Source organism: Orycteropus afer, unplaced genomic scaffold (genome assembly GCF_000298275.1).
Source record: "Orycteropus afer afer isolate SDZICR_OR568_19922 unplaced genomic scaffold, OryAfe1.0 scaffold00171, whole genome shotgun sequence".
Lineage (NCBI taxonomy): Eukaryota > Metazoa > Chordata > Mammalia > Tubulidentata > Orycteropodidae > Orycteropus > Orycteropus afer.
Window position 1 is genome coordinate 4,955,781 of NW_006921758.1, and position 58,265 is coordinate 5,014,045.

At 36.6% G+C, this 58,265-nt stretch overlaps 1 protein-coding gene across 1 annotated transcript; it reads left to right on the forward strand.

The window, feature by feature from the left end:
• Positions 1 to 11,540: 11,540 nt before the first annotated feature.
• On the forward strand, positions 11,541 to 46,864 carry SLCO1A2 (solute carrier organic anion transporter family member 1A2). Its single transcript, XM_007946787.2, has 14 exons — positions 11,541 to 11,600; positions 17,477 to 17,618; positions 20,090 to 20,222; positions 24,352 to 24,458; positions 27,874 to 28,020; positions 28,575 to 28,673; positions 30,006 to 30,224; positions 33,321 to 33,485; positions 36,581 to 36,776; positions 38,405 to 38,570; positions 40,659 to 40,831; positions 42,007 to 42,071; positions 42,627 to 42,744; positions 46,645 to 46,864. Exons 1-14 carry the CDS (start codon positions 11,541 to 11,543, stop codon positions 46,862 to 46,864), a joined length of 2,010 nt encoding a protein of 669 aa, XP_007944978.1.
• Positions 46,865 to 58,265: the final 11,401 nt, after the last annotated feature.

Consider the following 58,265-nt stretch of genomic DNA (forward strand, 5'->3'; position numbering starts at 1 on the left):
ACTTGCTTAGATTTAAAGACACACTAAGGAGTCAATCTCACTTGTAACCCAGGATTGTCTATTGTGACTATTCATATTGCTTGAGTCTGAATTCTGGCTCTGTCACTTAAGATGTGTGATCTTTGGCAAGTTACTTGATCTCTCTGTGCCTCAGTTCCCAACTCTTTAAAACTTGTACCTATGTCATAGGGTTTTTATGGCAATTAAATCAATTGCCATCTATAAAGTTCCTAGAGCAGAACAATGCTTAGTATGTAGAAAGCATCAAATAAATGTTTCTAATTTTATTATTGCCAATAAAATTAATTATCTCCAATGATATGTGAAATGTATCATTTCACAAAAAATGGTATTAAATTGTATTATATTATGATTTGGGTTTTTTCAATCTGGTGCTAACCCTTTAACTAGCTTCATCATGCTTTTCTTGTATGTTAGGATCATTGATGATGTTTGATATACACCAGTTTTCTCCTCCCATCCAAATTGTAAACCAACTGAGAAATAAGACAGACAAGAATGACACATGGATTCCAAAATATTCTCTAAAACAGTAAGTGAGTGATATTGAAGAATGTGGCTTATATCTGTTGGCCAGTAGATGTCTTAACAGTAAACCTGCAGATAAACAGGCTTCTCCATGTAGTCACTGGATCTTGTAACCTTCCCAACATAGAGTGAGTGAGAGGGTATATAGAGAGGTGTTAGGCCAAAGGAACACCATCTACATAGAAGGAAATAATTGGAATGAGAAAGAAGCAGCCCTTCCATTATATTACCCTTTCCTTTTTCTCTCCTTTCACCATAGAAAAGTTTTACTTTTGACGTTAACGCATTGCTTTTAATTTGCTGAAGCATTCTAACAAAAATCTGAGTGGCAGCCAAGAATATATATCATCTCCTTGGCTCTCTTTGAACATTTCTGTATAATGTAACCTAAATTAGCAAATAGATTATTCCTTGCTGTGTGAGGATTTTATTACTATGGTTATATTTGCATGATGCCACAGTAATTGGTCAATGTTCTGAAGTTAGTTAAAATATCAGTTGATTTGATGATAAAATCTCATATCTTATTTGTTATCACATAGAGATCATGACTATATATGTAAAGTGGAGACCTGGCCAATTATGCAAATAGTTAAGTCTCCTGACTCTTATTATTGAAAATAAAAGGAGCATTGAATATTGATGATATGATTATCCAATAATATGAATAGCTATCCTTTGCTAACCCACCACCACTGAGTCAGTTATGACTCAGTGACCCTATAGGACAGAGTAGAACTGTTTATAGGGTTTCTAAGGCTGGAAATCTTTACAGAAGCTGACTGCCTCATCTTTCTTCTGTGGAATGGCCGGTGGGTTCCAACCACTGACCTTTTGGTTAGCGGTCAAATGCTTTAACCAGAGCTCCTTGATTGTGTGCTTGCATTGTGTAAAGCATTTAACATATATTGTCTTTTTTTATTCTACTGCCGTTGATTATAGTTATGTTGATCCTTTGCCTCTCTGGCCTTTAATTTATTCCCTCCCTTCCATTGATGACTGGGCAATCTACTGCCATAGAGATACTGACTCAGAAACCCAAAGAGGGGTTGTTATGAGTCAGGACTTACCTGACAGCAGTAAGTTTGGTTTTGCTTTTTCCCTTGATCTGCTCGGTATCCTAGGAGACTGATTTCTGAAAACTTTTTCCTGGGCTCTGTGGCCATCTAACTTTCAGCTGGGTTGTGTCAATGAGAAACATTGATGTGAAGTTGGAATTGTGAAGAAGGGAAAATTTAGGGCTCTGTCTCCCATTCATTACTTTTAGTGGTGTCTGGCTGTGGCTGTGTGTCCTCAGGGGCTCAAGCTCCTGCAGCTCAGCCCTTTCCCTTTCTGATACAGACCTAAGAGTGCCTCTGACTTCTGCTGTTTATAAATGGCTGAGCTGCCCCACTGTCTCCAGTTTGGTCTTTTAACTCTTCCAAAGGTTTTATTTTGTAGTATCTTTCTAACTAGTTTCCCATGCTAAATTTCCACTATTAAACTGTCATGAGATCAATTTTCCTGTGTGGACTTTGACTGATACAAAGATAGATAATGTCTTCATTTTATATATAATTGACTTTTACAAAATCACTCATTTTAAAACCAAGATTCAAAGCCAGGTGTGCCTAATTTCAAAGTCAAGCACTTAAATTACTACACTGAATCCAAATAAATATCCAAACAAATAGTCCCATTAATCACTTTCTCTTATTTCTTTGCTCATCTTGTTTCTCTCCCAATAGCTTAAAAGGACTTTTTTTGAGAGCAAGCACATATGTTATTCATCTTTGTATCCCTAGCACCTACTCCTGTGCTTGGAATGTAGTGCAGCCTCAATAAATATTTGTGGAATGAATGAATAATAATCACTACCATTTACAAAGTGACTATTTTATTACACCAACTATGCTACAGGTCTTATGTAAATCTCATAACTCAATGTTCATTCCTAGATAGACATAATTATTCCAACATCATAGACAAAGGAAAATGATCTCACAGAGTTTAAGTAACTGACAGCTAATCTGGGATTAAACCTAGGCCTGCTGGGCATCACTGTCTGACATTTGACTATATCTAGATGCCTCCTAATACACATTAATGTGAACAAATACACAGATAAATGAATCGGAGAAACAGAATCCAAATATTTATTTAGAGTTTCAGCTACCTTTGCGTTACATAAACAGATAAATCTTATTTTTATATGATAAGACTTATCTTTATGAGAAAAAGGAACAGTTCAGTATTTGCTAAGCACAGATCAAATGGAGGTACATCTCAAGCTATTTCTACCCAGGCAAAAGGAAGAGAAGAATGGGATAATAATCTAGAGAAATTATCAGTTCATATCACAAGTGTGGTAAATATAGGTTACTCCAATAAATTTCTAATCATTTTCTAGAATTCCTTGGTGAGAGTTGTGACATTGATGGTATTTATAACCAGTTGTCTTAAAGACATATAGAATTCAAGTTTTAGATTTGTTTTTCCTTTCTTGATCTATTATTCAGAGTTAGACAGTAGGTGTTCCAAAATAACAGGGTGTGTATATCCACTATTTGATTGCTTTGCTTTGGTTTTGCTTGAGTTTCTGTGAGTCCCATTCCTTTCTTTGCATGATATGATCATACATATCAGTAAAAGTCAATGGTCAGCTAAGTTTCTCCCTAGTTTTGCTTAGACTAATACATATCTGGTAGCTCTGAATGTAGGAAATGAAAATAATACCCTATTTTTATGGCTGATTTAGACTCCACAATTTTATCCTTTGATTTCTGGTGAAAATTAGGTAATAGAAGTAAAATAATTTGCTAGGCATCATATAAAATATCACTGTTGCTCCAAATGTACAGGCCATCGTAGGTTATGAAAGTTCATCTTCAGAGAATTGCTATTTGCCATATAATGTTACGGTTTGTGTGTGTGGGAGCAGGCCACTGTAAGCCAACCCTGGAACCAGTGGAAGGTGGCTATTTGTGTGCGTGGAGGCAGGCTGTGGTGAGCCAGCCCAGGATTAGCAGAAGACAAGTGTTGGTGTGGGTAAAGGCAGGTAAGCCAGCCCCGGCATCATCAGAAGGTGGGTGTTTGTGTGCATGGAGGCAGGCCACAGTGAGCCAGCCTGGGACCAGCAGAAGGTGGGTGTTTTCACCCCAGAGGTAGGCTGGGTAAGTGAGCAGGGTGGGAGTGACCAGGAAATGAGCAGAGCAGTTTGGAACAACTAAGGGAGACAAACTTGTTTGTTGGTTTGTCATAGTGTGGTGGCTTGAGTGTTGCTGTGAAGCTGGAGGCTATGCCACTGGTGTCTCAAATGCCAGCAGGGTTGCCCATAGTGGACAGGTTTCAATGGATCCAGACTGAGACAGACTTGGGAGAAGGAAGAGGCCATCCACTTCTCAAAGAATTGCCAGTGAAAACATGAATAGCAGTGAAAAACTATCTGATATATTACTGGAAAACTTTATGAATAGCGCTGAAACATTGTGCAATATAATGCTGGAAGATGAGCCCCTCAGGTTGGAAGGCACTCAAAATATGCCTGGAGAAGAGCTGCCCGCCTCTGCAGAGTAGAGCTGACCTTAATGATGTGGATGGAGTAAAGCTTTCAGTATCCCCATTTGCTGATGTGGCACATCTCAATATGAGAAGAAACAGCTGCAAACATCCATTAATAATTGGAACATGGAATGTATGCAGTATGAATGTAGGAAAATTGGAAGTTGTCAAAAATGAAATGGAACACATAAAGATAGATATCCTAGGCATTAGTGAGCTGAAATAGAGTTGGCATTTTGAATCAGACAATCATACAATTTACTATGCCGGGAATGACAAATTGAAGAAGAATGGTGTGGCATTCATCATCACAAAGAATGTATCAGGATCTCTTCTGAAGTGCAATGCTGTCAGTGATAGAATAATATCTATATACCTATGAGGAAGACCAGTTAATACTACTATTATTCAAATTTACACACCAACTACCAAAGCCAAAGACGAGGAAATTGAAGATGTTTACTAACTTCTGCAGTCTGAAATTGACTAAACACGCAATCAAGATGTGTCAATTATCACTGGTGATTGGAATGCAAAAGTTGGAAACAAAGAAGAATCTCTGGTAGTTGGAAAATATGGCCTTGGTGGTAGAAATGATGCTGGAGATCACATGATAGAATTTTGCAAGACCAATGACTCATTCATCGCAAATACCTTTTTTCAACAACACAGACAGTGGGTATATATGTGGACTTCACCAGATGGAGTACACAGGAATCAGATTGACTATGTCTGTGGCAAGAGGTGATGGAGAAGCTCAATATCTTCAGCTAAAACAAGGCCAGGAGCTGACTATGGAACAGACCGTCAATTGCTCATATGCAAGTTCAAATTGAGGGTGAAGACAACTGAAAGAAGTTCATGAGAGCCAAACTATGACCTTGATTATATCCCTCCTGAATTTAGAGACCATATAAAGAGTAGATTTGATGCATTGAACACTGATGACCGAACACCAGAGGACTTGTGAGATGACATCTAGAACAACATTCATGAAGAAAGCAAAAGGTCATTAAAAAGACAGGAAAGGAAGAAAAGACCAAAATGGATGTCAAAAGAGACTTTGAAACTTCCCCTTGAACAGAGATTAGCTAAAGCAAATGGTAGAATCAACAGGATAAAAGATCTGAACAGAAGATTTCGAAGAGCAGCCTGAGAAGACAAAATCAATTATAATAATGAAATGTGCAAAAACCTGGAGTTAGAAAACCAAAAGGGAAGAACACAGACAGCATTTTTGAAAGAACTAAGGAAAAAATTTAAGCCTTGAATTGCAATATTAAAGGTTCTATGGATAATTTGTTGGATGATTCAGAAAACATCAAAAGAAGATGGATGGAATACACGGAGTTATTATACCAAAAAGAATTGGTAGATGATCATCTATTTCAGGAGGTGGCATATGATCAAGAACCAATGCTATTGAAAGAAGAAGTTGAAGCTGCACTAAAGGAACTGGCAAAAAACAAGGCTCCAGGAATTGATGGAATACCCACTGAGATGTTTCAACAAACAGATGCACCACTGCAAGCACTCACTTGGTTATGCCAAGAGATTTGAAAGATAGCCACCTGGCCAACTGACTGGAAGAGATCCATATTTGTACACATTCCAAAGAAAGGTGATCCCACCGATTGTGGAAATTATTGAACAGTATCATTGATATCACATGCAAGTAAAATCTTACTGAAGATAATTAAAAAATGGTTACAGCAGTATATTGACAGAGAACTTCCAGAAATGCAAGCTGGATTCAGAAAGGGAAGTGGAGTGAGGTATATCATTGCTGATGTCAGATGGATCTTGGCCCAAAGCCAAGAATAACAGAAAGATGTTTTATTTACTATGCAAAAGCATTTGATTGTGTGGATCATAACAAATTATGGGTAACACTGAGAACAATGGCGATCTCAGAACACTTAATTTTAAGTACTCATGAGGAACCAGGAGGCTGTTGTTTGAACAGAACAAGGGGATACTGCATGGTTGTATCCTTTTACCATATTTATTCAATCTGTATGCTGAGAAAATAATCTGAGGAGCTGGACTATATGAAGAACATGGCATCAGGATTGGAGGAAAGCTCATTAACAACCTGAGATACACAGACACAACTTTACTTGCTGAAAGTGAGGATGAATTGAAGCACTTACGATGAAGATTTAAGACTACAGTCTGCAATATGGATTACACCTCAATATAGAGAAAACAAAAATCCTCACAACTGGACCAATAAGCAGCATCACGATAGATGGAGAAAAGACTGAAGTTGTCAAAGACTTCTTATTACTTGGTTGTACAATCAATGCCAATGGAAGCAGCAGTTACGACATCAAAAGACGTATTGCATTGGGCAAATCTGTTGCAAAAGACCTCTTTCAAGTGCTGAAAAGCAAACACATCTCCTTGAATACTAAGATGTGCTTAATTCAAGCCATGGTATTTTCAATTGCCTCATATGCATGTGAGAGCTGGACAATGAATAAGGAAGAGTGAAGAAGAGTTGATGCTTTTGAGTTGCGGTGTTGGTGAAGAATGCTGAAGTACTGTGGACTGCTAAAAGAACTAACAGATCTGTCTTAGAACAAGTGCAGCTGGAATGCTCCTTGGAAGCAAAAATGGCCAGACTTTGTCTCACCTGCTTTGGTCATGTTGTCAGAAGGGACTATTCTCTGGAGAAGGATGTCATGCTTGGTAAGGTGGAGGGTCAGTGAAAGAGGAGAAGGTCTTCAACAAGACGGATTGACAAGGTATCTGCAGTGATGGGGTTCAGGTATAGTAAGGATCATTGGGAAAGTCAACTGCGAAGGAACTGTTTCAAGTGCTGAGGAGCAAGGATATCTCCTTGAGGACTAAGGTGCGCCTTACACAAGCCATGATATTTCCAATCACCTTGTATGCATGTGAGAGCTGGACAATGAATAGGGAAGACCGAAGAAGAGTTGATGCTTTTGAGTTGTGGTGCTGGCGAAGAATGCTGAAAGTACCATGGACTGCTAAAAGAACTAACAGATCTGTCCTGGAGGAAGTGCAGCCAGAATGCTCCTTGGAAGCAAGAATGGCCAGACTTCGTCTCACCTATTTTGGTCATGTTGTAAGAAGGGACCATTCCCTGGAGAAGGATGTCATGCTTGGTAGGGTGGAGGGTCGACGAAAGAGGGGGAGGCCTTCAACGAGATGGATTGATACAGTGGCTGCGATGATGGGCTCGAGTATAGCAGGGATTGTGGGGCTGGTGCGGGATCGGGCAGTGTTTCGTTCTGCTGTGCATGGGGTCGCTATGAGTCGGAAACGACTCGACGGCACTTAACAACAACAACAACAAGGATCATGAGGGTGGCACAGGACAGGACAGTGCTTCGTTCTGGCATACATATGTTCACTATGAGTCGGAGCCAACTCGACAGCACATAACAATAAAACAACAATAATAAAATCTTATGTAAGTTTGCCATCACTTTGAGATGATTGCACCAACCCCTACTCAAAACAAATTCTTCATCACAATCATCTTCATTTGCTTCATGTACAGCTTTTAAATCATTGAAAAGGCTTTGAGCCTTTCTTGCACTAAAGGCTAAATAAGAACTCTAGGCACCCTATTCAGACTTATCTACAAATTCGACTTAAAGACATGCATAGGCACTGATCTTGTTCATAACCCGGGGACTGCCTGTAATTCATTTGGCATGTCCTTGCTTGGCTTGGTATTGGTCGAATTTATTTCAGCTGGATACCGCCCAAGAGGCTGCTCTTTTCTCGCAGAGCTGGGAGTCATTTGAAGACACTGGAAATAAATAATTCTTCTAAGATTTTTGCTGGTGTGACTCTTTTTTCCCCCAAGGAAAGGATATTCTCCTAAGTCTTCTCCATGTATGTATTAGCTTTTCTATGATAAAGTCTTTATTTCATTAATTCAATAATAGACACTAATGTAAAATTAAATGCATTTTTTTTTAGCAGATCTCTAATGATTACAGATTATGTCAGTACTTTTAATATTGGGGAAAGAGCATGAAAAGGACTGTTTGTTCATTTTGTAAATGTTTTTATTTTCCTGTGATTGAGACATGCCATTAAGGACTGGCAATTAAGGTACATCAAAAAGCACAGAGTGACCTGTGGGCATGCGAGAAACTAAACCACATTTGTATGAGAAAGCATACTAAGGCATTATTTGTTTCCATTTGAATGCTAAGAAGGGAGAGTTAGGAGAATCAAATGATTCTCCACTTAATGAAACTCCAGTAAGGGAAGTAGGTTTCATTAGTAGTGATGATTGATGGGGATTTATTGGTGACTCTGTGTAGTCCCAGGAGCAGAAGTCACCATGTAAACACCACTGTGCTAACAAAAGGGGATTGTTCACATGGCTGGCACTTGCAGGGCTGTGAGGATATGAAGCCACAAAGGGTAAATTCCCAATTTGGAGCCAAAGTGCTCAACAAAGGGGGTAACATTAACCATTGGATTAATGAATTCTGTTGAATAAACAATAGATTTTATTCTTCATTTCTTTTACTCCATGTTTTTAAAAAGGTATGGCTGCAAGAGAGAAAGTAATTTCATTGTTTAAGTTGGCAAATTAGGGAGAGTTTAGGGTTAATTTAGATCACATTTAATTCCTTTAAAGTGATTAATTTTGAACACTGCCTCTTACCCCAGTAGAGACGATGAATTGTCAAACTTTTCTCAAGACAGCAAAAATATTTTGAAATAAATATTGGAAGAAAGGTGACAAAACTGGTTATATAGGGTCACTATTTGTGGGAAGAACTGCAGAATTGTCCTGTGTGGGGATTTTCTGTGGCTCTAATTCCAGCGTCTATGTCTCCCACCTAAATATGGGAAATAGGCGTTTTGAATAGTCATGTTCTTTGGCCACTAAAAGGAAAGGAGACAACTTTGACATGAAAGAGGAATAAGTTCTCTCTGTTGTTTGATAGGGTGAGGATATTGGGCTCAGATATTGGCAAGGAAAAGTTGGAGAAAAGGTAGGGAAGAGAGATTGGGTTCTAAATTCATGGAAAGGAAGAAATGAGGGTCATTGAGAGGTTTTGATAAAAGCATATGTATTAGGAATTAGGGAGCTCTGGTAGCATAGTGGCTAAGGCACTTGACTGCTAACCAGAAGGCTGGCGGTTCAAACCCACCAGCCACTCCTCGGAAGGAAGGTTGGGTAATCCTACTATCCGTAGTGATACTGCCTCGGAAACCCAAGGAGGGGTCGCTATGAGTCAGGGCCGACTCGACGGCAATAACAACAACAACAACAACAATTAGGAATTAGGATAAAAACAGTACCAGTGTCCACTCTTTTGACATATTCCTAATGTTGTCAGTTTTCCAAGGAGTACTAGTGTCATAGTGGCTAAAGAATTAAGCTGCAATCAAAAGGCTGGTGGTTGGAATCCACTAGCTACTCCATGGGAGAAAGGTGAGGAAGTCTGCTTCCATAAAGATTTATAGCCTTGGAAGCCCTATGGGATAGTTCTACTCTGTCCTGTAGGGTTGCTTTGAGTCAAAATCAACTCAATGGCACTAGGTTTGGTTTTTGGGATCAGTTTTCTAAACAAGTGTCAGATATTTGCACTATAGTTAAGGTGATTTCAAGTCCCCAGTTGATGTAAATGGTTAACATGCTTACCTGCTAACCAAAAGGTTGAAAGTTTGAATCCATGCAGAGGTACCACACTAAAAAGGCCTGGTAAATACACTTCCAAAAAATTAACCATTAAAAACTACACAGAGTACATTTCTACTCTGACACTCAGGGTGTTACCATGAGTCAGAACCTACTTCATAACACCTTTTTTTTTTTTCAAAGTAATTTGGAATTTTATGAGGGGAGGTTTTAGTGCAGATTTATTTGTGTGGCCATTCAACATTGCCAAAAGTAGCTCTAATAACTTTCATCCATGACCTACGAATTATTCCACCAATTACATACCAAACAATTTGTGCTTGATCATACTCTGCATGGTTCAATTTCAATGTTTTGTTTAAAATTGTAATCGTTCACAATTAGAGTATAAGATCCTTGGGATCTTCGTTTAAGTATCTTCCACAAAACCTTTTTCTTCTCTAACTATATTATCCATGAGACAACTTTCTTGTCTTGTTCACTGCTGAATTTCGGAAGGTTGGGCAATCTACTTCCCTAGTGATAACCTCCTCGGAAACCCAAGGAGGAGGTAGCTGTGAGTCGGGTCTGACTCGATGGCACATAACAACAGCAACAACAACAAGCACAATGACTTACACACAGTATTCATAAAGAAAGTAGGCTTTTGAGAAATGTTTGTTATCTTGATAAGAAAATGAATAGGAGAACTAAGCTCATATATAATTGTTTATTAGCTATTGTCTTAATGTATAGGGGCATAGATTCACTAACTTTGTGGAAGTAAAGCAGTTAGGGTTTTGAAAACTAGTGCCATTCAGTATTACTTGTTGAATAGAAATTTTTCAAAAGATCTTAATAAGTTTATTGCTGAGGTACTGTTAAGACAGATTTCTGGCAACTTAGAATAGATCTACTAGAATAAATATTGTCAAAGTGAAAGACTGGTTTGGGTATAAAATTTTGTCCTAGTCTCAGGAAACAAAAACCAGAATCCTTGATAAGGGCTTAAAAGAATTTAATAGTGCTTAAGTCATCTTTTCGTTTTACATATAAAAATATATGTTATATATACATATAAATATGCAAACATCTAGAAACATATAATCTTATATATCTCCATTTTCATGGTTGGTCTTAACTTGCAACTCTAGGATTCTTTTCCAGGTGATAGAATTATTAGTTATTTTTACTTAGGCTATTTCCATGATTAAAATTCCACGTCTCCCCAGGTTTCTCTGAATCAGCAGTGCCCCAGAAGCATTTCCCTTCCTGAGACTCCAGGGAAGTCTTGGAACACAAAGAACTTGAAGAGGGAGCTGGGCCAAACAGATTTTTGAAACTTCATATGCTTGCTGAAGCAGATTGTCAGCACAAACAGAACTCAAAGTCTGTGTGTTATTTAAAGCAGCAATTTCATGTAAGTCCAAGGAGCTCACTTTGGTGCTATTTGTCTTGGCTAAAAAGATGAAAAGCTTTGTTTTACCCACGTGGCCATTATTTTGAAAAGAGACCATAACAAATTATTCTAAAACTTTAATCTCATTGAAGAATAGCTAAAGTTATTTGACATTAACTTTTCAATACAAAATTAACAACTAAATTTCCTCTAACACTGTTATTTTCTCAATCTGAAAAAAGCATCTCAAGTTCTTTTATAATACAATGAATAGACTTTGATTATTTTATTCAGATTCAGAACACTTTTCAAAAGAATGATGACGTGATTTTGTCAGTTATTTAATAAATTTTTATTTTTGTAAAAGGATTGAACTAAGAAATAACAAGATTTAACAGGTAAGTACCTTGGAACATTCAGAAGAGCACCATGGGAGAAACTGAGAAAAGAACTGAGACCCATAGAGTAAGATGTCTTTCCAAAATAAAGGTATGGCATTTTGTTTCTTGTACATGCTATATATGAATATATGTACATGTTCATATTTATTTTTAAAGTTAGAAGTCCTTGTAAAATTGCTCATATCTGTATGAAATTATGTAATATGAGTGTCATAATTTTTTTTTTCCTATGGAATGATGTAATATGAATGTCATATTACCTGATTTATTGGTAATTTCTTGTTTTAAAGAAGCTGATTTTGTAACTGAAGGTGTGTTGAAATAAGATTAATCAATTTAATCAGGCAATTTAATCAGGAATGGTTTTGAGGGACCTAAATGGAAGACAGGAACTTAAAAACTTCTAGGCATATAACATGTTGTGTCAGGATCTGTTTCTATGTATCAAAAGTCAATTCAGTTTTTACCCTTTTATGGCTTTGAGGCCAGAAGAGTATGGTGGACCCTCCTGGGAAATGGTTAAATGGACAAAAATGCTTTATTGATCTGTTTACAATGGTTACTTCACAATCACCCAGTAAAACTAATGTTTTCTTCAAGCTTTGGCAATATAACAATCATTCTCTATACAAAAAATTCTGTAATAAAATTTGTTTTATTAGCTGTTTCTATAGCTTTTGATTATTTCAGACAAAATTATTTTTCATAATTTCAAAGTCATTTTGTACTCAAACAATATTGAGTTTTCAACCAAAGGATCTGAATATTTATCTTAATTCCACAGCTAGTTCTTGCAAGTAGTTTTTAAACTATGACAGTGCCACCAATTTCTTCCCTATTAAAAGCTTGTTTTTCTTTTATATATGTATAGAAAAAGTCTATACATAAATACTGAAGGGGAATGTTATAGATATCATGATAATTGTGAAAAAAAAAAGATTTTCTTAAATTATTCCTCAATTTTTTTTTTTTTTTTTTCATATAATTGAATGACTAAAATTAAGGCTCTGGGTCCAGGCCTCCTGGTTTTTATCTGAGTCGAAAAAGTCTATACATAAATACTGAAGGGGAATGTTATAGATATCATGATAATTGTGAAAAAAAAAAGATTTTCTTAAATTATTCCTCAATTTTTATTTTTTTTTTCTCATATAATTGAATGACTAAAATTAAGGCTCTGGGTCCAGGCCTCCTGGTTTTTATCTGAGTCAGCTGCTTACTTGTTTTGTGATGTTGGGCAAATTGTTTAACCTCTTTGTGTCTCAATTTTCTCATCTGAAAAGGCCCATAATAAAAATAGTCATATCTCATAAGAATATTTTAATGTGCTTGAAATAATGATTGGACTATTGTAAATAATCAATAAATATTTGCTATTACTTTTAATAGCTTCTGTGGAGCAAAATCAAGTCAGGAGTTATTTATAAACAGTAGGCCTTAAATTTAATCTTTAAATTTACTTGGGAGTTTGGCAAGATGAGATATCAATGTGAAGGTTGTATCAAAATGTTGCAATCACAATGTTACGAGGAAAAAGTGAGAGTTGGGAAACTGCTTAATTATTAGCTATGTTTCTCAGCTTCACTGAAATTAGAAATATGCTCTTTAAGCAAAGTCCTTTAGGAAGCATCAAAAGACTATCCTTGAAAATGTTTCTTCAAACCCTAGGACATTATTGTTAAAAACTAGTAAGAAGAACTTTAAGAATATGCAGGTTATTTTGCACTAGACATGAGTCAGGATAGCCAGTGGTTACTTTCTAACCATTCAGGCAACCCATCTAGTTGTTTGAGGAAAAGAGCACTGGGGTCATAACCCATCTAGTTTACTTTCTTAAAATGTCAAATATAATAAATTATTTCCCCAAGTCTGATTTGTACTTGATTCTGTAGACCTTGCCTTTAAATAAAATACCCAAATTATAAAACCATGTAAAAATTGTTTACTGTCAATAACATGCCCTACAAAGATTCATAGTGTAAAGAGAGACAGAATTTCCACAAATGTTATTTAATATAAAAGGGTCCATACTGGAAGTATAGCTATGCTATCTTGGGAGACTCATAGTTTTGACTTATGTCAAGTCTGATGTAATTTAAACTCCCCATGTCTTTTCCATATACATTTATATTCATATTTCCCCAAGTAGATGGTAAAGATCCTATTGTGTTTCCTCTCACTTTTTTCTTTTTAATTGTGATTTGGGTTAAAGTTTATAGAGCAAATTCATTGTCCATACAGAACTTCATACACATTTTGTTTCATGACATTAATTGCAGTCCCCATAATGGAATAGCTCTCTCCCCACTTCCTACCTGTGATTACCTTTTCCTATGTCCTACTTTCCTATGCATTCCTGCCCTCTGAGCTATCTCCCTATGCAAATACTGCCCTTCTGATCTCTCATGATTGATTGTTCTAAGAAGTGTACCTACCAGGTATAACCGTTCACCTTATATACCTGTCTATTGTTTGGCTGGAAGCCATGAGAGTGAGTTCAACTCCAGACCTGAAGGGTGACTAGGGGTCATAGTCTCAGGGGTATAACCAACCTCTTTCAGACCAGTAAACCTGTTTTTTTTCATGATTTGGGGTTTTTTTTTTCCTATGTTTTCTCCTACTCTATCCAGGATCTCCTATTTTGATTCCTTTGTGAGTAGTTCACAGTGGTAGCCAGGCATCATCTAGTTCTTCTGGTCTCAGGGTCATGTAGGCTGAGGTTCTCATGGTCCACTAGTCCATTGGACTGTTTCCATGTGTGTTTGATTTTCTTCATTCCCCTTTGCTCTAGACAGAGAAAGATCAATCATTGTATCTTAGGTGGCCACTTTCATCTGACCACTTCTTCAAGATGTTTTTGAATACTTATCTGTCATTTATTTAGTTAACTTGTATTGAATGCCTACCTCAGGCATGGTGCTAGACACCAAAAATACAAAAGTAGATGTATATGGTTCTTATCTCTCAATTGTAGTGTAGTTAGAAAGAAAGTTATAAACATACAAACACATAGTTAAATTACAATGTGATAAGAGTGATAATAGAAGTAGAAAAAGAGTGCAGTGAGAAGACAAGGCTATCTGGAGACCAGAGAGTCAAGGAAGTTTTCCTAGAAGAAGTAATGACTGAGCTAAGTCTTGAGAATTGAGTATATATTTACAAGATACAGAATAGGAAAAAAGTATTACAAGTAGAGAAATATCATGTAAAAGACACTGAAACATTAAACTGCATTATTAAAGGAAATGTAAGCAGAACATTGTGTCTAGGGACATACAGTAGAAGATAATACTGAGATATAAACAAGACTAGATAAAAAAAAATTGGGAGTGGGGTGATGGGAAGTCATTGGAAGGCCTTAAGAAGTGGAATAATACACTAAATATTCATTTTAAAAATTCATTTGACATTCACTAAGCCCCAAACAAGTGGTAGTGGCAGGTGGAAGAGTTTAGAGGTTAGCAAGTCTAGATGAGATAAGAAATTATTGCAGTTGTTTAAACCAGACTGTATCTGAATCTGAGAAATTTCAGCATGAGTGGTCATTAAAAGTCATGAGAGTCAGTGAAATTTTCTAGGGATGGTAGACAAACCCTTGAAGGAGTTGACCAAAGAAAAGAAGACTAAATAGAAAGAGCCTAACAGGTAGGCAGAGATATAGGTATACAAGGGGGTAAGAAGGATTTCAGAAAGAAGAGATTAATCTGTTAAATGACTCAGAGAGATTGAAGAAACCAACAACTGAAAAGTGTCTTTAGGATTTGGAAATCAGGAGGCTGTTTATGATTTTCATGGAGTAGTTTCAGACCAGACTATAGTAGACTGAAAGGTAAACTGTAGGTGAAATACTGTAGACAGCGAGTCTAGAGTATTCTTTGAAACTTCTTGATAATTACAGTAGGATGCATGATGAGGGAAGGTATTTTTTTCAAAAGATGAAAGTACCTTGAATATATATTTATAAATTGATGAAGAGAGATCAGGTACAGAGTATGAAGTTTAAAATAGAGGAAAAAAAACGCTCACTGCTGTCAAGTCTAATCAACTCATAGTGACCCTTCCTTGGGTTTCCAAAGGGGTATCTGTATGGAAGTAGATTGCCCAATCTTCCTTTGGAGGAGTGGCTGGTAGATTTGACCCTCCAGCCTTTTGGTTAGCAGTCAAATGCCTTAGGCTCTATGCCAGCAGAGCTCAAAGGGGGCAATAATTGATGGATCACGATCTTATAAATGGGAAGAACTGATTCCAGAGCAAAGATGGAGGGATTTTCTTGTATAAGAAAAGGGACACCTAGCCTTTTAAGATTGGAGTGAAATTATAGGGACAGATATAGAGGTAAGTTTGAAAGTGGAGTTGCTGAGATCATTTGCTGATAATGAGAATCAAGGGCCTGGGTCAGAGACAGAAACATAGAGGAAGTTGTGAATAATCCTGAATAGTATATGCAAGATAGAAGAAAAAGTATGGGATTGTTTCAAGACTGAGAGTGTGGAAGGTGGAGGGATAAGAATTTTAGAATTGAGTATGTTGAATAGAGAATAGGTCAAACGGTCTTCCAGGATGGAAGTGGCATCATATAATATCATTAGGTAAATCTGGAAGGAAAAAAAAAAAGGTACATCATTGGAGATCCCCATTCAAATTACCAATTTTTTTTTCCTGTAATTTTATTGATTTTGAGGCAGTAGTAAATTTACATAACTATTGGGAGCTCTGGTGGCATAGTGCTTAAGGCATTTGACTGCTAACCAGAAGGCTGGCGGCTCAAACCCACCAGCCACTCTTCGGAAGGAAGGTTGGGCAATCTACTTCCGTAGTGATACCACCTTGGAAACCCAAGGAGGGGTTGCTATGAGTCGGATCCGACTCCCCGGCAACCAAAACCAAACTCACTGCCATCAAGTTGATTCCAACTCATAGCGACTCCCATTGAGTTTTCCAGGTGGTAAATCTTTACAATTGTCCCATCTTCCTTCTGTAGGAGGCTGGTGGGTATGAATCCGTAATTTTCAGGTTTGCAGGCAAATGCCTTAGGCACTAAACCACTAGAGCTCATTAACTATATTATTAACCAGTATATATTGCTTCTCTTTACCCTTTTCAAATCATTTAGTAAAAGCTAGATCTTTTTCTTTCTGATTTAATAAAACCATCACAATTTTGGCTTTTTATATTTTTAGTAAAATCATTACAGTTCCTGATGATTTCAATGGCTCTATTTGTTAAGTTGTCCTTGACTTAACTTCATTCATCTCTGGAATTACATCAATACATAAAACTAAAAACCAAACTCACTGCCATGGAGTTGGATGTGACTTATGACCACCCCTCCTTGGGTTTCCGAGGTGGTATCACTACAGAAGTAGATACTGGGAGGTGTAATTAAATAAATGAAAATTTGTTGTATGCATATTTATAGTTGCAGTCATCTGTTCAGTTTAGAAACATTTTTTCAATGATTTGTAGTAAGTTTTACTTTGTAAATAAATTTATTGGCAGCAAGACACAATCTAGTATAAATGTAATTTATATATTACTTTGGATGCAAGAGAACAGAAGCAATGTCATTGCATAATGCCCCATTGCTACTTTTAATTAATGTGTATGTATTATTTTGTACTAGAGATATTTTTTAGTGCTGAAGATACATGTGCTATTAGCTAGTGTTATTATGATCATTATTTGTTTCTATGTATGTATACATTCAAGATGTGACTGTAAGTTATCTATAGCTATCTACAGAATTCAATATTGCTAATTGATTAGTTCCATTTTCGGTTTCAAAGAGATATCAGGGTATGAAAGAAAAAAACAGACCACATTCAAAATTCCTTGCAAAATTCAAATGTTACTTAAGTTGGAAACAATCAATCTTGTGGTGGAATATGTTTAGTCATTGGGTAGCAGACAACAAACAATTTAGATAAATTTTTCATATGTTTTCTTATATTCCTTCCTTCCTAGATGTTTTTGTTGGCATTAACATGTGCATATGTGTCCAAAACACTGTCTGGATCTTATATGAATTCCATGCTTACACAAATAGAGAGACAATTCAACATTCCAACATCTCTAGTTGGATTTATTAATGGGAGCTTTGAGATTGGTAATGATTTATTTTTGCATTACTTGTAATATATTTTGTGTTATCTATGGAGCTGGTATGAATTTCTCTCCTCATTGCCTCTTTAGCCTATTGAACCTGGCTATGTTATATTTTCTCTAAGAAGGACTGGATATCCTGGCATGCTGGTGTATGCTTAGAAGCAAGGCATTTAAATATTACCTTTGAATGAAACCCAAATATTGTCACATATTCCACCACTGCCTTTTTCATTCTAGTGGTTTGTCAGTTATCTAGCATGAGTGTTTATATTTAAATCAGTCATTTGATAACCCTAAGGGAAGCTAAAGTCTCTCTTAGTATTTAGAAGATTATCATGGGAGACCTAATGAATCTGTTTCCCAAAAGAAAATGTAAATATTTTCCTTCTCCTGTTGTATCTAGAAGATTGATAATTCTCTTTTCCAAGTGCAGAGGGAAGAAAAACCTACTTTTGTATCCACTTGAATTTATTTCAGAAATAGGTGTAAGTGTGGCTCTGCCAAAACTAAATTCACTGCCGTTAAGTTTATAGCGACCCCTCCTGGGATTTCCAAGGCAGTATCACTACAGAAGTAGATTGCCCAATCTTCCTTCCAAGGCGTGGCTGCTGGGTTTGAATTTCCAGGCTCTGGTTAGCAGTCAGATAGATGCCTTAGGTACTTGCTCTAGGGAAGTCCACTCTTAAATTCTGCTTTTTGCAGAAGATTAGGAAGATGAGAGAGAGAGAATGAGGGAAAGATACCTTCTACAAACAAAGGTGCAGAGAAATATGATTGCATTCCTTTCTGATTTTATAATGGCTATTCTTTCTTTCAAAGTGACCAAAAACTCACTGCCATCAAGTTGATTCTGACTCACAGCAACCCTCATTGGGTTTCCGAGGCTGCAAATCTTTATGGAAGCAGGCTGCCTTGTCTTTTTTCCATGGAGTGGCTAGTGGGTTCAAACCACTAACCTTTCGTTTAGCAGCCAAATACCTTAACCACTATACCACCAGAGCTTTTTTTTTCAAAGTGACTGTTACTTTTAATATATTTAATCAAGGTTGAGGGGAGGTAACACTGTGAAACAGATGAGACTTGATCACATCTCTTAGTGTTCAACTCTCTCAGAGCTTACTTACTTTGTACCACCTTTGTGCTAGACCCTGGTGATGGAATTACAAATGATGCTTTGTTCCTGTCCTTATATAGGCTCAGTCACAGTCAAAAAACAAACACCCCCAAAAGCAATCCAGTTGCTGTCAAGTTGAATCCAACTCATGGCAACCTCGTGTGTACATGTGTGTCAGAGTAGAACTGTGGTCTGTAAATTATTGATTTTTCAGGTGTAGATTTCTGCAGAAGCACCTCTGAATGGGTGTAAATCCCTAACCCTTTAATTAGTAGCCATGTTTATTAACTGTTTATTACACCCAGGTACTTCCTACAGTCTTACAGTCTTAAGGAGGGCATAAATACAAAATAATTTTAATGTAATGGAGTAAGTGTTGTCACATAGGTATATACAAGGCCCTATAGGAACACTGAGGACAGGTCACAACCTCACTTAGGGAAGACTGAGTCTTGAAGATGAGTAAAAATTTTCTAAGTAGATAAAGAGGTTAAAGAAGTATAAAGACGTAGGCATAAGGGTACAGTAGTGTAGCATGTATGGGGGGCAACATTCAACCCAATATTATTGACTAGCAAAGTCTATGGTAGAAATTATTAGGGTATAATTCTTGCCCTGGAGAAATGGGCAGGGATGAGAAATGAATCATGGAGAGCCTTATATATTCACTGAGGAGCTGTTTATCATCTAGGTGAAGGAGAATCACTAAGGGTTTCGTAGAGGTTATTAATCTTTTTGTGCCAAGGAGTCCTTTGGCAATATGGTGCCGTATGATCTCAAATTAATATTTCAAATTTCTTATTGTTGGATAGGAAGGCAATCATATAGAAATGAAACCATTGCGGTTGAGTCGACTTCAACATAGGGGACACCGTGTGTTGCAGAGTAGAACTGTTCCATAGTTTTCTTGGCTGCAGTCTTTATGGAAGCAGATCACCAGGCTTTTTCTTCCACAGCGCTGCTGGGTGGGTTTGAACTCCCAAGTTTTTGTTAGCCTCCAACCACAAACTGTTTGCACCATCTAGGAACATTTCCCAAGGCTGGATAATTACAAACAGAACCTTTAAAATTTCCTAAACACCATTCTTCAGTCCCTTTCACTGGCTTTTCTTCCTCTGTGCTGTTTAATTGTTGGTGTGCCACAGAGATCTGTTCATGTATCTGTCTGCACTGCAAAACAGAACTCTACTTCAGGTCAGGGGTCTTACTTATTTTCTTGTTCATTCTTAGCACAGTTCCTAGTATTTGAGATAGTTGTCATATAACAAATGGTAGGTAGTAAATGATGTGTGGGGGTGTTAATTAAGACTGTTCATAATGATTGAAATGAACACTCTCATTATTATTATTTTTTCTAGGAAATCTTTTACTGATTGTATTTGTGAGTTACTTCGGAACCAAACTGCATAGACCTATAATGATTGGTGTTGGATGTGTGATAATGGGCTTAGGGTGCTTCTTACAGTCACTACCTCATTTCCTAATGGATCGGTAAGTTTGCCAGTCCCTGATGACTTTTTAGGTTCAACTTTCAACTGACACAAATGAAGCTTGGATTTTTTTTTTTTTTTATCTAGGAGCTGTGTTTTCTGAAAGTACAGAGCAGTGTGATGGGAAGCAGATGACATGGATTCTGCTCCACCACTCTGTTTTGTGTTCTTGGATGCCTCGCTTCCACTTACATGGTCATATTCTGCCAACTTATGAAATGGAGATTTGGCTACCTCTTTTATGAGATTAAGTCTGATGAAAAGATTTTAAGAACCTGCCCAAATTTGGAATTATTCCCTTTTGGGGACCATTTAGACACTTATAATGATAGGGGTGCCTGGGTGACATAAATGGTTTAGCATTCAGCTGCTAACCAAAATGTTGGAGTTTTGAATCCACCTGGAGGCACCTCAGTAGTAAAGTCTGGCAATCTACTTCCAAAAACTCAGCCATTGAAAACCCTATGGAGCACAGTTCTATTTTGATACACCAGGACTCATCATGAGTCAGAATTGACTCAACAGCAATTGTTTTTGTTTGTTTGTATATTTTGTTTTTAATTACAGTGAGGTTGTGTTTAATTGTAGGACACCAAGAGGCAGAGGCCAGTTTGAATGTTACTATTTATTTTCATTTTTATCAAAACAGTATCTGTGCTAGGTGCTTTCAAATTGCACATTTGGAAAAATAACTTGTATTATTTCTCTGCTAATATTTTCACCTCCTTTCACTCCCTCCATTCTCTGTGTTTTCTCTTTCTAGAATATATGTATATTTAATACTTAAATATTAGACATCCTGGATTAAGTTTATGTTTTTCTCATTTTTGTTCTTCAATTTTGTGTTTCTTTGTATTCTTGTTAATCTCACAGGGCTTTCTCCAGCTTTTTCTTCCAAATCTTCTAATAATTTTTTACTTTTGCTATGATGTTTTTAAATTTTCAAGGATTCATTTGTTCTTTGAATGTATCTTTTTAAGAAACATATTATTCCTCCTTCAAGAATGCAATGTCTTCTCTCATCTAAATTTTCTTCAGCTTGCTTCATTCTCTCTCTCTCTCTCTGTCTTCTAAGTGTACAGTTTCTTTGTCTCTGTCTTCTTGTAACAGGCTTCCCTCAAATATCTGGTGATTCTTGATTGTGTTCATATTTAAAAGATAGGAATAGCAACAATAACAACATAAAGGGGATTGGAAATTCTGCATATATGTGTAGGATGACTGCTTAGATACTGGCTGTTATTTAGACCATTACAACTGCCCTTTAACTGTCAGTTTTCCCAGTAAGGGGTTCTCCAATCTGTTGCCTGGGTGGCAAAAGCTTGGCTAGTTGCTAGATTATTGTTAGTTGATGTGGAATTGGCTCTGACTCATGTGAACCTTATATATAACAGGTGGGAACATTGCCCAGTCCTGCACAATCTTAATCCTAGGAAACTCATCTTGCAAGACTATATCAGGTGACACTCAATAGTTCTGATCCATAGGGTTTTGATTGTCTAATTTTTGGAATTAGAGCTCCCAGCCTTTCTTCCTAGTCTGTGTTAGTTTGGAAGCTCCACTGAAACCTGTCTGTCACTGATAAACTCTGATGGTATTTGAAGTACCAGTGGCATAGCTTCCAGCATCAGAGTAGCATGCATGCAAGCCCCATGAGTATGACGAAATGACAGACTATCCAGATACAAGTACAGATTTTCCTTTTCAGTATGTAGTTTTGTTTTGTTTTAGTTAATCCCTCCAATTTTTGTTATGGCCTCTCTATACTCAGATGTGCCTGTTCAAATTCTCTAGATTCATTGGACATTTTCAGTTGGAATGGGGGATAGTATCCCTGGGTATCTAACTTTCCTTTATACACACTTTAAACCAAGCGTCCTGTTTTTGGACAGTTCCCTGTCTCATTCTCAGAAGTACATTGTGCCTCCAATTCCTGAAATTTTCTAGGAACGTTTGTCATAATTTTGGTTGCTGCCCTGTAGGTACTTATTTGTCGTTGTTGTTATGTGCTGCGGAGTCAGACCCGACTCATAGCGACCCCTCCTTGGGTTTCCGAGGTGGTATCACTATGGAAGTAGATTGCCCAACCTTCTTCTGAGGAATGGCTGGTGGGTTTGAACTGCCAGCCTTCTGGTTAGCAGTTGAGTGCCTTAGTCACTATGCTACCAGAGCTCGTAGGGTTGTATTTTCTCATCTCTGCTAATTCGGTGATCTTTCACTAATCTGTTTTCCAGTCTTCAAAATGTTATTAAACTCTTATTTTCAAATCTCCTCTTTTCCTTACTTGTGGAATTATGACTTTTCCATTTATTGTTATTTTACTGGTGTTTTGGAAATGAATGGACTTTGAATGAGTTATTTGATTTTGTTAACTGAATAAGTTAAATGAAAAAAGAAAATTCAGGAATTCCTGAAGGGATCAGAAGTTTCCGGGAAAAGAATTTTGTTGTTGTTGTTTGTTGCGGTCAGATGACCTTATGTATAACAGAATGAATATGTATAACAGTCTGGTCCTATGCCATCTCCACCTTTGATATGTTTGAGCTCATTGTTGAGGCTGTTATGTTACTTCATCTCATTGATAGTGTCCCTTTTTTCTCTAGTCTTCTAACAAATGTGATACTCTTTTTGAGTGACTAGTCCTTCCTGATTATGTGTCCAAAGTAAGCAAGATAAGGTCTTGCAAATTTGCTTCTGAGGAACATTCTAACTGTAGTTCTTTCCTATGCTTTCCAAGGCCATGTCAAGCAACATTCAGTAATTATTTACATTTCTTCCTTCCCTTTGTCAAAAGCATATTTTGTTTTAGTTTGAAGCTGACAAGCTCACAGATGTGGAGATAGAAACCTTTCTCCTCAGTTCACAATCACACTTTGGGCATGATGGGCAATTGTAAAGGAAAGGTAGTTTGGTCATTTTTACTTATAGCACAGGAAAAGAAGTTCTGGTAGTGTAGCTGGTAAGACATTTGGCTGTTAATCAGAAGGTCAGTGGTTCAAACCCACCAGCTGCTCCATGGGAGGAAGATGAGGCAATCTACTTCTGTAAAGATTTATAGCCTTGGAAATCCAAAGGGGTCATGATGAGTCAGAATCAACTCAATGACAGTGGGTATAGCACAGAAATTAGGACTATCAGTGGTAGCTAAGCATAATAGTCTTCAACTCCTTTGAAACTCAAAGAACACATTTCCTTTTGTTTTTCTCTTATCTAATAGAAACATAGAAATCAATATAGCATAATTTCTAAAAAAGAAATTTAGTTGGACATGTTTGCTTCCCTTATTTAGCATATAACTTACCTTCCTAAAAGGGACATGTAACTCTGTGGTAATTTGCCTAAGTAAAAACTTGACTGCTAACCAGAAGGCTGGTGGTTCAAACCCACCAGCCACTCCTCGGAAGGAAGGTTGGGCAATCCTACTTCCGTAGTGATACTGCCTCGGAAACCCAAGGAGGGGTTGCTATGAGTTGGGGCCAACTCGACGGCACATAACAACAACAACAACAACAAAATGGTCAGTCTCTTAACTCTTTTGTTCTTACAAGAAAATAAAAAGTCATTACATTGTGCTGTCAGGATATTTGAGATATTCCTGAGGCTCTCATAACAATGAGAAAATATTTTGTTTTCTTTACTTGTCAGGGAACACATGAAGGAATTATTGTTTGGATTCTCAGAAAGTGGTGATATATTTCTTACAAGCAAATCTCAGAGAGTCCAAAGTTGGAGGCTTGTTTTTTATTTTTCTTATCCTCCCAAAGCCTTTATCTTTTTAATTATACTTTATTGAGTGTATTATTTTTCTGTTTGTTCTTTATACCACACAAATTATTTCCAGGAAATGATCACCTAACAATCACAGAAGGAAGATGTTAGGTAACCTAAGAGGTTACCACATGCAGATAAATAAAAGCTAACTGTGAAGGTACTGTAATTTTACTGTGAGTGACAAGTTACTTTTGAGGATAATAATTTGTGATGATTAGGATATTAAAGATGAGAAAGCATCTTCTTTGTTGGATTTGGACATTGTGTCTTAAATAAAGCAGGAGTTAATAATCTGGACTATGCCCACATTGTCCCCATTAGCTCTTTAACATAAACATGTTTTCCCTGTGTTCATACAGATATGAATATGAATCTACAGTTTCAGTTTCAAGCAACTTGTCCTCAAATAGTTTCTTGTGTGTGGAAAATGGAACCCACATTTTCAGACCAACAGAAGATCCATCAGGTTGTCTACTTCATTTTTTTTTTTGTTTGCTGTTGTTGTTCAGTAAGTTTGTAACTGAATATTTTCTGCTGAGGGGTTTTGAATGAATTCTTGAGTTTTGTTAAGTGGGTAAGATAAATGAATGAAACATACTTTCTCTTTCCAGGAATTTTGGAGGGGTAGAGAGGGTGAATAAGAATGGCTAATAATACAGAACATTATTTTTCTTATCTTTGAATGTACTTATTAAGAATGTCTTATATTTTCTATAAAATGATAAGGAAAAAATGAGCCAAAGACATCCATTCAAGGGTCACTGCAGAGTTGATTCCACAGGGAGAAAGCAAATGGCTTAGAAGGATGGATTTGTGCTCATGATGTGGTCGTATTTGTATGTCAATAGGAAATAAAGATAGAAATTGAGTTCAAAAAATTTTATCACTCATCTTGCAGAGGAAGGAAAGTAGGCAAGAATGCTATGTTGTTGTTATGTGCTGTCGAGTTGGACCTGACTCATAGCGACCCCTCCTTGGGTTGCTGAGGCAGTATCACTATGGAAATAGATTGCCCAACCTTCCTTCCAAGGAGTGGCTGGTGGGTTTGAACTGCCAGCGTTCTGGGCAGCAGTCAAGTGCCTTAGGCACTATGCTACCAGAGCTCCTAAGTATGCTATAGTCCTGGTTTATTCTGTTTTCTTTCTACTCACCTAGGACTTGTTCTAGATTATTTCTGCCCCTTTTTACCAGAGACACAATAATGGTACTTCCTCTAGTTTCCTGTAGGCCTAGTCATCACCATACTGAGCTCTGTCCCCTTCATGTGCTAAGAGACTTACATAATCTTCTAGTGGAGATGACCCTACTAACTAACTCAGACTTATTTCTCTTCTGATGGGGTCAAGTTTATACTGTATTTATAGCAGTGGAAGTTACAATGCTCTGCTAGACTGAGAATTTCACTGCCATGATGGAATCAAGGAAACTGAAATAGTTTCAAGGAGACTGAGAATGGCTGTCTGAGAAGTTCTAGGCCAAAAGAACCACCTGAGAAAACAAAGGAGGACAGTGAAGTTAACAGCAGCCTTTATCCTCTGCATCAGCTGGCTTTTGATAAGACCCTGGTGCTTGTCTTTTCTGCACTCCATCAATCAAAACCTTCCCAGTTTGATACATAGATAGACATACAAACTGAAAAGATATGGGAAGGTGAATGGGACTACACTCACAAATATAGGTTTTACGAAGGATATTTTCACATATGTATTTGTATGTGCTCCAAATATATCCTTGCATATGATAGATCATGTTATTGTTGTTGTTGTTGTTATGTGCCATCAAGTCGGACCCAACTCATAGCGACCCCTCCTTGGGTTTCCGAGGCAGTATCACTACGGAAGTAGATTGTCCCATCTTCCTTCCGAGGAGTGGATGATAGAGCATATAGGGGGCAAAGTCATGGAAACTTCTTAGCCATAACCAAACACTGTGAGGAAATGAGTTACTGGGTCTGGAGACTCAAGACCATAGTCTCAGGGCACATCAAGTTCAATTGGCAGAACATAGTCCACAAAGACAATGTTCTGCATTCTACTTTGGTAGAGTGACTGGGGTCTTAAAAGCTTGCAAGCAGCCATCTAAGGTACAACTATTGGTCTCTTCCCATCTGGAGCAAAGAAGAATGAAGAAAATCAAAGATGCAAGGAGACCATTAGTCCAAAAGACTAGTGCAGCACATGAACCCAAGCTTCCATGACCAGGAGATCAGAAAAACTAGATGGTATCTGGCTGTCATTGCTGACCACTCTGGATCAGATCACAATAGGAGGTCCTAGATAGAATGGGAGAAAAATGTGGAACAAACTCAAAATCAAAAAAATGACCAGGCTTACTTATCAAATAGAGACTGGTAGAATCTCCCAGATGATGGCCCTTAGTCACCCTTCAAGCCTGGAACTGAACTCATCCTTGAGGTTCTGCTTTCAGCCAAATAATAGACAGGTCTATAAGGTGAACAATAATACCAGTGAGGCAGTACTCCCTAGAACAATCAACCATTCTAGATCAGAAGGGCAGCATTTGCCCAGGGATAAAGTTCAGAATGCAGGAAGGGATGGAAAAGAAGGGCAAATGGAAAGAAGAAACACAGGGAGGAAGCGGGAAGAGTGCTGTTATATTGTGGGGATTGCAACCAGTGCCACAAAACAAAATGTGTATGAATGGAAAATCAATTTGCTCTGTAAACTTTCACTCAAATCACAATAAAAAGTTAAAACAGACAAAACAAAACAAAACAAAAACAAAACAAAACAAAAAACTTCCCCAGTTTGGTGTATGATCCAGAAAGTGTATTGATCCTTTATTTGATATTTTCAGTTTTGCCCCTAAAGTTGGCCTAGAATTTGCTTGTGATGCCTAGACACAAATCACTGTATCCACCATAAAAAAATAAAATAAAAATAATAGTAAAAAAACCCCACAGAAGTGGGGACTATGGTTTTTTGGTCTGGGGATGACTGAGAGCTAGACCTCTTAGAGCCAGCTTTACTCAAGACCCTCACATCTATAGGTGGCACCCAACCAGTTTATAAGAGATGAAAGTAGATTGTTACTCATTTCCCTAAAAAACATAACCTCAAAGAGCTTCCTCTGGGTTTAGCAGCTGTTCTGTCTTAGTACAGAAATAGCAAAGAGGTAGATATAAATCTTCAGAGATCTGCCCTTCCTTTCCTGTTTAATTCCTTTTAACCTTGTTTACTTTATTCTACTAAGAAGCTGCTGCTCCAAGGAGTGGGACTGATTTATTTAGTAAGAGTTACTTGGTTGTTACAGTATACACTAAGCTCTATAGAGGAAATGTGAATTATTACCCAGTTAAACATCGCAGTGTCTGTAAAATTATTATAGAGAGACTATAAACTTACAGTGAGACTCTTGTTTAAATCTTATGAATATAGTGGTAATTCTAGAATGGATATTTTTGTTTGTTTTTTTTGTTTGTATTTCCTCTCCTCTCATTACCAGGAAAGGGAGCACTCATAACAGCCAACTGAGCCCAGTGGTTACTAGTAAAGTGGCTCTCTCGTGGGTGAGAAGCCCAAATTTGTAGAGTTCACTGAATTTTGTGATGTAAATATGCCCATTAAGCTACCAACAGTTTATCACTAAACACTGAATTGGGAAGAGATGTATATATGCGTTTCTCCTGGCCTAGTAGGAGATGGCTCCCACACAATTTATACTTGCACAAACCTAAGTATTCTGTCAGCAAATGCTATAGGGGTAGTCCAATGATTCATTCCTGCAAAGGAACATAAATAATTTACAAGGTGCCATGGTCACATCAGAATGATGAAATATTTACAAAAAACCTTAGAATTAAGTATCATTAATCCTTTTACATGAAACAATAATGTAATGTCTTCTTTTTTTTAATGCAGCATGTGTGAAGGAAGTTAAGTCATTAATGTGGGTTTATGTACTAGTAGGAAATATTATACGTGGCATTGGTGAAACTCCCATTATGCCTTTGGGTATTTCCTATATAGAAGATTTTGCGAAATCTGAAAACTCTCCTTTATACATAGGTAAGTTTAAAAATCAAATTTCTGATCAAATTTACATTTTCCTCCTTACACTCTCCAGGAGAGTCAATGCATAAGGAAATCATGATAAAAGCTAAGAGAAATATCAATAATAGGTAGTAGCAGAGGGAGTTTCAAGTTACAGATTTGGGAACAGAACTTTTCTGAGGAATTTTTCACAAGAAATTCATCACTAAATGGTATTGCTTAAAAATTCCAATAAAAACATGATTATGCAATGCACAAAAAGACTTCTATATCACGAATTTTCTAATAGCATGATCCCAGCCTATACCAAATCTCTACCTGAGACCCAGCATAACAGACAGTTTAACAACTTAGAGAAAGTGGCTATGAAATAAGAAAGTTTTTTTTCAGCATTTAGAGAAACAAGTATTACTTCATATGTACATCAAACTTAATTTTAGCATAAATTGAATATCTAAGACAAAACTACTTAAAACAAAAGTAATTTTGTGTTCAGACTCCTCATGGAACCAGAACTCTTGAGTGGGTATGTAACTATACAATAAATTTATATTTTCCTTTATTTTTAGGGTTAATAGAAACAGGAGCTATTATTGGTCCTTTGATTGGACTTTTGTTAGCATCATTCTGTGCAAATGTTTATGTTGACACTGGATCTGTGAACACAGGTAATTCAATAAAATCAATTTATAAAATGTCTAGAGTACACAGCGCACTTTCAGGTAAGTGATCATAGCTAATCATTGCCTTAGATGACATTCAGATAGATCTTTCCACTTCATGGATAAGAAAACTGAAATTGAGGAGTTTAAGTAACTTTTCAAATGTTTCAAACTAGTGAGCAGAAGAACAAAGTAAAATACTGATCTCCTGACTCAAAATTGAGTGTATTTTCTGATACCATAATCTTGGTTTGGAAAGATTTAGCACATTGATTTAATCAATTGATTTAATCAAGCAATCATTTGTTGGTGGTTAAATAGAACTCTTATTTATTTAATGTCTAGTTTTTTTTTTTTTTTTTTTTTTAAATAAATTTCTTACATAATAGGACAAATAGACTAATTAATTGCTAGACTTGGGTGCTTTGTCACATTATAAAATAAGTTTCCTGAATACTGAAATTATATATAAATTTGATACTTGGATATGGTGATTGTTGTTAGATGCCTTCAAGTTGGTTCTGACCCATAATGACTCTCTGTACAACAGAATGAAGCACTACTCAGTTCGGTGCCATCCTCACAATCATTGCTACGCTAGAGCACATTGTTGCAGCCACTGTGTCAATCCATCTAGTTGAAGGCCTTCCTCTGTTTCACTAACCCTCTACATTATTAAGCATGATATCCTTCTCTTGGGACTGGTCCCTCCTGACAACATGACCATGATACAAGAGGCAAAGTCTTGCCATCCTTGCTTCTAAGGAGCTTTCTGGCTGTACTTCAACCAGGACAAATTTGGGTGTTCTTCTGACAGTCCATGGTATATTCAAGATTCTTTTTCAACACTATAATTCAAAGGCATCAATTCTTTTTCATTTTTCCTTATTCATTGTTCAGTTTTTGCATGCATATGAGATGGGCAATCTACTTCCATAGTGATACTGCCTCAGAAACCCAAGGAAGGATCGCTATGAGTCAGGTCCGATTCGACGGCACATAACAACAACAACATGAGGTCATTAAAAATACCATGGCTAAGGTCAGCTGCACCTTAGTCCTCAAAGTGAAATCTTTGCTTTTTAACAATGTAAAGAAGTCTTTTGTGGCAGATTTCCCCAGCACACTGTGTCCTTTGATTTCTTGACTGTTGCTTCAATGGGCATTGATTGTGGATCCAAGTAAAATGAAATCCTTGGCAACTTCAACCTTTTCTGTTTATCGTGTTCTTGTTTATGATATTTGGATAGAACCTGAGAATTCTACTTTTAATAATTTTCTTTAATTTGTACAGGAAATAATGACGTAAAGAATAAAAATGTGTCTATTTCTTTACAGATGATCTGACAATAACTCCCACTGACACTCGTTGGGTTGGTGCATGGTGGTTTGGCTTTTTGATTTGTGCAGGAGTGAATGTGCTCACTGCCATTCCTTTTTTCTTTTTGCCCAAAACGCTTCCAAAGGAAGGACTAAAGGATAATGTTGATAAAATTGACAAGGAGGAGAAACATAAAGATCAAGAGGTCAAGCAGGAAAAGGATGGAATCACTAAAGGCAAATATACAAATTTTAAATACTATATAATTTCCCTTGCATTTTACATGAATGTATTTCTATTTTAGGCTAATATTATAATATGTAATGGTATGTGATCACAGTTTGACATTAACAATGTCATAAATGGACTGTAGTTTTTAACTAATCTAATTGCTCCTGTACTACTACTTGGAAATAAATGATATAATTTGGAAGTTGAAGAATCTTAGCTCAACCTTTCTATAATTTTTTATGTCAGTTGAGGCACTCAATAAATATTTATTTTATTTGTACCTATATGCACTAAAAATTACATTTTATAGAAAATATAGTCTTAATTAGAAAAAATTAGAAAGTTAAATTAAGAACAACAACAAGAAAAAAATATATACTAATCTCAAGAGATAGGATAGTTCTGTAATCAAAATTTTAGTTTAACTGGGAGCTTTCTGGAATTTAACATAGAAAAAGAAAGTGTGATAGGCCACATAATTATCTATATTTGCTAGTGGGAAGAATAGTAATTCTTAAAGAGAAAACTGTCCCCCAACTAACAGATTGTAAAAGAAAGAAACGATCATAGGAGATATGGTGCAGGAAATAATTGAACTATGGGGTGGTTTTATAGTAAGTTCAGGGACACATTTCATTTAACAGTTTTTTTTTTTTTAATTTTATTTGTCTAAATCCTCAATAAAAACTCAAAGCATACAGAATAAAAGGTGTTTCTATGGAAAGCAAAGCTAAAGTGGCCCAAGTAGTTAGTATTCCAAAATACTGATTCTCAGATATGGCAGTATATTGGAATCATGGGAGTATTTTTGCAAATACTGATGCTGGAAGATTCTATGCTAATCCCAGGAAGTTCTGATATAATTAGTTTGGTATGTTACCTAGGCATTAGATTTTATTTTAAGAGTGTTTTTAAAGTGGTGAGATGGAGCTCAGTTTTCTTATCTGTAAAATGGGATAATAGTAGTACTTATAGGGTTGTGTAAAGATGAAAAGGGATTCTGCCACATAGTAGCCTTATTACTCCTGCTATTATTAGTATTGTTTTTCTTGTTATTGCTATTCTTGCTGTCACCCATAAATTATATTACTGACTTCTACAGAATTCTTATTAACTATGAAACATCCAATTAAATTTCAATTGAACATAATTTAATCCTGTTTAGATCCTAGGAAACAATTCAGGATTTTGTGAATTCTGACATTATATTAACAATTCTTCTTAAAGAGTTGATATAGTTTGTTAGAGGATTGTAACATATATAATATTATTTTGGTAAGAACAATTCAATTGCGAACTAGGAAAGAGCTTAATTTAGTGCAATGTGTTTAGAAAAGAAATTTGACCTACTGAGACTCATTCAATAGGACAAAAATGTCAACAAACATAGTTGTTTTTAAAAGATCTAAGGGACTTTGATCACACCTCTCTCTCTTGTCATGTCCCTTATCCATAAATATGAATTCTGCTATTACAATTCATTTCTATGCACTATGCTGTGATTTCTTTCTCTAATTTTTTAACTTATTGATATTTTGTTACCGAAAGGATTTTAGGCAAGGAAAATAGGACCAGGAAAATATAACATAAGGAAGTCAAGACAGAGAGCACGACAACAGGAAAAGTGAAAAGAAACAGGAAGTAAGATTTTGACCCCAAACGGTGGCAGTGTGGCTTTACACACTTGAGATCTGCCACAGATTTGGCTTTGAGCTTGCTTTCAGTCCACACTCTGAACCTAAGTTATAGGTTAAAACACTCAAATTGTCGTTATGTACCCATTGAATCCATATGTCTGAGGGTGGGACCTTGCTGTTGCTATTTTTAAAAACATTCCCAGGTGATTTGAATGTACATCCAGTTGAGAGCTGTTAGCAGATACAAGGAAATTGTTCTGAAGAAGCAGAAATATTTCTGGTACCTGAGAAATGTTGATTCTAACATATTTTAAATGTTCAAAAATTCTTAATATCAATATTTGAGAGTAAATTTACTTATCAAATAGATTCCTTCCTAATTTTCTAGAATGGGGCAACATGGAAATATGTTCTCATTCTAGATCAGCTCTAAAGAAGACAGGATGGTAATAGAAGGGAAAAGAGAAAGATAAAAAGAATATGGTGTGGCCAATATTTTGGCCTTTTTTTAATGTTGGCTTGAGACAAAACAGTAACTTAGTGAAGATAAAATGACTATGTTCTGATTCCTACTTAGTCAACTGAATCACTGACTTATCGAAACTACCAAAACAGCTTTATAACTTTAGCTTTCAAGGAGTAAAAATAATTAATGAATATGTGTATATTATAAAATTGGAAAACATATATATATATATATATATATATATATATATATATACACACACACATGCATATATATACATATACATATATACACATACACACACACATATATATATACACACACACATAAACACACACACACACATATGAAGGAACTCTGGTGGCATAGTCCCTAAGGCATTTGACTAACCAGAAAGTTGGAGGTTCAAACCCACCAGCCATCCTTGGAAGGCAGACTGGGCAATCTACTTCTGTAAAGATTTACCTCCACTGCTTGGGAAACCTAATGGAGGTTGCTGTGAGTTGCAATTGACTTGATTGCAGTGAGTTTGTTTTTTTTGGTTTTATATATACATGTACATATACATGCATATACATACATATACATATATATACATACATATACACATATCAAAACCAAATTCACTGGCATCAAGCTGATTCCAACTCATAGCAAACCCCACTGGGTTTCAGAGGTGGAAAATCTTTATGCAAGTAGATTGCCCAGTCTTCCTTCTGCAGAGTGGCTGGTGGGTTTGAACCACTAGCCTTCTAGGTAGCAAGCAGTCAAGTGCCTTAGGCACTATGCTATCAGCACTCCATATATATATATATATATATATATATATATATATATATATATATATATGCACATACACACACACACATATGTAGTACACACACACACACACATATATTTTTTTTTGCAGGGGGAAGGGAAGATTGATGTTTCAGTAACAGTCAACCACAAAATACAAAGCCAAGTTTGTTTACACTGTGGTTTTTCTTTCATTTCAGATTTTTTACCATTTATGAAAAGTCTTTTATTCAACCCAGTGTACATGCTTTTCATACTCATAAGTGTGCTACAATTCAATGCATTTATTAATATGATCTCCTTTATGCCTAAATATATAGAACAACAATATGGAAAATCATCTTCAGATGCTATTTTTCTAATTGGTAAGTGTATTATTAGCCTGATTTTCTTCCATGATGTAGTGGGAGCTCTGGTGGTGTAGTGCCTAGGACATGTGACTGCTATACTAGAAGCCGGGTTGTTCAAATCCACCAGCCATTCCTCAGAAGGAAGACTGAGCAATCTACTTCTGCAGAGATACCGCCTTGGAAACCCAAGGAGGGGTTGCTATGAGTCAGAATCGACTTGACAGCAGTGAATTTGCTTTGGTTTGTGTAGTGAATAGCGTGGTGATAGGTCTAGGAACCTCTTAAACTGAAGTCTCTTAGTGTATTTCTGGCTCAGGTATATTTTCCCTATGGGAAAGGGAAGAGATCAGGAATATCCTTTTCGGTCAGAATACAAAATCATATTTGTAAAGATTTTGGAGAATGCAAAAATTAGGTAAAAATTTTAGAGATGCATTCTGTTTGTTTAAATAAGTAAAGAGGAGTTAAAGCAATAGGATTTCACATTTCACTCTCAGATTTGATTATTTCTGCTCTAATCCATTGATTCTTGTTTTCCTCCTAATTTAGTTCCCTTATCCACCTGGTGATTTTTAAGTGGCTGTGCAGCCACATAATTCTGATTTTCCTGTGACCACACTAACTCCAATCCAGTAGTTCTACCCATCTTTCCCCCCCCCCCCGGGGTATTTCTTTTTGACTATTTACAAATTCTGTATACGAATAACCTATGTTGTTGTTGTTGTTGTTGTTTGCCATCAAGTCAGCCCCGACTCATAGCGACCCCTCCTTGGGTTTCCGAGGCAGTATCACTACGGAAGTTGGATTGCCCAACCTTCCTTCCAAGGAGTGGCTGGTGGGTTTGAACCGCCAACCTTCTGGTGAGCAGTCAAGTGCCTTAGGCACTATGCTACCAGAGCTCCTAAATAGCCTATAGTACTTGTTAAAGGTCCATATTCCTGGGACCTAACTCATATATGCTAAATCATTCTCTGGTGTGGAGCTCTGGAATGGATTTTTAACAAGCTCTCCTAAGAATTTAATCCAGTGACCAAACCATGCCACTGAAAAAATGCAACCCTGGGTTGTCTTTTCCTTTTTCCTCCTTTTCTTGAGTGACCAGAAAGGAGAATACACTAGTCAGCAGCAGCAAGACATGTAATGTGAATATACTTGGCAACCAAAAGCTCGACAAAGTGAACCTTCATAGTATCCTAGAAGGCCCTGGGTGGTGAAAACTTGGCTGCTCAAAGGTTGGAGGTTTGAGTCCATCCAGAAGTGTCCAGGAAGAAAAGCCTGGTGTTCTACTTCCAGAAGAATCAGCCATTGAAAATCCCATGGAGCACCGTTCTACTGTGACACACATGGGGTCACAATGAGTTGGAATCAACTCAACAGCAACTAGTGTTGGTACCTTGGGCTGAGTCAGATTATTAACAACCATAGTAGGAATAAACAAATGTGAAACCCCATAAATGCGAAAAATTCCACCTCCATAGAATGGTAAACAATCCAGGCAGTCTACAGGTTATGAATGAGATCTATTCCTAAGTGTAGTTTTAAGTCAAATATTTGTAGGTAAGTCTGAACAAGTGCATATGGTTCTTATTTAGCCTTACTCTGCAAGAAAAGGCTCCGAATGTTTCCAACAATTTAAAAGCTACATGTGCAGCATGGGAAGGTGATTGTGATGCAGAATTTGTTTCGAATGGGGGGTTGGTTCAATTGTTTCAAAGTGAGGATGAATTTATAAGTAAGAGTTGTCTGTAAGTCAGACATTTGTAACCTGGGGACTACCTGTAAATTATTGATTTGTGTTGACTTTTCTCTCCTGCCTGGACCCTAAGAAAAGAGATATTGACTATGATCCTGGCAAAAGCATTCAACTGTATGGATCGTAACAGATTATGGATAACATTGAGAAGAATGGGAATTCCAGAACACTTAATTGTGCTCATGAGGAACCTGTACATAGACCGGAGGCTGTCATTAGAACAGATCCAGGGAGCACTGCATGGTTTAAAATCAGAAAGGGAGTGTGTCAGGGATGTATCCTTTCACCATACTTATTCAATCTGTATGGTGAGCAAATAATCCAAGGAGCTGGACTACATGAAGAAGAACACTGCATCACGATTAGAAAAGACTCATTAACAACCTGCAATATGCAGATGACACAACCTTGCTTGCTTGCTGGAAGTGAAGATGACTTGAAGCACTTACTGATGAAGATTAAAGACTACAGTCTGTAGCATGGATTACACCTCAACATGAAGAAAGCCAACATCCTCATAACTGGACTGACCAATAAGCAGCATCACAATAAATGGAGGAAAAAACTTAAGTTGTCAAAGATTTCATATTACTTGGTTCCACAGTCAACACCAATGGAAGAAGCAGTCAGGAAATCAGATGACATATTGCATTGGGCAAATCTGTTGTAAAAGCCTTCTTTAAAGTGCTGAAGAGCAAAGATATCTCTTTGAAGACTAACGTGCACCTAACCCAACCCGTGGTACTTTCAATCACTTGATATGCATATGAAAGCTGGACAATAAATAAGGAAGATGAAAGAAGAGTTGATACTTTTGAGTTGTGTTCGCTAAGAATACCAAAAGTACCATGGACTTCCAGAAGAATAAATAAATTTGTCCTGGAAGAAGTGCAGCCAGAATGCTCCTTGGCAGCGAGAATTGCCAGACTTCGTCTGACCTACCTTGGTCATATTGTCAGAAGGGACCATTCTCTTGAGAAGGATATCATGCTTGGTAAAGTGGAGGCTCAGCAAAAAAGGAGAAAGCCCTCAAAGACATGGATTGACATAATGGCTGCAATGATAGGCTCAGGCATAGCAGGGATTGTGAGGCTGTCACAGGACTGGGCAGTGTTGTACATAGGGTCACTATGAGTCGGAGCCGACCAACTGTACCTAACTGTACCACCTTGACTTTATGGGTATGTACATACAAAGAGCTGTAACATGTAATCAATAGGAATGCAATTAAACCATCCTTCTTCACTGTGAATTGGACCTATATAATTTATTATGTAAGTCATATTAGATAAAAATGATAGAATATTTGTTCCCTTGCTAATTCACTTTGAAAATAATATTTTACTTGCATTTACAGGTATTTATAACTTACCTCCAATATGCATTGGATATATTGTTGGTGGTTTAATTATGAAGAAGTTCAAGATTACTGTCAAACAAGCTGCCCACATAGGATGTTGGTTATCTTTACTTGAATATCTTCTCTATTTTTTGTGTTTTGTCACAACCTGTGATAATTCTTCAGTTGCTGGCCTAACCACATCTTATGAAGGGTATGTTGTTTTCTAATTAAAGCCACACCTTTTCAATAGTTAGTAGCATATATATATGAATTCATTTATTTTATATGTCATTTGTATAGTTATATCAAAGGCATTGAATTAATTTAGATCTTTCATTTTGAGGATTATTTAGGTTCTAGAAAGGCTTGCACAGTGATGCTAACTTTCTAAGTTCATTTGAAGGCCATATTTATGTAGTCATGTAATAAGTTAAAATTAAATGAAGGCACCCTAAAATGTTCTCTCCCTAAAATTACCAAAGAATATAAGATTGGAATAATTTTAAATACAAAAAGCATAAATTAATCTCATATTCATTGTCTGATTTGAGTCTTGTCATCTCTCTTAAAGATAGCTATTATTATTTCTATTTTATAGGTAAAGAAATTAAGATTCAGAGAGATTAAATGACAAAGGGAGTTCATGGCAAACCTCTTTACCCACATCTATATAGAAACTGAGAATATAAAAATGAAGATGATTTTAAAGATTGTCTAGTTCAATCATCTCCAATTATCCTGATTTCCAGAGAGACGACGTAACTTGAATAAAACCAAACTGCTCTAGTCATAGGCTTCATTTGATAATGGGAATGACATTTTAATCAAAGGACCATTATGAAGTAGACAATAAAAATAAATAATAATAAAAACTACTTTTGATAACTTTTCTGATTAATCCTCATAACAACTTTAAGGCACTAATTTTATTACTATCATTTTATGGATGAGAAAATGGTGTCAAAGAAGTTAATCACTTCACCAAAATCCCAGAGCTCACAAGAAGTAGAACATGAATAAAAGACACCTTGGTCTGACCTAGAAGTGACAATTATTTGGCTCTGCTTTGTTGTTTTTGTATATCTTCTTCTTTGTTTTAGTCTTTTGAGTATCCTCAATTTCTAGTGCTGGAGGATAGTTGATAGCTGAGCAATATCCCTCTAGCTTGTGGTATTTCAATAGTCAAGCCTTAGGGTAAATGTGATCTCATCAACAAAGAGGCCATACAATTTCAGAGTAAAAATTATAGCTAAAACCATACTGTATCTTCAAAACTCTGTTTGAAAGAAAGTGTTTAATGGACTTCAAAGACATACATTTGACGTGAAATGGGCCTAGCACTATCTTGCACAAATCTGTCCCTCATACTCTCTGATCTAATGTTGTTGTTGTTGTTATGTGCCCTCGAGTCAAACCCGACTCATAGCGACCCCTCCTTGGGCTTCCGAGGCAGTATCACTACGGAAGTAGGATTGCCCAACCTTCCTTCCGAGGAGTGGCTGGTGGGTTTGAACCGCCAGCCGTCTGGTTAGCAGGCAAATGTCTTAGCCACTATGCTCTGATCTAATACTAAATAGTAATTCCTACTTCTTGCTTCTCTCTAAATATAATCACAGGACTCCATTTTAGGCTATGAAAGTCCTAAGAAAAAGTAGTAAATATTTAAGGTAGTGGAAGTTAAAGTTTAGAAATCTGTGATCGGTGTTAGAAATATTTTATCAGATTTCTCTTTCTATGTTGTGGGAGGAGAGGAAATTAATTGGGGATTGAGATAAAAGGAAGAAAAGAAAATGGTTTAATAATTGTTCAATATCCATGACATCATTTTAATTATTTCAGAATGCAACATGATTTATATGTGGGAAATACTCTCTTTGCTGATTGTAACATGAACTGTAACTGCCCAATTAAAATTTGGGACCCTGTTTGTGGAGACAATGGTTTGTCGTACATGTCAGCTTGTCTTGCTGGTTGTGAGAAGTCCACTGGATCAGGAATTAATATGGTAATAGCCTATAGTCTTTTTTAACAGAGCTTTTATGTTGTATATTTGATTGATACCTTTCAGATACGAACTGAGCCTGCATTGAATAAAGTAAATTTAATTTTTAAAAATTAAATTATCTTTTTTTTGTAGGAAAAAAATCAGTTATTTTCTAGATACTCACTTGATTTGCCTTTTATTTCCTAGATTTCATTTAAAACCTTCATAGTTCTGAGTCCTAATATGTAATTTCAAAGCATTTTAGATTATTCAGAAAATTTAGGTTAAGTATACTCTCATCTGAAATATTTTGGTCATTGAGAGAAAGTTGGAAGTTTTGATCGCCATCTTTTTAATTTTGTTGAACATTATGTGAAAGTTTACATAGCGAATTAATTTTCCCAATCAGTAGTTCCTGCACAGATGAACATGACACCGATCGCAATCCCTGCAATGTATCAGCACTATCCCTACTTCCTCCCTGAGTTTCCCATTTCCATTTGTAGAGTTTTCCTGTCTCTGTTTCTAATGTTTGGTTTTGGGCAAATATTGTCCTATTTTTGTGTAGTTGATTGTTTTGAGAAGTACATTCTTCACGTTGCCTATTATTTGGCTGGAAAGTGGACACTGAGAGTGTTTCATTTTTAAGTTAGAAGGTTTTTCAGGGCAACAGTCTTAAGGGGTTCTTTTAGTCTCTTTCAAGCCATTAAGTCTAGTTGTTGTTATTATTATTATTTGTCTTTGAATTTTGTTCTACTTTTTTTTTTTTTTTTTAACCCATTCTAACTAGGACCTTTGGGAACTCTGGTATCATAGTGCCTAAGGCACTTGACTGCTAACCAGAAGGCTGGTGGTTCAAACCCACCAGCCATCCTCAGAAGGAAGCTTGGGCAATTTACTTCTATAGTGATACTGCCTAGGAAACCCAAGGAGGGGTTGCTATGAGTTGGATCTGACTCGATGGCACATAACAACAACAACAACAACAACAACCAAGACCTTCTATTATGGTCTTGGTCAAAGTGGTTGGTAGTAGGAGCCAGGCACCATCTAGTTCTGTGACCTTTTTTATTTTTGTTCTTTCTTTCTGTGCATATGTATGCACGTACTTTCTGTGTTTTTCACATTCTAATACATTTTATGAAAATAAAATTAGGCGTGTTTTCTTACCTCACAAATGTCACAATTCTTAAAATGTTGGTTGGTGTTCAGAATAAAATGTAAACTTTGATATTTATCAAGAGCTAGAAACATTCCACAATTCAAAAAGGTTGAATTTACTGTGTTCTAAAAGAACTAACAGATCTGTCCTGGAGGAAGTGCAGCCAGAATGCTCCTTGGAAGCAAGAATGGCCAGACTTCGTCTCACCTATTTTGGTCATGTTGTCAGAAGGGACCATTCCCTGGAGAAGGATGTCATGCTTGGTAGGGTGGAGGGTCCATGAAAGAGGGGGAGGCCTTCAACGAGATGGATTGACACGGTGGCTGCGATGATGGGCTCAAGTATAGCAGGGATTGTGGGGCTGGCGCGGGCTTAGGCAGTGTTTCGTTCTGCTGTGCATGGGGTCGCTATGAGTTGGAAACGACTTGACGGCACTTAACAGCAACAAAAGTAAACTATTTTTTGAAGCAAATAATAATTTGCTTCAAATATTAACATTTTAATGTTCTGTTGAGTGCTCTGAAGCACATTTTGTTTGCTGTGTTTATGGTTATGGCAAAATTGTTATTGTTGTTAGGTGCCATTGAGTTGGTTCTGACTCATAGTGACCTTATATACAATAGAACAAACAAACAAAACATTACCTGGTCCTATGCTGTCTCACAATGTGCAGGATAACATTTTTTTTTTTGGCATACCTTTAGGAAAGCTGAGTTATTATTGCAAATTTACTACAAATGTTTAGAAACAAACAATGTATATATTTTTCTGAAGCTATTCTTCAATATAATATTTTATGCTATAATCCAGAGAGACACCATAAAGGAGATGGGATAAAGGGTAGAAGCAGTCTCCATCTCAGTCCAACTGGCTATGTAGCAAATATTTGAAATTTACGTTCAAGAGTTTTTCTTCCTTAACTGTAATTATGCATTATTTTTTGACAGGTGTTCCAAAATTGTAGCTGCATTCAAACATCACTAAATTCATCTGCAGTTCTTGGGCTGTGTGACAAAGGACATGGCTGTGCCATGATGCTTCAGTACTTTTTAATATTGTCAGCTCTCGGCAGTTTTATTTATTCTTTAGCTGCCATACCTGGATATATGGTTCTCTTGAGGTACAAGATTTATTTTCATTGTTTTGTTAGATAACTTTCTGGTCATTTATTAAGGTTAGTTTTTCTAAGAAAGCCACTTGGAGCCTATGATGTCTAAGAATCTCTGGTGGTATAGTGCCTAAGGCACTACAGAGGTCCTGTTGACTTAGCTATTCATTCATCTTTATATCTCCATGAGAGTTGTAATTGGGTTTGTATGAAATCTACAGATTCATTTGAAAAAATCTGACATATTTAAATGAAATATATTCTGATTAACATTATTGCTGTTGTTTTAAGAAAGTTATGTGTCAGGTAGATAGTGCCCAGAACAGCTGTGTCTCACTTTAAGAGATTGTAGTATTGTTGTCATCCAACAAAATTCTTTGAAAAAATATTGTACAAAGAAAATGCCAATAAAATGATGTTTTTACTAAAAATATAGTGTATCCTTTTGTGAAGAGGAGCTGCTTTTATTTTCTCAGCCTTGAGTTACTCAGTAAAGATTAGGGGCACATAGGAGTTCTGGAACTGAATTCTTCCAACAAATGGCTATGTTGACCCTCAAGTATTTGAGACACTAAAAAGTGACATTAAGAAATTATGTTTTTAACTATACTCAGGAATTTTAGACAACAGTGAAAAGGTGGGGTGATTTTTGGATGGAATGTAGAAATCTCTTTGCAACTCTTAAAGTTAAAACAGATCAGTTAAAATAGGTTTGTTTTGGATTTTTCCATCAGTTTCCTTTTAAAAGTTTTACCCTTGATTTATTTCCTCCTTATATTTACTTATGTAAATTCTCAGGTTGTTTATATTTTGCTGATATAAATATGAATACAGCCAGAGCTGCAGTGTTCTTGCTTTAGGCTAAGGGTTTAACCATTAGAATCAAGAACAACTAATGACATTAGGAGGATACAGGAGTGGAAATTGGCTGATATGCATTATTTTCTTCTTCACCAACTTCCCGATAGAAAATAAACAAGCAAAATTGATAATGGTTAGATGTCACAGTCTAGAAATGGGACTTCTGAGTAGACTACAATCTGGATAATCAACCCCCGAACAACCAAGAACTGACTATGAGAGTAAAATTTTCTAACCTCAGTATTATTCCTACACATAAGTTCTGTTAACAGACTATGGTAGTTATTAAATATCTATTTTCTTTTATTTGTTTATTTGTTTTTCAGATGTATCAAGTCTGAAGAGAAGTCTCTTGGTGTGGGAATACATGCTTTTTGTACAAGAGTATTTGGTAAAAATATTTTCCCACCATCATATCATCATTATTGAATATTTGTAATGAAATCACTGTCTCAGAGTAACAGCTTAGCAAATATTTTCCCTTCTGCTTTGGAAAAACACTTTACAATTAGTGTGAGAATAAACTACAAAAAGAGAGAGAATTTTCTCTTTTTATGTTGAAAGGTCCTACCTAGCCGTTTGTCCACTTTTCAACCATTAGAAAACTTGAAAAGCAAGTGAACAGGAAATGCTTTGCTAAAATAAAATATTCACATGATTGGTCTAATCTTTGGAGAAAAAATATAAAGTTTAGAATATTTAATTCAAAGTTTTCTCTTGCAATAATTTTTAGTTTATTCATCACACCCTGTATCCTTTAAAATCTACAACCTTTACAAAAAATAGCAACCTCTAATTCTAAAAATAACATTTAAAGCATTAGCTGTACACTTTTCTAAACTTTATTTATTCTAAAAATAGAAAAATTTGAAATGTTTGCAAGCAAAATAAAGCATCTTATTTGTTATGTCGTTGATGGATTTTTGTTTCTCTCTTTTAATTGTAGCTGGAATTCCTGCACCTATATATTTTGGAGCTTTAGTGGACTCCACATGTTTACATTGGGGAACTTTGAAGTGTGGCGAGCCAGGGGCATGCAGGATATATAATTCCACTAATTTCAGGTAGAGATATTTATTTTTTTTTAGAACTGATTTCTAAGCAATAGACTTTATATATTATAAACCAAACTCACTGCCGTGGAGTTGGATCCTACTCATAGTGTCCCCTCCTTGGGGTTCCGAGGCAGTATCACTATGGAAGTAGATTGCCCAACCTTCCTCCTGAGGAGTGGCTGATGGGTTTGAACCGCCAGCCTTCTAGTTAGCTGTCAAGTGCCTTAGGCACTACCCCACCAGATTTCTCTCATATATATAATGTGTTGTTGTTATTGTTGTTTGCCATCGAGTCGGCCCCGACTCCTAGCGACCCCACCTTGGGTTTCCGAGGCAGTTACCACTACAGAAGTAGGATTGCCTAACCTTCCTTCCCAGGAGTGGCTGGTGGGTTTGAACCGCCAGCCTCCTGGTTAGCAGTCAAGTGCCTTAGGCACTATGCTACCAACATTTTCTTTTGTCAAGTGACTAGAATATTTTGACTTTATTTAAGAATGGATACTGATGCTTATATTACCATTCCTTATTAGACATTAAATGTACAGCATTGAAATAATTAATATAATCCTAAATATATACCACATTCCAGGTTTAAAAAGTATTTTAAATGAGAGGAAATGAACTGACAGAGAGTATTAAGGAATTTATCCACAATGCAGTACATTGATTTGAAGAGATTGGGGCGGGGGGGGGCAGGAAGAAGACATAAGAAAAGCCAATTAACAATGAAACAATATATCTAAGAGAATTTCCAGAAATAGAGAATGAAAGCCATGGCAGAGATAAATGAAATAATAGCTTAAGGTTTCATATAATTGAAGAGATAACCTGAATTTTCAGATCAAAAGGCCACTTCAAGTGCCTTGTAAAATAGATACAAGTAGATATGGAGACTAAAGTTGCAAAATCTCAGGGTAAAGGGGGGAGGGGAATCCTTAAAAGTTACCCTGAGAAAGAAACGAATTGCCTACAGTGAATTAACAGAGCAATAGTGTATAGCTCATCAAGACAAACAGATATTAATGTTTTTACGACCATTATGGCTTTGAGTTTGGTTTGAAATCCAAACACAAACCATAAATCAAGAAATGGGAAAATTTAAGTACATGTAAGATTTCAAATTTTCTGTAAAAGAAAGGACACTATAAATATGAATGATAAAACACACTGTGAGCCTCAGGAACTCTGGTACACTGGTGAGATAAACTGGCAATCTGCTTAAGTGAACTTTTGGGCAATATCTACAAAGTTGCAGACCCTAAGACCGTTACACATATTTAAGACAGAGGTTTTCTTACTTGAGCAAGAAGACAGGTGCAAAGATGTTTATTGAAGTATTGTTTGTGTTAGGAAAAAAATCAATGTAAATGTCTATCAACAGGAAACTGGTGGTATGCTCATACACTGGAATGTGAGACACTCATTCATTCACTCTCTGCCATTGAGTCTATTTGACTCATAGTGACCCCTCCTTGGGTTTCCAAGACAGTATCTCTACAGAAGTAGATGGTCAACCTTCCTTCCGAGGAGTGATTGGTGGGTCTGAACTGCCAGGCTTTGGGTTAGCAGTCAATTGCCTTAGGCACTATGCCACAGTAGTTAAATGAAGTAGAAGTATATTTTGTCACTATAAGTTAAAAATATTGAGCTAATATAGAAAGTTCTAGAATAAAAAGTATAGTGTTTAAAATTTGAAAACATATAAAATAATAGTATGTATTATAAATATATGCATACATACTTAGTACAACTATAAACTGCAAACACAACAACTGGAAGATTCAACATAGTGTTACATTCAGGAAAGTATAGAAGGAAATAGGACCCTGAGGCAGTCTATAGGGGGTCTTAAATGTAACTTTATGATTGTTTTCTTTTTTAAAAATGGTTTGAAGCAAAAATGGGAAGCTTGAGTGGTGAATACAAACCTATTTATTATACTTCTTATGTATACATGAAATGTTTCATAATAAAAGTAAATTTTGAACATAGAAAGATAAAAATAATGAAAAAGAGAAAATTAATAAATAGATTATGCACCATAGAGGTAATCAATGCAATAAAGAAGCTGTGTGTTTGAAAAGATTAAAGCATAACAATAACACAATCTGAAAAAGAAAAATCATGAAAGAGAAGAGGCAAAAATAAACACCATTAAGAATTAAAAAAAGAGAAGATAATGAGTATAGACACTTATGGATTTTGAATATAACAAGCTTCTAGACAACTCCTTGGAAGGAAGATTAGGCAATCTACTTCCGTAGTGATACTGCCTCGGAAACCCAAGGAGGGGTCGCTATGAGTTGGGTCCGACTTGACGGCATATAACAACAACAACAGACAAATACATATTACTGAATTTTACTATGAATTAATAGAAAAAATGAATATTCTCGCAGTCGTTTGAAAAAGCGTATCGATCAAAAATCCCTATCTCTCAAAGTTTCCAGGTTCAGATGCTTTTAAGGTAAATTTGACAAAATTTTCAGTGAACTGATGATACCTACATTATACAAGTTCATCCAAGAAATAGAAAAGGAAGAAAAAGTCCCAATTCGTTTTATAAAGCTATTATCTTTGTATCTTGATACTCAAACTGGAACATGTCAACATTAAAAAAAAAAAAAAACCCAAAAACCTATAGGTCAGACTTAGTTATATATGCAAAAATCCTTAATAAAAATTAGCGTACGAAATTAGTAATGTATATAAGAGAGAGTGCTGGGGTGCGATGGTCAAGCACTCTGCTGCTAACCAAAATGTTTGCAGTCCAAACCCAACCAGCAGCTCTCTGGGAGAAAGACCTGGCAATCTGCTCCCATAAAAATTAAACCAACAAAATAAAACAAAACAAAAAAACCCCTACCGCTGTCAAGTCAATTCTGACTCACAGTAACTGTATAGAACAGAGCTGCCCCATAGGATGTCCAAGGCTGAAATTTTTTTTACAGATGCAGACTGCCACATCTTTCTTCTACAGAGTGGCTGGTGGGTTGGAACCACCAACTTTTTTGTTAGCATCCAAGCACTTTAACTATTGTGTCACCAGCATGGTCCCCTGTCATACAAGGTTGCTATAAGTCAGAATCGATTCAACAACACCTAAGAACAACTGCAGTATATAAGAAATGACTAATCAGGTTTCTTTTATGGATGCAAGGATGGTTCAACATCAGAAAATATCTGTTAATGTAATATATTCTATTAACACAAGAAAGGAAAAAATTTAGATGCAGAAAAATGATTTGATGACATTTCAACGTTCATGATCAAAACTAAGCACACTCAGAACAGAAAGGAGGAACTTTCTTAGCTTGTTAAAGGCTATTATTATAAAAAATAATAATAAACCAAACTCACTGCCGTAGAATCAGTTCCGACTTATAGCGACCCCTCCTTGGGTTTCCGAGGCAGCATCCCTCTGGAAGTAGATTGCCCAGTCTTCCTTCCGAGGAGTAGCCGGTGGGCTTGAACCACCAGCTTTCTGATTAGCAGTCATATGCCTTAGGTACTATGCCACCAGAGCTCCCAAAACATAAGAATAAGTATCATAATTAATGGTGAGTTAAAAAACATTCTTATCAAAGCCTGGAATAAAGCTGTCAATAGTAAATTTAAATTGGAGTCCTATTCAATGAAAAAAGGATAAAATAGAAATAGCAAAGCAAGATTAGAAATGAAGAAACTGAATTGGGGTTTCTAGATGGAAAATCCAAAAAACTTTAGCAAACATTAGCATTAATAGAGAGTGCAGTGTAATTGTTCACTTAAGATCAACATGGAAAATAATGAACTGTTCTCATCTTTATGGGAATACAATATTACTATTTAGATATGTAAAGTTAGTTGATACTCATCACACTGCTTATGTAAGGTTTAATATGCTCTAGCTTTTTTTTTTTTTAATAGATACATCTACCTTGGGTTACCAGCAGCACTAAGAGGATCAAGCTACATTCCAGCCATACTGATTCTATTTATTTTGAGGAAGCGTCGTCTACCTGGTGAAAATGTCTCTTCAGGAATTGTCCTTGTAGAGACAAAGGTTACAGGGAAGAGCAATGAGTGCAAAGATATGCACCAATATTCCAAAGTTGTGAATGATGAAGACATGAAAACTAAACTGTAATGCCTTATGATATCATGCTCCCAGAGTTGAAGAACATGCTATACAAGTTAGTTGTTTTTAAAATCAGTAGTTATCTTACCTAAAGGTACTGTAGGATGACATTTTCCTGTCTTTAAGAAACTCAGAAGAAAATATTTTACTCATGGTATTTTTGAGGCATTGATGATACTTCCAATCTTCTTTGGAGGACATTTATAACAACCTTCAAATCAGGATATTAGAGCTGGTATTATTTTTATTTTAAAAAAGCAGTATCTTCCTTAACTCATGTAAAAATAAGGGCACATTTCCTACATCTCCGTTTCAAAATGGTTCTACAAGGTTCTTGTTATGAAAATCTGTTTAATCCCAGTAATGGTGAGTTAAAAACACCCATTGAATATCTGTTTTGATACTGGTATTATTCAGAGACTGAAATTCTCATTCTGCTTATGAGAAAATTTAAATATTTTAATTCAAATTTATCATTTCTATGTGAAAGATGCCAGGATCACATTGTATTTAGAAAGTGTTCTGTAAAGTGTCCTATTCATTCCTGACATGACTTTTGAAAAATAGATTAGTTATTAATATGTTCTCTCTTGCTTTCAGTTGTTTCTCCACATTATCACTAATATCCTGTATTTACTCATTTTGTTCAGAAAACTGACAAATTTAATTAGACTATTAAAAATCACATAGCAAGTATTGTTGAAATTTTTTTTTTCCTCTATTATTTCAACCCTGTGGTCTAAACTCTTCCTTAAATACAAATATCTGACACAAAAGATGGAAGGATAAAATTAGAACATTAGTCTATAAAAGTGGATTTTATATAGTATAAGATACTGTCCAAGATGACCATTCACAGATTAATGAGGCCTCTGTAGACCAATGTTTATGTCGTTTATGGCATTCTAAATTAGAACAAAAGCACTACTTTTTCTATAAATCTTACTAAAGAATAAAGTTTTTAAAAATAGCTTCTGCCAAGAAATTGAACTTAATAAAATTCCCAATACACAGATCTGCTCATGTCATTGGTTTGTAATTCATAATACAGTCAAAGAATGAAAGGATTTTAGAAGTACAAGAGGCTTACTGATTTGATGGGGCTTCTGGGTCAAGAGGGTAGACTGAACAGGCATGCTTGCATATTCCTTATTGCCCCTCCTTCTTCTCCAGCCCCTTTAAAGTGACAATCAATATGTGAAAATGATATAATACCTAATGGTGAGGAGAATGCAGGAAGGGAGGGCAAGGAAAGTGATTGGCAATATACTATGGTTTATGTATAATACAAAGAAATGAGAGTATCTTTGGAGGTAAACAGAGTGGAGGAAGCTCTAATCCAAAATGCACTTAGAAGGAACCTGGAATGTTGGTGGGGGTCTCTGAGTTATAGGTTCAAGGAATATGAGTTGGTAGCTATCCACAGTTGTTTTGCAGACCGACAATTTCTAACAGATTGGTTGTGTGAAATAATAAGAAAGTAATTTAGATGAAAAACACGAAATAGAAAAGGTTTGGAAGAAAAGATGAGGAGTTATATTTTAGACTCATGGAATTTGAGCTTCATCTCCGGGTATATTAACATAATCAAGACTAACACAGGAATAGTGTTAAAATGAGACAGGAGCTAAAATCTTTGGAAATGAGGAGTGTAATTCAGGCATAGGTATGATTACAGCAATGAATAGTAGTGAGTTATAATCTGACGACATGAAATTTGGAATTTTTTTTTTTTTGAAAGTGAGGATCAAGATCCTATTCTATATCCAGGCCGAATGCCATGAGAATAATGAGAGAAAGTAAATGGTCACCACAGCAGAAGGCTTCAGAGGAAGCTGTTTCCTCAGGAGAAATCTAGTTTTTGATTAGGGTAACATGGTGAACAAAATGCCCACTTACGATTTTGAAGATATAAACTTCAAACTCATGTGATGAAGGACTGAGTTCAAGAGAACAAATTGGATGAATTTCAGGAATAGAGAATAGAAAGTATATGGAAATTAGACTATACATGGCATATGGAAAGTGGGAGAAGGGGAGTGAGGTATAACCTGAAATTCTGGGGTTATTTAGGTCTCTGACATAAACAGAGACTAAGGACATAATGAGATTAGTACTGACAGATTCCAGGCAGATAGTGTTGGAGAGATGATGAAAGTCCAAATTAGGAGGGGTGATGACTGGGATTCCCTCATAACCTCTTGTCATGGAGACAAACTGGAGATACCCCATCTTACTTGAGCACCTGTGGCTCCTTCTCAGCTTCCAGTGATGGGCTTAAAGTGATCAGAGGAAATTGGTTTTACTCTGTGTAAAATTCAGCCACCCTAAAATGGAGGATGTTGTTGTTGTTATGTGCCATCGAGTTGGCCCCGACTCATAGTGACCCCTCCTTGGGTTTCCGAGGCAGTATCACTACGGAAGTAGGATTGCCCAACCTTCCTTCCGAGGAGTGGCTGGTGGGTTTGAACCGCCAGCCTTCTGGTTAGCAGGCAAGTGTCTTAGCCACTATGCTATCAGAGCTAGGCCCCAAATAAGATGAGTTTAGACCTAGTATCTTGGGATCACTCCTATCCTTCATGGAGGAGAGGACCTTTTACTCTGAGAATGCAGGACCCTCTCTTGATATTTATTGGTGAGAGGAAAGCAGGTCAGGGAAAGGGGGTCTTGGGGAATGCTTCCTGACCTCTGTTGTTGGAGTCCATGAGGTCTGAGGAAGATAGTTCTTCTGAGCTCTTTCACTCCTCATGACAGGGCAAAGGTAATGGCATAGTACATAGAAGAGAAATGACAGAACAGGTGGTAGAAGACATGAGTCACTCATTTTCTTATTTAATATTGTGATAGTATAAAGTTAATGGAATTAGAAATAGTATTTTACATATTATTTGTAATTCTAAATGTAACCAGTATTTACAGGAACTTAAAAATAGCCTGTGAGTTGAGAAACTAAATGAAAAAGAAAGGAGAAGAAATAACCATTTTCTTATTTTATGACATTTGGTTAAAACACATTTTAAACTAGATAACTCCTCAGAAGGAAGGTTGGGCAATCAACTTCCGTAGTGATGTTGTTGTTGTTGTTATGTGCCGTCGAGTCGGCCCCGACTCATAGCGACCCCTCCTTGGGTTTCCGAGGTAGTATCACTACGGAAGTAGGATTGCCCAACCTTCCTCAGAAACACAAGGAAGGGTCGCTATGAGTCGGATCTGACTCTAGGGCAGTGAGTTGTTTTTTTTTTAATGGTTAACTTAAGGTATAACATTATAAAATATTATTTAGCATTTTGCATGTTACTAAAAACAAAACTGGTTAAAGGTGGTTTCTTCTAGGGTATTAGACTAGTTATGAGGAGGGGTAGAGAAAAATAGTTTTGTCTTTTATTTTAGTTCTTTATTTACTCTTTGATTTTTCTTACCTCATATGCATTAAAGCATTATTAAAAATAACATTTTATAAAGGCTAATATATCAGTAAAAACAAATAAATAATTGAAGTAGGATAATGCACTTTACAAAAGGGGAAGATATTGATTCCCTAGTTAAAGTTGCTGAGGTGTTTATTAAACAATTATACACAATTGTTTTCTTGTTTCTATACTTAGCTCTTGGGCGTATGTGTGTCAGTGTCTGTATGTGAGGGGCCTGGTAACTAAATGTGTTGTAGGCTATAGAGCTCAAGTGGGTATCATTTTATTAGGGAGAATAAACACACACAGAAAAAACATAATACAAGGTAACTTCAAAACTTATGCATATGTCACGAGTCACTTAGTAATCAGAAATTTTTGCGTAAGCTTTCAATACAGGTCTTGATGGAGGCTAGGGAACTGTTAGCTGTGTCTTAGGTGGCCGCTTGAAAGCTTTTAAGACCCAAGTTGCTACTCACCAATGTGGGATGTGGAGCAAGGCTTTTATGTGCCAATTGAGTCTGGTGTCCCCAGTACTATGGCCCTGAGACAGCAGATCTATTGGATCTCTCTTCCATAGTGTCTGGTTGGTTGTGAGGGATTACTCTATGTCTGTCTTCTATTGTTTCTGTAAGGACTGCAGGTATTTTGTATCACTGGTTTCTGTGCAAGATTAGCCTCATCTGAATCTATTCTTGGTCTAGAATATACTTTTGTGCACTGACCCCTGTTTGATAATCTCAGGTGTTTATGTGTTTATCTGTAGCCTGATGTTTGGTGTTAATGGCAATGCAGCATTGTGGACACATTGGTTGATATTAGCATCTGTTGTATATCTCTTGTGTGCACAGTTTGGTGTTCTCCCATTTCCTAATGTTATCGTGGTGGTCACTGATCCTTCCCATATACCCCTCTCCCTATCCACATCAGTGTGTAGGCCCCAGCTAGCTCAAAATTAATCCCACTCCTCCTTCCCCATTCCGGTAACCTACTAAGTGAGTTCCCTTTCCCAAGCAAATCTTTCTTTGTCTTTTTACAGTAATGGGCTCATACAATACTTGTCTTTCTGTGATTGACTTATTTCATTCAGCATAATGTCCTTCAGGTTCATCCACGTTGTGAGATGATTTGTGTATCCCTCATTGTTCTTTAATGTAGTATAGTATTCCATTGTGTGAATGTACCATAATTTGGTTATCCACCCATCTGCTGATGGGCATTTAGATTGTTTCCATCTCTTTGCTATAGTGAATTGTGCTGCAATGAACATAGGTATACATGTGTCTGTTCATGTGCTATCTCTAACCTCTTTAGGATATATTCCTAGTAATGGAATTGCTGAGTCAAATGATACTTTTATTTTCAGTTAAGATAAAGCTTTTGATAAGATATTTTCCCTACTTTCATTCTTCCTTCCTGGACTGTGGATATTAGGCTTCAAGAAGCAGCAGTTGTATTGAAACCAAGAAGCAACCAGCATAGGGCTGAAAGATAACACATGAAGGGTGATTGTGTAGGAAGACTACTGGGCCTGGAAATATGATGCAGAACTAAGCATCTGTACCAGGAGAGGAATGGCTAGGTTTTGTGGTAGCATAGTGACTGCTAACTAGAAGGCTGGATGTTCAAACCCACCAGGCACTCCTTGGAAAGAAAGTTGGGCAATCTACTTCCATAGTGATACTGCCTCGGAAACCCAAGGAGGGGTCGCTATGAGTTGGGTCCCACTCAATGGCACATAACAACAACAGCAGCAACAAGTGCCTAAGGCACTTGACTGCTAACCAGAAGGCTGGTGGTTCAAACCCACCAGCCACTCTTCGGAAGGAAGGTTGGGCAATCTACTTCTGTAGTGATACCACCTTAGAAACCCAAGGAGGGGTGACTATGATTTGGGTTCGACTCCATGGCAGTGAGTAGAAGCCTATAACATTTAAGGGGAGGGCTTCTTTAAGAAAACATTCCAAATTCAAACTGCAACATGGGGTTTAAAAGTGAATATTATTTATACTCAGAATGAAAAACACAACAAAGTCCATGTGATAAGATTTAGTCTACAGTTACGATTTTTTAAAAAAAGACCGAAGCAAACATCATAGTTTAATGGAAAATATTAAAAACTTTTCTCCTGTTGTTGGTAGCAAAAATATAATATTGCTATCACCATTTTCAATGTTATTCTGGGTGTCCTACCCAGGGAAATAGGAGAAGAAAAGTATTATTATTTTTTGTTTTTATAATATAATTTATTTTTGTTCTTGTTGAGAAATACACACAGCAGAACACACACCGATACAATAATTTCTACATGTATGATTCAGGGACATTGATCACATTCTTTAGGTTGTGCAACCACTTTTGTCCTCCTTTCCAAGTTGTTCACCATTAACATAAGCTCACTACTTCCTTAGTTTCCTATCTAACCTTTAGAGTTGCTGTCAATTTTATCCCATACAGATAGATCTGTGTGAGCATAATACTCAAAGCAGACATTCTTTACTATTTAAGCTAAATTATTGTTTGAATTTAAGAAAACAAGATACATTTTTAATTCAAGGTCTAAAGATTACCTCAGGGGACTAACTTCAGAGATTCATCCAGCTTCCATGGTTCCAGAAAGTACTTGAACCCCTGAAACTAGTGCCCTGAGATGATTCTTGTATGGAATCTTTGATTAAAATGGTCAGTAACTATATCCAGGTACCATCCAGTTCTTCTGGTCTCATGGTAGAGCAGGCAGTTGTTCATGGAGGAAATTGGCTTCACATTCCATTTCTTCCTCCAGTTCTTCACTCTCCTTTTTCCTCTGTTGCTGCAGGAGAATAGAGACCAATTGTATGTGGATGGCTGTTCCCGAGCTTTTATGATCCCAGCCACTATGCATTGAACTAGAAGGTAGAACGGAAGAACTGAACACATTATCCGCACCCCCCCCAACCTCACTGCTGTCCAGCCGGATCCGACTCATAGCGACCGCTCCTTGAGATTCCGAGGCAGTATCCCTATGGAAGTAGATTGCCCAACCTTCCTTCCAAGGAGTGGCTGGTGGGTTTGCACCTCCAACCTTCTGGTTAGTAGTCAAATGCCTTAGGCATTACGCCACCAGAGCTCCTGAACACATTATTGTTGTGTTGTTGTTGTTGTTTGCCGTCGAGTCAGACCCGACTCATAGCGACCCCTCCTTGGGTTTCCGAGGCAGTATCACTACCATAGTAGATTGCCCCATCTTCCTTCCGAGGAGTGGCTGGAGGATTTGAACCACCAGCCTTCTGGTTAGCAATCAAGTGCTGTAGCCACTATGCTACCAGAGTTCCCGAACACATTATTAGGCATCAAAAAAAATTTGTAAAGATTGAAAAAAAAAAACCTGTCAGTAATAAGGGTGTTTTTAGAAAATACAAAAGTTTCTATGAATAAACTATCAAAATGATTAAATGAATTTAGCATGTCAATATACAAAATTACATTTTTGTTTCTATATATATCAGTAACAATAATAATTATTAGTAAAGCATAAAACTTAATATAATATCCAAAATTATTGAAATCCTAGGAAAAATCTCATATAGGTAGGTGTTCAAGATCTCTATTGTGAAAACTAAAAACATTAGAGAAATTAAATACCTATATCATGTCGTCCATTGATTAGAAGGTTTAATATTGACAAGATACCAGTTCTGCCCATATTTATCTATGTTGTTGTTGTTAGGTGCCATCAAGTCCACTCTGACTCATTGTAACCCCATCTACAACAGAACAAAACACTGCCCCGTCCTGTGCAGCCTCACAATCCTTGCTATACCTGAGCCCATCATTGCAGCCAGTATGTCCATCCATCTCATTGAGGGCCTTCCTCTTTTTTGCTGACCCTCCGCTTTACCAAGAATGATATTCTTTTCCAGGTAATGGTCCCCTCTGACAACATGACTGAAGTAGATGAAAAGTCAGGCCATTCTTGCTTCCAGGGAGCATTCTGGCTGCACTTCTTTAAGGGCAGATTTTTTTGTTCTTCTGGCAGTCCATGGTATTTTCAGTGTTCTTTGCCAACACCACAACTCAAAAGCATCAACTCTTCTTCAGTCTTTCTTATTCACTGTCCAGCTTTGAAGCAATTAAAAACACCACAGCTTGGATTAGGTGCACCTTAGCCTTCAAAGAGACATCTTTGCTCTTCAGCACTTTAAAGAATTCTTTTGCAGCAAATTTGCCCAGTGAAATATGTCATCCAATTTTTTGACTGATGCTTCCATGGATATTGACGGTCCATGTAATATGAAACCTTTGACAACTTCAGTCTTTTCTCCATTTATCGTGATGCTGCTTATTGATCCAGTTTTGAAGATTTTTTTTTTTTTTATTTTTTTTTTTATGTTGAGGTGTAAGGCATATGGCAAACTGTAGTTTTTATCTTCACCAGTAAGTGTCTCAAATCATCTTTACTTACAGCAAGCAAGATTGTGTCCTCTGCATATCACAGGTTATTAATGACTATTCCTCAAATCCTGATGCTGCATTCTTCTTCATATAGTTCAGCTTCTAGTATTGTTTGCTCAGCATACAGATAGAATAAGTATGGTGAAAGGATATAACCATGATGTAGTATAGTATTTCTGATTTGAAACCATGCAGTATCCCCTCGGTCTTTTTGAATGACAGCTTCTTGGTCTATGTACAGGTTCCTCATGGGCACAATTAACTGTTCAAGAATTCCCATTCTTCTCAATGTAATCCATAATTGATTCTGATCCACACAATTGAGTCCTTTCCCATATTCAATAAAACACAAGTAAAAATCTTTCTGGTATTCTTTGCTTTCAGCCAGCATCCATCTGTCATCAGCAATGATATCCCTCATTCTACATCTTCTGAATCCAGCTTGCATTTCTGGAAGTTCCCTGTCAATGTATTGCTGCAACTGTTTTTGAATTATCTTCAGCAAGATTTTACTTATGTGCAATATTAATGTTATTGATTGATAATTTCTACTTTCTGTGGGATCACCTTTCTTTGGAATGAGTACAAATACGGATTTCTTCTAGTCAGTTGGCCTGGTAACTGTCTTCCAAATTTCTTGGCATAGATGATTAAGTGCCTCCAGAGCAGTACCTATTTGTTGAAACATGTCAGTGGGTATTTCATCAATTCCTCGAGCCTTGTTTTTTGCCAATTCCTTCAGTGCAACTTTGACTTCTTCCTTCATTGCCACTGGTTCTTGGTCATATGCCACTTCCTGAAATGGATGAACAGAGATCAATTCTTTTTGGTATAACGACTATGTGTATTCCTTCCATTTTCTTTTGATTTCTCCTGATTCATTCAATATTTTGCCAATAGAAACTTTCAATATTGCAACTCGAGGCTTGAATTATTTCTTCAGTTCTTTCAGCTTGAGAAATACTGAGAATGGTTTTCCCCTTTGGTTTTCCAGCTCAAGGTCTTTTCACATTTAATTATGAAAATTTACTTTGTCTTCTTAAGCTGCTCTTTGAAATCTTCTGTTCAACTCTTTTATCCCGTCATTTTTTCCATTTATTTTAGCTACTCTCTGTTCAATGGCAAATTTCAGTGTCCCTTCTGACATTCATTTTTGTCTTTTCTTACTCTCCTGTCTTTTAAATGATCTTTTGCTTTCTTCAATGATGATGTTCTTGATGTCATCCCACAATTCCTCTGTTTTTTGGTCATCAATGAGTCAAATGTATTCTTTTGATGGTCTCCCAATTCAGGTGGGATATAATCAAGGTCATATTTTGGCTCTCATGGATTTAATTTAATAGTCTTCAGCTTCAATTTGAACTTTCATATGAGCAATTTATGGTCTGTTCCACAGTCATCTCCTGGCCTTGTTTTGGCTGAGCATATTGAGCTCTTCCACTAGCTCTTTCCATAGATATAGTTTATCTGATTCCCGTGTACTCCTTCTGGTGTATAGCCATCGTTTATGTTGTTGAAAAAAGATATTTGCAATGAATAAGTAGTAGGTCTTGCAAAATTCTATCATGAAATCTTCAGTGTTATTTCTATTACCAAGGCTATATTTTCCAACTACTGTTGATTCTTCTTTGTTTTCAACTTTTACATTCCAGTCACTAGTAATCAACACATCTTGATTGCATGTTTGGTCAATTTCAGACTGCAGAAGTTAGTAAAAATCTTCTATTTCCTAGTCTTTGGTTATGGTGGTTGATGTGTAAATTTGAATAATAGTAGCATTAACTGTACTTCTTTGTAAGTATATGGATATTATTCTATCACTGACAGTATTGTACTTCAGGATAGATCTTGAAACATTCTTTGTGATAATGAATGCCACACCATTCATCTTCAGTTTGTCATTCCTGGCATAGTAAATCATATGGTTATCTGATTCAAATTGGCCAAAACTGGCCCATTTCAGCTCACTAATGCCTAGGATATTGATCTTTTTGTATTCCATTTCATATTTGATAAAATCTACTTTTCCTACATTCATACTTCGTGCATTCCATGTTTTGATTATTAATGGATATTTGCAGCTATTTCTTCCCATTTTGAGTCATGCCACATCAGCCAATGGAGATCCCGAAAGCTTTCCTCCATCCATGTCATTAAGGTTGACTCTACTTTGAGGAGGCAGCTCTTCTCCAGTCATATTTTGAGTGCCTTCTGCCCTGAGGGACTCATCTTCTGGCACTATATTGGACCATATTTTAGAACTTTTCATCAACTTTTCCAGTAATATATCAGACAGTGTTTCACTGTTATTCATGAGGTTTTCACTGGCCAATTTTTTAAGAAGTGGTTGGCCCTTTCCTTTTCCCAAGTCTGTCTTAGTCTGGAAGCTCTGCTGAAACTTGTCTACCATGGATAATGCTCTAGGCATTTGAAACACTGGTAGCATAGCCTCCAGCCTCACAGCAACATTCAAGCCATCACAGTACCACAAACTGACAGACAAGTGGTGGAAATTTATCTATAGATTCAATAAAATCCCAAACAAAATTTCAATATTTTTTGAAATGTGGAAGTTGACAAGACTATTATAGCCTTTACCAAAAATAACAAATGCAATCTGGAGTAGAAATGAAGATGGAAAAGTACATTACTGGATATTAAAACCTATAAACCCAAAGTAATTAAGGTACTGTGGTATTTGCCACCACTCTCCTGTCCCTGGTGCCACTCATTATCTGATCACTGATGCTACACTCTCTCCCTTGCCAATATGCAGATGCTTCTTCACCCCATTCAGGATCTGACACTGCATATGGGGGTGCTCTTCTACTTAGGCACCCTAATCACCTTACTCAAATTCCAACACCTCACATCAGACTTCTTTACACCTTCTCCTTTAGAGAGATGTCTTTTTCATGCTATTTGGGTTCTGATACCTGTGACAGGATGCCCTATGTATGAATGTCCTCCTTACCATTCTTGGATTCTGACATCCTTCATGTGACTGTCCCTGTTATGGACACTCTCCCCACACTACTCTGATTCTTGGCCTCTTATGCTCCATTGTTGTTAGCTGCCATCAAATGCCCCCCAGCTCATGGTGACCCCATGCACAATGGAATCATTGAACCATTGTGATCCATAGAGCTTTCATTGGCTATTTTTTTTTCAGAAGTAGATTGCCAGACCTTTCTCCCTAGTCTGTTTTATTCACTAGTAAATTTCCCCTAGTGAAGTCAGAAGAGACTCTGAAACTTGCCCTTGAATAGAGAATAGCTAAAGAGAATGGAAGAAATGACAACATAATTTAAAAAAAAAAAAGAAAGAAATGACAACATAAAAGAGCTGAACAGATTTCAAGGAGCAGCTTGAGAAGACAAAGTCAATTATTATAATAAAATGAAATGTGCAAAGACATGGACTTGGAAAGCCAAAAGGAAAGAACACACTTGGCATTAATCAAGTTGAAAGAACTGGAGAAGAAATTTAAGCCTCAAGTTGCAATATTGAAAGATTCTATGGGCAATTTATTGAATGATGTAGAAAACATCAAAAGATGAAAAGAA

Bases quoted from the DNA above. Each gene is read 5' to 3' on its own strand.
- SLCO1A2 (XM_007946787.2), top strand. From the start codon at position 11,541: ATGGGAGAAACTGAGAAAAGAACTGAGACCCATAGAGTAAGATGTCTT. The intron at 24,459-27,873 runs GTTGTCTACTTC...TTTTTAATGCAG, and splicing joins ACCAACAGAAGATCCATCAG to CATGTGTGAAGGAAGTTAAG. The intron at 30,225-33,320 runs GCAAATATACAA...CTTTCATTTCAG, and splicing joins AAAGGATGGAATCACTAAAG to ATTTTTTACCATTTATGAAA.